At 32.1% G+C, this 72089-nt stretch overlaps 3 protein-coding genes across 6 annotated transcripts; all 3 read left to right on the top strand.

The window, feature by feature from the left end:
* The first annotated feature begins 36891 nt into the window (after nt 1–36891).
* Nucleotides 36892–38926, top strand: LOC137816951 (dof zinc finger protein DOF4.6-like). 4 transcript variants are annotated; one of them, XM_068620140.1, is made up of 3 exons: nt 36892–37087; nt 37473–38332; nt 38444–38926. In XM_068620140.1, coding segments are annotated over exons 1-3 (885 nt in total). In that variant the 5' UTR covers nt 36892–37063; the 3' UTR covers nt 38445–38926. The 4 variants fall into 4 exon arrangements, with proteins under 4 accessions (XP_068476241.1, XP_068476243.1, XP_068476240.1 ...); XM_068620142.1 differs by having other exon boundaries at nt 36896–37087; nt 37530–38332; XM_068620139.1 differs by having other exon boundaries at nt 36896–37087; nt 37473–38348.
* Nucleotides 38927–56256: 17330 nt separating this feature from the next.
* Nucleotides 56257–57384, top strand: LOC137816978 (uncharacterized mitochondrial protein AtMg00810-like). The gene has a single exon (XM_068620171.1). It carries the CDS (start codon nt 56257–56259, stop codon nt 57382–57384), a length of 1128 nt encoding a protein of 375 aa, XP_068476272.1.
* Nucleotides 57385–61729: 4345 nt separating this feature from the next.
* Nucleotides 61730–66863, top strand: LOC137816958 (transcription factor bHLH157-like). The gene is made up of 10 exons (XM_068620151.1): nt 61730–62244; nt 62436–62525; nt 62668–62764; nt 62873–62914; nt 63129–63188; nt 64067–65584; nt 65825–65926; nt 66019–66174; nt 66263–66388; nt 66521–66863. Exons 1-10 carry the CDS (start codon nt 62135–62137, stop codon nt 66650–66652), a joined length of 2433 nt encoding a protein of 810 aa, XP_068476252.1. The 5' UTR covers nt 61730–62134; the 3' UTR covers nt 66653–66863.
* The last annotated feature ends 5226 nt before the right edge of the window (nt 66864–72089 follow it).

Below are 72089 nucleotides of genomic sequence, written 5' to 3'. Positions count from 1 at the left end.
TGTACATAAACAATATTGAGATAAAACTCCTCATAAATAAATAAAAGTGTTGAGGATTTATAGGGTTAATGGAAGAATAATTTCAATCATTTGATAAGTTTTTTCTAAGATATTAGTGATTACATTCTTCATGTTTGAGAGGTTAGGTAGTATGATTAATTACAACATTAAAAAGACAAATATTGCAATAAACACTTAATAAATGGAAATTTTCTTATAAGATTTTCTTAAGAAAAAATTTCACAAAATATGATTTTGATTAGTGTTAAAAACATCAAAGCATAAAACATAAGTGTGATTTATATGTAAGACACAAACTTTGTCGTGAAAAACGCAAGTGTTTTATTTTTATTACCCGATATAAGATTGTGTTGTCTAATTTTACATTTGATAAGGCATCAATATGCTCAACATGTTCATAGTTTAAGTTAACCTTGCACTTCTTGAATATCTATATGTTTATTCTATGTTACAGGAAATGTTTGTTACTTTAAAGGGTTGAACGTCTTGAGGAAAAGATTCAACACAACAAGTTTTAAACAACAAATGATAAATGAGGGATCATCTGATACAAAACATTCAACATTCTAAAGAGAAGACTACTCATAATGAAGGAACAAAAGGAAGATAAGAAGAGATGCAAATTGAAGTCAACCATGGAGATATAAGACTTCTTGATGACCAATTACAAAGAGAATGAAGACATTCGGCAAAGAAGAACAACAATCTTCACAAATCAACATAACTTTTCACTGTGATAAATGGTGACATTATAGAGGATATGTTTGGAAGAATAAAATATCTTCTAAACGGATCTGAAGCTCTTGGATAGAACTCCTCTAAAAGCACCAATTAATCAGAAGTTGCTGATAAGCATGCTAAAAGAATGAAATCCTAAATAATGTTTGCGATAGAGGTCTATCATCTAAAAAAGCTCATGTGGGAGGAATATCTAGTGTAACATCTCAAAATTTGTAAAATTATATTTTTGCAATAAAATATTTAACTTTTTATGAGTTGGAGGATTTAATATTTTAAGAATAAGCTAACAGACTACCAGACTCCTATGAAATATTGAGTATAATTTAGTATATTAAAGGTTTACTCTAACACACTCTGGAAAAATGACAAGATAAGAAAAATTAGATTTAAGAAAAACTACGTAAAGATTCATTGTCTAAACTAAGTAAGTTCTTTTATAAAAGTATCAGAATATAACAAAATTATGATAGTATTAACTCATCATTTGACATAGAATTTAATATGATCCCACGAATTGAAGAATGATCAACTCAAATATAATTTAAAATATTTTTTGTGAAATTTACTTATTAGGATAAAAACAAAAATCAATATTCATGATATGACGACTTTAATGCAAGGATAAGTTTAATATTTCGTACTCCATTAAAAACCCTCTAAGTGTTATTTACCGAATTACCTTTATACCAAACACCTGAAAGATTTATCTTTTACAAACTAAGCATTAAAGTCTTAATTCAAACAAAACCATAATACAAAAATTAAGAATTCAAATTGAGAGAAGTGTAGTCATTATAAGTTACACTATAAATAAGAGAATAATCATAAGATGGGTACACATACTATTACCAGAGAAATGGTGAGATCAAAAGAGAAAAGAACAACATCAGATCAATACATCAATCTTAAGGAATGAAACAATTATTATATGTAACTATTATATTTTTCTTGTCAAATGGGTGTCCATAACCTCATCATTTTGTTTGTCCCTATTTTCATTACCATTTTTTATTGGTATAAATTGACTTGGGTATTTGATTGACATTCCTAAGACTTAAAAAGGGCATTCTTAGTTTATCTTGTATCTCTTACAACACTATCTCGAGGGAGTGAAAATTTTAAATTAAATGCAATTGAAGATTGGACCTTGGGGATTTATATGAGTGAGATTTAATAAACACAATTATCCTAACTAGTCACTACATGGAGGATTTAAATGGTTTCACGTGAATCAAATGGTAGGTTGGATTGTATGTTTTACTTCATGATTGACTCACAAATTAGATTAATATGTAGGTGAAGGTTAGACCTTTGGGATTAAAATGAGTGAGATTTGATAAGCTCATTTATCTTTAGTAGTCACTAAAAAATTAATTTAATTAATGCACATGAATCAAATAATGAGTATGACTAATCATTTGTACTCATATCGATGACTCTAACTATATTAGCAAATATGAATGTATCAGTGATTCTAATTGTACTAGTAAGTTTGATTGTATCAATGATGGTATCATATGTACTTATATCAATGAGTCTGATTATATTATCTAAGTCTAACTAATTATATTAGTTAAGTTGGACTAATTATATCATTTGAGTCTGACTAATTGTGTCATTTGTGCTTACATTACAAGAAAAACATTAAATAGAAACCAATTTTAGAGACAAAAATAATTAGTTACCATATTGACTAAATTACATACTATTTTAGAGACTAAAAAAAATTATTGGTATCTAAAGTAATTTCTATTATTAATAAAATTTATAAAGTAGTTTCTAAATTGGTATCTAATTAGCTATCAAAATTTTAGCTACCAATTAATTTAGTTTTTGAAATTGGTAACTAAAACTTTGGTAGCTAATTAGATACCAATTTAGAAAGTAGTTTATAAATTTTATTAATAATAAAAATCACTTTAGATACTAATAATTTTTTTAGTCTCTAAAATAGTATCTAATTTAGTCAATATAGTGACTAATTATTTTTTATTTCTAAAATTAATTTCTGTTTAATAATTTTCTTGTAGTGTTATATCAATGAGTTTGGTTAATTGTATCATATATGCCTAATTGTATCATATTAAAATAAGTGTATTTAATTTTATACAAAAACAAGATTTTTATTCATAGTTACTAAAGTCAATAATAAGAAACATATCCTCTTTCAATATGTCAAAACTCTTACATAAAAGTGAATTTGAACTTACTCTTTAAAAGAAAATCTAGGATGTTTCTCCTTGATGACTGTCTCCTCTAATGTTTCTCCCACCATTTATTCTTCCAATTGGGTTACAATTCACTCAATGATGTTTTCCCCTCAATCTTGCACACCTAAGGTTGCACCTCTAGCCTTCTATTTAACCTAAACGACTTCAGTTAAGTGGATTCTTGCCCAAGCGAGATAAAGCTCGCTTGAGAGAGTAAAGCGTCGAAACACCCAACGTTGTTGGAGCAATCTCGCTCAAGCGAGAATGAGCTCGCTTGAGCGAGATGCTCTGATGATGAAGTGGACTTGTATGAGCTTGGTGCGTGTCTAGGTCTTCCCGCTTTCCCTTTTAGCTTATATTATTCTCCTTTCGCCCAATCATCTCCATTCTCCCCTAGAATCCTAAAATTAACACAAAATTTGGGAATAAATCGTTCTTATTCAAATAAAAATCACAAAATATGTAAAAAGGTATAAATTCATAAATTAGGGGTTATTTTAAACTTATTTTAACAATTAATACTCATAAGTGCAAATATTTTAATATAAAATATTACTAAAATTTGGTACTTATCAACTCTCTCCAACTTAGAATCTTGCTTGACCTCAAGCAAAGTAAAGGAATATATTTTAATTTAAATATCAAAACAGCTTAACTCACTAAACAACATATCATATTAGAAACTTATGATGTTTCCAAATTCAAATATAGAAAAATATAGATACAACCAACATCCGGAATCAAATGAAAACAATATAATGACAATTCATTAAAGAATTTTTTTGTCATATGTTCACAGGTAAGTGTTTCTCTCTATTATCACTGAATCATAACAAATCACAGTTGCTTTTCATTTCATCTTCATATCACAAGTATATTAGAAACATGAATCTTGAGGTCTTTCCAGGGTTATAATGAGGTTGAGCTTCTAAAAAGTATTGATTTTTCAGATAACAAAATGCACATTTTAAAGAAGAAGAACATACTTATACTCCAATTATAGCACATATGTATTATCTAATTACCATTTTCTTTTGACTTCACTTTTTTCCTCATTTTCTTTTTTACTTATTCATGATTTTCAACATGAATATTTCTTTTTTTTTTCTCTTTTTTTTTTCAATAGGAATAGATTCTTCCTATTTTTAACTTTTTGAGCTTTCAACAATTAGAACCAACCGTTCCCTTTTCTATATATATTGCATCTATGTTCTCCCTCCTTAAACATGCTAAATGGTAATAAAATATATCATTAAAGGTTTTAGGATACAATAATAACAAAAATTATTGGCTCAAAAGGGATATATAAAAAAATAAATTCTAATAAGATAAAGGTTGGCTATTTGGCCTTGGGTTCCTAATTAATACAAATGCCTCAATCATCTTCATGCTCTTTTATGATTTAACAAAAAGATAAAAATTAAGCAACCACAACTGTCAATTCATCAGTAAAACTCTCAAAATTGTTTATGGTTCACATGCTCACTTGGTTTAATTGGTCTCATTCCTTATTGCTTTGTCATTTTTTGTTCTAATCAATCATCCTGTTAAATTTTCATGTATCACAATTTCAACTACATTTGAATACGGATTCAATCATTTTTTTTTCTAACATGTGTATAATTCATCTCACTATTTAATATTTAAACATAAATTCCTTTTTTCCACAATTCTAAATTAATATTGCAGTTCTTTTTTATTTAAAAATAAAACTAGAAAACCAATTAAATTAAAATTGAAAATAAATCAAACATATAATTCAAGAATAGTAATTCAAACAATTAAAAAAAGAAGAAGCAAATAAGCAAATAAAATGAAAACATCCGAAAAATAAATAAAAAATAAACAAAAAAATCTAACAAAATTCAATAACCGAAAAGAAAAGAAAATTAGAAAGAAAAAACTATATTTTTGCTCAATCCTTTCTTCCTAAGAAGTCATCGAGCTCTATGTTAAAATATTTGTCTATAGTTGTAGATGATCCTGCTTCATTTGCTGGATCTGCCTCCCCTGATTAATAGAACATGTCCCCAAGCCAAGCTACATAAGCTAGAAACTGATCAGGAGGCATGTAGGGATTGATTTTCCATTTTAAGGCAATTTTTTTTTTATTTGCAAAAAAAATAAATTCGTCGGAGTGAGATTTTTGTTGTAGAACTCGCTTGGGCGAGATTCCCTATAAGAAAATATGGTTTTTGAAAGGTAAAATCAAAACAAAGGTAATAAATAAACATAAAACTTAAATTTGTACTGGGTTGCCTCTTAATAAACGTTCGTTTAACGTCATCTCGCTTGATGCCTTTATCTCAAGGTTGACAACCCCCTTTGTTGCATCATTTTGTATACATTCCTCCCTTGCATTAAAATTTTTAGACCATCAAAAAGATGAAAAGTTACCTCATCATTTTGAGCTCTAACTTGAAGTTCTCCTTTGTCAACATCAACTATGATTCTAACAGTCTTCATAAAGGGTCTGCCAAGTATCATCTTCTTTCAAGTCCATTATCACAAAATCCACAGGGAATATGAACTTATCCACCTTCACAAGAACATCTTCAACCACACCATAAGGATATTTGGTTACTCTATCCGCCAACTGTAATGTCATCTTGGTGGGTTTAATCTTCAAATCTCCTATTTTCTTTGGCATTGCCAAAGGAATTAGATTTATGCTTGCTCCCAAATCCAGTAAGGCATTGTGCACAGGTAAAGCACTTATAGACATTGGAAGATTAAAACTTCCTGGGTCCTTGGATTTTTTAGGCAAGCCTTTTTGAATAATGACATTGTATTTATCCTACAGCTTTATATTTCTCTCTTCAATATAGCTCCTATTCTTCTGAAATCTCTCAAATGTTGAATTTTGCTTCAGATTCTGTACAAAATAATTTTTAGGGAGCAATCTATCTAAAAACTTTCTCTCATTCTCTTTTTTTTCATGAGGATATGATAAATCTTTTTCCAAAACACATCTCTCCTTATTTTTAATTTGTTTCTTCCTAACTTCTTTTCTTTTCTATCTCTTTCTAATCTCTCTCCCCCTCAGTCTCATTTTTTCCTTCTTTTTCAGCCACTACATTATTACAATCCCTTTCTCCTGCTATCCTACCATTTTCAGAGGCAATTTCATTGCAATGCTCTCTTGGGTTGGTTTGGGCGTTGGCTGAAAACTGGCCACTTTGTCTCTCTGCTAATTGTTTGGCAATCTGTCCCACTTGAATTTCTATATTTCCGATTTCCGCTATATTGTTCTCTTGATTGGCCATAATATCTTTCATGAATTTTTCCAATGTATCTTCAAATGTATTCATTCAGTCTTACAGTAATTAAAGGATATAGGGGTTGTTGTTGTTGTTGGAAAGGACCTTGCATACTAGATGAACCACTATCTTGATACCACCCGAAATTTTGTTTTTGATTGCTTCTCCAACCTTGAGAATAATTATTGTTGTTGGAGAAACCACCTTGCCTTCCATGATTACCCATGTGATTTACTTCTGCTCCAGATGAATTGTTTTGATAAGAAAAGTGACCTCCACAAAAATCACACTTGATTGGTTGACTTTGGCTCTAGGTTGATTGCATGACTTTTAGTTGTTGGGGAAATTTAGCCATTTGTGTAGTTAATTTCTCAATTTGTTGTGTTAAAATTTTATTTTGAGCCAAAAGTGCATATGAAGTATTCAACTCTAACAAACCTTTCATTTAAATATCTTGTTTATCATGTTGGGCTTGATAATCAGTTGATGTCAATGCATCAATAATCCTTGTCACTTGTCTTACATCAACAACCATCATTATGTCGTCAGCTGCAGCATCTAAGAGCATCTTAGTGTCAGATCTGAGACCATTAAGAAATATGCTCAGTTGAGAAATATCTTCAAACCCATGATTTGGATTTTCTCAGCATCATTTTGAATCTCTCCCATGTCTCACAAAAAGCTTCATTTGCTCTTTGTCTGAACATGGAGATTTTAGACTTTGCTTTGATGTAGCAAGATATTGAGAAAAATATTTGCAAATTTTTTTCCTCTACATCCCTCCAGCTAGTGAGGTTCTGATTTGTATGTGATTTGAGCCATTCTTTAGCTTTTCATGCTAATGAAAAAGGAAACTAGCGCATATAAACATTTTCAATATCAGCTCATTGAAAACCCATTATTCCCACCAATTCATAAAATGTAGCCAAATGTGTATATGGATCCTCATGATCCATTATTGTGAATTGATGGGTATTGATGAGACTAAGGAAAACATGTTTCATCTCCAAGACTCTGGTGGTAGTAGCTATTACAATACTAGAAAAGTGCCAAGGCCCCTGATGCATGGCATAATCTCCAAGTGTTCTCCTAGGAGGTGGTGCTTACTCTTTTGTCATGTTGTTTTCCTCCTGGAAAATATTAGTGGGAAAAGAAGAAGTGGTTGAGGACAACTCTCTAGTGTCTCCTTGCCTTTCTTTTGTCTTTGTCATTATGTTTCTTTTGGTTGCCCTTTCAATCTCTACTTCAAATAATAATTGGTCTTTGGGAATTTGACCTCTCAATATCATATAAAACAACTAATTCAAGGGTTAGCACAAGGATTCACTAGTAGTAGCAAAATATCTTTTTTTAAAATTTAAAAGTGAAAAATAAACAGAATAAAATAAATTAAAATTAAATCTGAAAATAAAATAAAAACAAATAAATTCAAAATAAATCCAAAAATAAATTAAAATAAATAAAATCATATATGCAAATTAAAATAAAATAAAAACAAATATGTAACTAAATAAAACAAAATAAAAACAGTAAACAAATATAAACACAATAAACAAAAGTAAAAACTATTAACAAAAACTAAAGACAGTTAGAATATTAACAATATTTAGGAATTTATACTTAAAAATTAAATTGTTCCCCAACAATTGTGCCAAAAATTTGATGACTTTTTACGACAAGTGCACCGTGTTGTTAGAAGTAATAATTTGTTCCTAAGAACGAATATCGAACCCACAAGGGACAGTTGAATATTCAAGTAAAATATTCGCTAAATATAAAGCGGAATAATAAAAGTTTGTTGGAAACTGTTATGATGACAATGATTAATAAGAAAACAAGTCAAACAGTTTGTTGTTTCAAATGGAAAAATAGGGATTGGGTTTCATGTTTCTCACTCTTTTGTATTTTGATTATCATGACAATATTTTGTCCTTTAATTGATATTGATGCCCATATAAAAATCATTTATATTTCCTTGCATATAAAATTATTAAGATGCTTCCTAATCGATTGTTCGAATATTTATGAAAATAACTTATCCTTAAGATCAGACGTTGATAGCAATTAACATTTCAAATCTATTCCTATTATTCAAATATGTTAAGTATTATTGTTTGAGTTAGAACCTTAGAAGTACTTTCCAGTCAAATTTAAGATTTGAGATCATCGTAAACCAAGCATTACAAACAAAACAATAATACAAATCACCAATCAAGAACAAAATATTATGTTAGATATCACCTCAATACATAAGAGTTTGAACAAATTACTCTCAATCCCAAAGGGTAGAATTAGCTACACATGATGATTGTTACAAGCAGGGAAAGCAAGAAAAGAAGATCCAGGATGTTTCTCCTTGACGACTGCCCCTCTAATGTTTCTCCCACCTCCTAATCTCCCAATTGGGTTACAATTCACTCAATGGTGTTTTCCCCTCAATCTTGCACACCTAGGGTTGCGCCTCTAGCCTTCTATTTAACCTAAACGACTTGGGTTAATTGGATTCTTACTCAAGCGAGTCAAGTGTCGAAACACCCAATGTTGTTGGAGCAATCTCGCTCAAGTGAGAATGAGCTCGCATGAGCGAGATACCCTGATGATGAAGTGGACTTGTATGAGCTCGGTGCATGTCAGGGCCTTCCAAATTTCCCTTTTTAACTTATATTATTCTCCTTTCGCCCAATCATCTCCATTCTCCCCTAGAATCATGAAATTAACACAAAATTTGGGAATAAATCGTTCTTATTCAAATAAAAATCACAAAATATGTAAAAAAGTATAAATTCATAAATTAGGGGTTATTTTATACTTATTTTAGCAATTAATACTCATAAGTGTCAATATTTTAATATGAAGTATCACTAAAATTTTGCACTTATCACCTACCCCGCGTTTGGCCCACAAAATGCGGGTCGGGTTGGTTTGTCCCGCACAATGAATGTGGGTTCATTTCATTGGCCCATCCCACATAAGAGGTAACTCGTGGACCTATGGGTCAGCTCGCATAAGAAAATTATTTAAAAATAAATAAATTTCATTAATTATAAAACAACATATTTCTACTGTTTCAAAATTAAAATTTCATCCTCATTCAATTAAGATAAAAAATATAAAGGAATTCAAGTTTAAGGGTTGTTATAAGGCTTGATTAAAAATACTTAAAGTTTTGTTTGGTATCTATTTTTCCTTTATATATATATATATATATATATATATATATATATATATATGAATGTATCAAAGTATCTTATCAAAGTTTTTCTACAAAATATTTTAACGAAGATGATAGATTTTTTAACGGGTATTTTATTGAAATCTCTTCTTTATATTATTTTTTATTAACAAAATTTAAATATAAAACTTTACTTACAACTAAATCCATTATCACTCTTAATATTAACTTCTTTAGATGATTAAAATAAAACATTCTTTTTCCTAGTACATTAAATTCATTTTTTTTAAAAATAAAATGAAAAATCACATTGTAATAATGGGTGAGTGAGATATAACTTTTTTTTTTGCAAAAAAATAAATAAATTATTTTTTATTTATGTGGGCCAGCGGGCTAACCCTCCCCGCCCCGTTGTTGGCCCGCGCAGGTTGCGCAATATGCGGGGGCGAGCCTAAACGTGTTAGCGGACTATATTAGTGAGTTGTACCACGCTTTTTGGTAGTGGAAAACGGGCCAACACGCATGACTTGTCCCACATTGCCATCCCTAGTTGATATAGAAGTTCAATGAGCGTATAAGTCAAATTCTGAGCAAGGAGATATCCTATTGATCTTGTATGTTTTATAAAAGTATAAATTTAAGTCTTGATTTTGGATAAAAACTTGAAAAATGGTTAGTTTTGAAAATTTTCCTTATTGTGTTTTCACTCAAACTATAAATTTTCGCTCAAGCGAACATATAATAAGAATAATTGCCTTGCTCTTGGGTCTCTTTTCACTCAAGCGAAAATGAAATAAAAATTTGCATTATTCTTGGGTTTATTTACCTTCAAGCGAGGGTATTTTCGCTCAAGCGAAGATAGTACCGGACTAGACCCTGATCTCGACCTCATTTTTGCTCAAGCGAAGCAATTTTCGATCAAGCTAAAAAAAACTTCTTCTAATTCTATTTATTTAGTTATTATGTAACGATTTATAATTAATGTTTATTTATACATGTAAAATTTGAATATTTGATCTTCAATAACTGTATGATGTGTGAAGTGAGTTATGAATCCAATGGAAATGTGACCGAGACAGTATTTTCAAGAAAAGAAATATCGTGTTGACATTGGTTAGGATGTGCATTGATTAGGATTATTCTAGAAGGAGATATCCTAAATCTACTGGTATATTGAAATCATATAAATGAAGATTATTACGTGATGAGAGTTGAAAGAGATTCATATGAATGAATTTGAAATATAATTGGTCTGACAAGTCATATGGATTAACCCTATCATATGAGGAGATTTGATATTGATATTATTATGCACATAGCTTGTGGAATTCATAGTGTGGTAGTTTGATAAGTGCATATCTCTAAGTCTAATTCATTGCACGAGTCTTTCGAAAATATAATCAAGTTTTTATGTGATGGAAGTACCCTTCAGTGTCTGCAGAAGACTCAAAAGAACTTCAAACTTTTCCCCAAGGTTTAAAAGAAAAACTTCATAGGTACCCACTTCCTAGGAAGGTTCCTTGGTGGAGAACCTAAGAGAAGAATACTCTTATTTTTAAGTGACTTTGAAAAATAAGAAGACAAACTTTTATACAAGTTCAATTCTTATTCATTTCCAAAGTGGGTACAAGGAAGGGGTAAGCCTATTTATAAGAGTAGATGCTCAAAACACTTCATGCACCAGGGAATATGGGACTAATTATGCAAAGTGAAATTTCCCTTGTATTTTTGTTAGTCCATGCAAAGCAAGTCCCACATTGCTTAATTCTTTGATTTTTCAAGTGCTTAAAAGCTACAATGCTTCTCCACTTGTTGCTTGGTCATGTGACATTGTAGGTAAACATGTAGACTCTCTTCTTGCCTCTTCAATTAGAGATCTTGACTTCCAATTAGGCCTTAGACCCTCCAAATCAAGGCATATTGAAGTTAAAATATACTAGTTCTTATGCATTTTTACAAGACTAAAAGAAGGAAAATATTTAATGTTCTTTTCTCAATCAATGGTTCTTCATTTGTGAGGTTTTTTTCTTCTCCATTCTTCATTTGTGTTTTTTCTTAAACCTGCAATGATAGTGTTTTATATGGGAGAAGATGTTACATATAATGGATCTCAACATTAAGGAGTTGATGAGTTATCATAGAGAATATGGAAAATCTTTTATATTTTGATGTATGAATTTAAAAAATCCCTATAAAAAGGAATAATATTTTGTAGGCTTAATTACTCTTTTAGTTCCTATATAAGTATCAAGAATAAATTTCATCTCCCATATTTTAAAAAGTTCGATGTCGACCCAATTATTTTTTAAAAATTGAATATGATCACAACTTTTAAAAACAATTAAGTGCGGTAATTCCAATTTTTTTAAAATGATTAAATGTGGTAACTATATATAATTTAATATATAGTCATTGAAATAAATATATTTTAATAATGACAATTTAAAAGAAAAAAATTTATTGAATTCTTTTAAAAAAATTGGTACCATATTGAATTTTTTAAATATTTTAAAACAAAATTAATTTTTGACGTTTTAATATAGGAACTAAAAGTAATTATATCTATTTTATAATCTTTAATTATTATTTTTATTAATTATAAAAAAATTAATCAAATTTAAATGATAGATAAATATTTTATAATAATAAATTTCAAGAAACCTTTAAATCATTAAATATATAATTTTAAAAAAATTATGAGTCATTAAAATTGATAATATTAATTAGAAATGAAACAAACATAAAAATTTTGCTATTTCGATAACTAACACAATCTATCATTCACTTAACTACTTCAAAGTCTGTACATACTTACTGTTACTTCCATGTCATTATGTTACTTCAAGATCATATGTTCTATTCCCGTGCGTTAATATCCCATGAAACTTTTTAATTTAATTTCAATTTCATTTAGTTTAAAAGCCACGTGCATTGCTATTGGGTATTGCAAATTCATTTCAAATACTTTTTCTTTCTTTCTCCAATAAAAAATCACGTGTACCAAAGGTTGTCATTTTCAATTTATCATGAAACGCGACTTTCACTATTCAAATAAATTATTCACCGTGTGCGCGATAAATAAATTACCTTAATACGAGTATTCGTTTTTTCGTACTAATAATTAAAACAGAAACTAAAATCTTTAAATTTCATAACTAAGATTCATACAATTAAAAAGAAAACACCATACTTAATTTCACAACACCCTAAGGCTAAATTTATAATTACTACACTACCCTCTACACTAATTAAAAAAAAAAAGCAAACTTTAAATATAATTCATATATTTAACACAAGATTTATATTCTTTTATGTATTATAACTTTGTAGATGTAAATCCTTGAATGAAGACTTAATCAACGAATAATAATATATAAACAACTTTTGTACTATCGGATTGCAGAGAAGACGATATGGTCGAATAGTTGAGAAGGTCAAATCACTTCCCTAATCTGAATACAACCCATAAATCTATAATTAACGGTAACTAAACCATACTTAATGGTTAATCATGATTAAGGTGCAGTTGGACCCACATGCAAGTCCACAACAGTTGAGACCCACCCAAGTATAAATATTAGAAGGGACCCTAGCACCAAAGGTAATTAAATCCAAGAATACAAACAGATGACCAAGGACTCAAGAGACAATTCACATGCTAAACAGTCATCTCAGCAATCAAGTCAAGACCCTACCAAGGATCTGACTGACCTTACCAAAACAAGAACGGGGCATACACCAGAACATCAACTGTTCTTTCTTCTGGTCTTCTTAAAAATAAAAACATGTTGTAAATAATTTGGGCTCACTTTTGGGGTCCAAATAGTATAACAGGCTAGAGTAGGTTCATTTAGCATAATAGGGAGTGTATTTATCATTTTAGCATGTCCTAGTCCATTAGGGTTAGAATGTAGCCCTAACTTCTAGAAGCTACGCCTAAGGGATGGTTTTGACCATGGTCAACACCCTAGGCAGCCCCTCTCCCCTTCCTTTTCTACCTCTCACTCATCTTGCCCTCCAAGTCATTCCTTTCTATATAAAGGGTGTCTTCCTCCATGTATTGACACATTGAAATTTTAAGTAAAGAAACTCTGTTTGAGTGAATTGAAAGTTTAAGTACTCCTTTTTATCTGAGTCTTATCTTGGGTGGATAGTATCATAAGTGACGACTCTGGGTCTTATCTTGAGTGAGTGACATCTCAAGTGGCGGCTCTTGCATCACTCATCTTAGATTCCCTTTGCTCCAAGTGGCGTGAATTCCCTTTGTAATCCATAAGTTCTTTTCATCCCTTCATCTTTTTTCCTTCTTTATTTGCACCATTATCGATTTCCATTTCATGTTCTATAATGTTTCTTCCATTCGGTCATTCTTTATCATTTTAATCTTGTTTCATTTCTTCTTTTATGTTCTCTTCAATTTCGCACCTTTGCATCATTTTCACCATATTATTGTGTTTTTCTCTTTGCCCTTGTGAAGTGAACCTTCACACTTACTTAACCACTTGGTTAAGTTCGTGTCCAGTGGGAATCTTCTTAGGGTTCTCACCTTTAAATTGCTAAAATCCAAATTCTAAACAAAAGTGAAACCTTTAAAATGTACAATCTAAAATCAACTCACATCAACACCTCCATCGCTTTGTTCAAAGCGGTCAATGTTGAATCAAGTGTGTTCAAGCTTTGAAGAATCCAAACCCTTTGAAGTTTGATGGAAGGCTAGTTGTGCTTGCTGTTGCAGAGGTGTTTTAAAATAGGATCTGGGGTAGATTTTCTGTGTAAATCCACTCTTGATTGAATCCAAAGCTTAAGCATTCTTAAACCTTTTAATTGAAAGTGTTTTTAAAACTAAGTGAAAAACAACCCGTTGTTTTGTCGAAACAACCGATTGTTTTATACTTAGGTGTTTTTAGAAAGGTTGAAAATTGTTTTTAATGGTTGACTTGCTGTCAAACCAAAACAACCGATTGATTCGAGTATTCAACCGATTGTTTGTTTTGGGACCATAACAGAAAACTGTTTTGTGCTTTGACTAAGCATGCTTTGACCAGTCTTTGAAAGCAATAAATAATTTGTTATGTTTATGTAACAAACAAGAATTGAGATTTAATAAAAGAAAAAACAAATTTGAGTTTTTCACTGATTTTTCTTTTGAAGAGTTGAAGTTTGCTTTGAGATTGCTTGGATCAAGAGAGTGTGGAATAGGATTATCATCTTGTATTGATTTCAGATCTTTCTGTAACAAGAGTAATCCTTTTGTACTTTGAAGAAACTTTGTGTGTGAAGCTGAGAAGTGTTGTATGTTCTTGAGGTTGTCAAGATCAGCATTCTTAGTGGTGTTTGTGCTGAGCCGAAGGAAGTGTGTGTCTTGAGGGGATCAAGGTCACTTCTTTGGTGGTGTTGTAAGTAATCTAGGGTTGACTGCTTAGTGGATTCCCCAATGGTTTCTGGGAAGACTGGATGTAGCTCTTGGTTAAGAGTGAACCAGTATAAACCTGTGTGTTCAATCTCTCTACCCCTTGAACTCTTTAAATTCAGTTTATATTTGTGAACTGGTATAAACAACCGATTGTTTCTGCGAAACAACCGAATGTTTTTCTGGTGTTGTGTTAAATTGCTTTGTGTTTTTGGCAAACTGAATTCTAAATCAAGTTTTCTCGAAGTAATTTCATTCTAGACTTAAAAGTTTGCGAAAACCCTCTTTAAACCATTCACCCCCCTCTAGCTTAAAGTCATACTTTCTTACAGTCAAGAGGACAAAAGGCTGAGAACCGACTAAGGGAGAACACGGGACCGCCGTGAGGAGAGAAGCGGGATGGTCGAGAGAGAAGGGAATGACATAATCACTGAGATGTCACACATGTGTATGGCGTGATAAACACCATCATGGTGGTTTTGCCGGAGGAGGGACGACTTCCTCATTTCGAAAGAGACATCTTTGAGCTATCAACTCGGTATACTCCATTCATAGAAAGGGAAGAAGAAGTATGTTGCCTATCATCTTCATTGATGCCAACTTCAGAACTATCGATTCAAAGCATGATGATCCAATTGTTGTAACCATCGAAGTGGCCAATTTTGTGGTCATGAAAACGTTGATAGATCAAGGAAGCTCTGCAGACATCCTTTACTGGAAAACATTCAGGAAAATGGGTTTATCTCAAGATGTCGTGGTTTCGTATAATGAAAAAATAGTCGAATTCTCGGGAGAGAGAGAGCACACTCGAGGATACATTGATCTTTACATTAATTTTGGCAAGGGTAATGAATGTTGTAAAACAAAAGCGGAAACATCGTACAACATCCTTCTAGGGAGGCCATCCCTTAACAGGTTGGGAACCATAGTCTCGACTCCTCATCTTGTTATGAAATTCCTCATCGATAGCAGAAGTCGAGGCAAGGGTGTCGAGACCCTTCAAGTGGATCAGAAGACTCCGAGAGAATGTTATGTCGCAAGTCTGAGAATTCCCCCGTCGGCACCAAATCGATGGCTTGAAGTTCATCATGTTACAATTCTGAATTATCTAGACCTGAGGCCGAATGATGAGCCTCGTGTATGTTAGAAAAGATGGCTTTAAACTAGAGGGGTTTTCGCAAACTTTTCAAAGCTACAATGAATTTATTTCAGAAACCAATTGATTCAGCAATTCAGTTAGCCAAAACAGCAAGCAAAAATTGTAGTACTAGAAAAAACAATCGGTTGTTTCTTCGAAACAATCGGTTGTTTATACCAGCAAAAAAAACTGAAATTAAAGAGTTAGAGATAGAGAGATTGTACACAGTTGTTTATACTGGTTCACTCCAAACTTGAGCTACATCCAGTCTTCTCAGAAACCCTGAGGATATCCACTAAGCAATCACCACTTGATCACTTACACCACAACCAAGAGAATGACCTTGAACACCTCAAGAAACACACTCTCCTTGGCCAACACTAAGATTGCTGATCTTGAACACCTCAAGAACACAGCCAATCTCAGCAAAAAAACACAAACGAATTGTTCAACAGTTTACAAAGATTACACTTGTTACAGATGAATATCTGAAATCAATACAACTAGAGTCCTATTCCAGCACCTTGATCAATCTCTAAACTCTTAAGCAATCTCAGAACTCTTTGAAAAACTCTTAGTGAAAAACTTTGTCTCAAGATTCTTATTTCTTAAAAATAGTTTTTCTGAAATTATACAAAGATATAGTTTGTTATCAAACCTTAACAAACTCTTAATTGCATTTAAAATAGATTGGTCAAAGCATTTAATGACTGGAGCGTATTCAGTTAAAGCATTTAAAGCTCAGTCAAAGAAAACAGTTTTTCTGTTATGGTTCCAAAACAAACAATCGGTTGTTTCCTCGAATCAATCGGTTGTTTTGGTACTTAACAGTTTTAACCATTTAAAAACAATTTTCAAACTTTCTCAAAACACCTAAGTGTAAACAATCGGTTGTTTCGACAAAACAATCGGTTGTTTCAACTTAGTTTGAAAAACATTTTACTTTGATAAAGATTGAGATGTTAATTGCTTGAGATTTAATCTAAGGTTGGATTACAACATTAAACTACCCCAGAATAAAGCTTAAACCAGCACATCAACATCAAGTAAAGCAGAGGCTTCAACATCCTTCAAAGGATTTGGATTCTTCAAAACATTGAACTCCACTTGGTTCAACAATCTCCCCCTATTTGATGAAGACAAATCCATGATGCTTGTGTTGTACCTGATTAAATCTGAAGCAATTCCTGCAATAGAACTTTGAGCAATACATTGAACTTCTGATATTCTGTTAGCATACAGAGAAACATTTAAAGCTTAAAACATCTAATATCAGAACCAAAATACATATTACCCAAACTAATTTTTAACAACTTGAAAAACAGAATTTTAAACAAATTGGAAACACAGCAACACAGCATATATCTCCCCCTATTTGTCTTCACAAATAGACAAAGATAAGAGATAAAACAAGATATAGTTTCCATTACATCAGAATAAACCAGCAACAGTAGAAGGAAAGAAATTTTAAAATCAGAAAAGAACAGCCAAAAACAATCGATTGTTTCGATGACCAATCAGTTGTTTTTCCTTCATTCTTCTTCATCAGCAAACTGAAGATCAAAGATTTGATTCTGGACAACTTCAATCTGTTCATCCAGAGTCATAAACCTTGCATCCATGTTGTCAAACCTTGTGTCAATCCTCTGGAAATTACTAACACAAAGATCATGGAGGCTCCTTTGATTTTCAGCAAAGCTATCAAGCCTATCCACCATTTGTCTTTCAAAAGATGACATGGTTGACATTCTTTCTCTTTGATATCCATCAGCGGCACTAGGCCCTGCATCTTGAAAATCTCCAGTTGGATCTTCATGTTGAACATCCATATAAGCAGGTTCATCTTGTTCAAGATGAGCAGCACCACTAGATGAGGCACCATGATCACCATCCTTACTTATCCACTTTCCACCTACTTTTGTAAAGCCCATCTTGCTGAGTGATCCATTGTTCAACTTCTGAGTTGACTTGACCAGCTCAGAAGTTTCATCTTCAATATTAACTTCAAAATAGAGTAGAAACTTAGATATTAAAACAGCATAGGGATAGTGGTAATCACCTAACCTCATGGCTTTTTGCATATGTTCTTTGATTATGTGAATCCAATTGATCTTCACTTTCTTGGTGATGCAGAAGATGTAAACCAGATCTTCTTCAGTCAACACAGAGTGATTACTCCCCCTTGGAGTTAGAATCCAAGTTACAATGAGAGCAAGCAACCTCTCATCAAGCTTCAAACCTCCAACCGAGCATGTGCTAACTTGAGATTGATTGTTCTTCAAGCAACTTTTGTAGAACTGGATTTTGTTAAAATCTTCCACCACACCAAGGTTTCCCTTGTTGATTCTTAGACCAGAGAACTTAAGCCCAGCAACAACAGCCCAAACCTCATGAGTTATCTCCATTTCCACACCTTTCAAATGAGAAACTAGATTGTTTCCCTCAAACTTCAAGTTGGTGTAGAATACCCTCACCAAATCTGGATAGATGTTCCCTTTTAGCTCCAGAAATTTTCTGAGTGATTGGTCCTTGAGAAGCCTCCTCACATTGTCAAGCTTTAGACTTTTCAGCCAATCAAAGCACACAACCTTGGGGTTGTTTATCTTCTTGACACTTGTTTCATACCTATACTTCTCAATGAGATCGGTGTCACCAGAAAACCAGCTTTCAAGCCTTCCTCCTGACCTTACAGCTCTGGTTTTGACTCTTTTAGAGGTGGGAGGGGTTGATTCCATGACAGCAGAGACGAAAACTCACTTCACAGAACTTTTTTTTTTTTTTTGCAAGAGATGGTGCAAGAGATGTTGCAATTGGTTGTTCTTGTTGGAAGAAATCTGCACCTGATTTTATAGCAGTAAGAGAATCAATTTGAATTTAATTTCATTCAGTGGGTACCTGATTTTCAGAGAGAGGACTTGACTCTGTTCTGCACAGAAAATGTCAGAAAAAGCTGAAAATCACATGGTCTTCACATGTGATCTTTGACTAGTCATTAAGGCTCTTGAATTTCCAAGATTTTGGAATATATTCCTTTATGACTGTTGTAACTTCTTTCTGAACATGCTCAGCTTTCAACACAGATCTTTTGACCAAGATTCTCCCTTTGAAATTGATCTGCAACGGATAGAATTTCAAAAAGCAATTAAATCAATTTCTTCACAGTGCTGTCAGACTCAAAAGAATCGGTTGTTTCGAAGAAACAATCGGTTGTTTTTCTGCAGCAGTTAAAAACTTGATTTTGAAATTTTTAACCATAAATAGAAACAGATTAAAGCTCATGACATTGATTTAAAAGAAATTAATCACAAGAAAGAACTTTGAAACAGAAATTGAGAACGAATAAAGGAAGGTCTTATCCTTGTGTTGTTTCTTCAATGAGCCAATTGCTTGTTGATCAATAAAACTTCTTTTCACTGTTTTGACCTTTTGCATAACATTGATACAGCTTCAATGACTGCCTTTTTCTTCAACAACTTGATCAGATGGCTCAGCTCTTCTTTTTCTCTTCATTTTTCCTGCATAAACAAATTCAAGTTGCAAGATTTGGTCCCCTTACAAATTTGGGTCCATTTGGCTTTTCTTTGCTGTTAGAAGCATCACATCCCTTAGGAATCCATTTCATAAGACCTTTAGGAACATAATATTTTCTAATTTTACAGAATCTGACAGAGTGGCCTTTCTTCATGCAATAAAAGCATGTAACAACCGGTTGTTTCGTCTTAACAATCGGTTGTTTTTCTAATTTTCTTAAAAAACTTTTTGAAAACCTATCTTGCTTGTTTTTTGGATTGAAGCCTAAACCAGCCTTTCCAAAAACACAGCTTTGAGATGCCAAGCCATTCTCAAAGTTTGACTTCCCTTTTGAAAGTTTGTCCATAGTTTCAACAAGATAGTGAACCTTTTTCTCAAGATTTTCACAATTTGTGCAAATGAGAGTATCACACTTGTAAGAGGCATTTTTGAATTGATTTTCCAATTTTTCAAAATCACTTTTTGCTTTTCTCAGATCCTCTTCAAGTGATTTAACTTTCTTTTCAAGCCCACTGTTAAGATCTTTCAATCGGTCGTTAAAAAGAACCAATCTATTAGCTTCATCATGTGTTTCTTGAAAAGCTTCAAGCAATTCACTATAGTTTTGTTCATTTAAGGAAGCACATGAACTTACCTCACTTGAACTACAGGAATCATCATCATCCTCAGCTACTAAGCATATGTTGGCTTTTTCATCTTCACTTGATGAAGAACTTGATGATGACACCTCATTTTCATCCCAAGCAATGTAGGCTCTTTCTGTCTTGCCTTTCTTCTCCTTGTAGCTTGTCTTTTTCTCTTTGTTCTTGTTGGGACAATCTGCCTTTATGTGACCTTGCTCACCACAACCAAAACAAGTATAGTTATTTGAATTAAATTCATTGGGTTTCTTGTTTCCATACCTATCCTTGTTGTTGTCTTTGTTGCGGTTTCTCTTTAGAAATTTGCTGAATTTTCTTGACAGCAAACTAAGATTTTCCTCATCACTTGAATCTTGCTTTCCCTTATGTTTGGATGCTTTCAAGGCTATGCTCCTTGTGTGCTTATCTTCACTCTCTTGAACATTGAGTCTATTCATCTCTAGCTCATGTTCCCTAAGCTTTCCAAACAAAGAAGCAACACTTAATGATGTTAGATCTTTAGATTCGGAAATAGCAGTTACCTTTGGTTGCCATGCTCTATCAAGACATTTCAAGAACTTGATGTTCAGCTCTTCTTTTTCAAACGTCTTGTTTAGGCTCATAAGGTGATTGATGATGTGTGTAAACCTTTTCTGCACCTCAGCTATTGTTTCACCTTTAAGCATTCTAAACATCTCATACTCTTGGATGAGAGCATGCTTTCTAGCTCTTTTCACCTCATTTGTTCCTTCATGAGTGACTTCCAAAGTATCCCACATTTCTTTTGATGATTTGCATTGTGAGACCCTGAAAAACTCATCAGAATTTAAAGCAGAGGTTATAATATTTTTGGCAATGCAATCGAATTTGGCCTTTTTACTTTCTGCATCAGTCCATTGAGACCATGGCTTCTCAATGACAGAACCATCTTTTTCAAACTTTGGGATAAAAGGACCATTTTTAATTGCATCCCAAATTCCTTTGTCAAGAGATTCCATAAATATTTTCATTCTAACTTTCCAAAACTGGTAATTCAAACCACAAAACAAGGGTGGTCTGTTTATTGAGGCACCTTCCCCAAATGGTAGTTTATCAGCCATTTTAAAAAGATTTTAGGATCAACTTGAATGACTTTCAAGAACCAAGCTCTTGATGCCAATTGTTAGAAAAGATGACTTTAAACTAGAGGGGGGGTGAATTGTTTAAAGGGGTTTTCGCAAACTTTTCAAAGCTAGAATGAACTTATTTCAGAAACCAATTGATTCAGCAATTCAGTTAGCCAAAACAGCAAGCAAAAACTGTAGTACTAGAAAAAACAATCGGTTGTTTCTTCGAAACAATCGGTTGTTTATACCAGCAAACAAAAAACAAACTGAAATTAAAGAGTTATTGATAGAGAGATTGTACACAGTTGTTTATACTGGTTCACTCCAAACTAGAGCTACATCTAGTCTTCTCAGAAACCCTGAGGATATCCACTAAGCAATCACCACTTGATCACTTACACCACAACCAAGAGAATGACCTTGAACACCTCAAGAAACACACTCTCCTTGGCCAACACTAAGATTGTTGATCTTGAACACCTCAAGAACACACAGCCAATCTCAGCAAAAAAACTCAAACGAATTGTTCAGCAGTTTACAAAGATTACACTTGTTACAGATGAATATCTGAAATCAATACAAGTAGAATCCTATTCCAGCACCTTGATCAATCTCTAAACTCTTAAGCAATCTCAGAACTCTTTGAAAAACTCTTAGTGAAAAACTTCAAAACATTGAACACCACTTGGTTCAACAATGTAGAACTGAAAGAAGAAACTATCTCATGGTAGATGAGCCAACCAGGACAAAATACTCATATGGGTTCAACCTTGAAGGGAGAAGAGAAGGAGGTAATCACCACCATATTGGCTAAAAATTCTGATCTGTTTTCTTGGACGGCATCCGACATGTCGGGCATAGATCCTAGAATTATTACCCACAAGCTCTCAGTTTGCAAAGAGGCAAATCCGATAGCCCAAAAAGAAGAGAAGAATGAATGAAGAGAAGAGATTGATCGCGGAGCAAGAAATTCCTCTCGGGTTTATCCGGGAGATAAATTACACTACCTGGTTGGCGAATATAGTGTTGGTCCAAAAGACCAATGGGAAGTGGTGGATGTGTATTGATTACACTGATCTTAATAAAGCTTGCCCTAAAGATGTGTACCCGTTGCCTAATATTGACCGGTTAGTGCATGCAGATATCGAGGTCAAAAAGTCTTAAGATTTCTCTACGCGTATTTTGGGTACAATCCAATACCTATGAATCCGAAAGACCGGGAGAAGACCGCTTTCCTGACCGAAAGGGCTAACTTTTATGAAGTTATGCCTTTCGAATTGAAAAATGTAGGGGCAACCTACCAAAGGTTCATGAACCAGATGTTCCGGGAACAAATTTGGAAGATAGTGGAAGTATATGTCGATGACATGAGTTTGAAATTCGGCAACGCCGAACAACATGCAACAGACTTGGCTGAAATCTTTGGTCAACTTAGGTGGTATGACATGCGTTCAATCCAGAAAAGTGCGTATTTGGAGCAGACGGTGGCAAATTTTTAGGCTTTGTGCTGATTAGTCGACGAATTGAAGCAAACCTGGATAAATGTCAAGCCTTGGAAACCATGAGGAATTCGAATAACCTAAAGGAGATCCAATGATTGGTAGGAAGATTGACATCGTTGTTTAGGTGTAGACCAAGGCTAGCAGATAAGATAAACCCAATTTTGAGGCTTATGAAGAAATCCAAAAGGTTTTCATGGAATGAAACATGCAAGGAAGCATTCAAAGATGTCAAGTAAATGTTATCCCAGCCTCCCGTGTTAAGGAAACCTATACCAGGACTTCCTCTGGTGGTGTAACTTGTCGCGTCGCCAAAAGTCGTGAGTGTCGCCATTGTTCAAGGCACAGCTGACCAAAAGCTAATTTATTTTGTGAGTCGAGAATTACAAGATGTTGAGACCAGACACCATATGATTGAAAAGGTAGCTCGGGCCCTCATCCATGCATCCAGGAGGCTCCAACCGTATTTTCAAAGTCATGAAATTATCGTGCGAACCGACTACCCCATTAGTAAGGTGTTGCGAAAATTTGAGCTAGCAGGTAGAATGATTGGTTGGTCGGTAGAGTTATTAGAGTTCATAATTAAGTATACTGCTAGGTCGGCTTTACCTCGGAGCTGTAAGATGGAAGCACCGTGGATTTTGTATGTTGATCGATCTTCCAATAAAGGCGGAGGAGGAGCAAGAGTTGTTCTTGAAGGGTCGGGAACTCTCCGGATATAACAGTCTTTACGCTTTGGTTTCAAACCGTCAAGCAACCAAGCTTAAATGTGTATCCAAAGCCGAGGCCGAATACATCTTGTAGGAGCTACACCATGGTGCATCCGGTCTACACTTAGGAGCGTGAACAATGGTGACAAAGGTGCTGAGAGTATGATATTATTGGCCCACCCTGAGAGCCAACTGTGTTGGTTTTGTTTGGAAGGATATAGTATGTCGATTCGGCATCCCACACACTATTATGACCGGCAATGGAAGACAATTTACGGACCAAAAGTTTGTCAAGTTCTATGACAATCTCGGCATTCGTCACAAAACAAGTTTTGTAGAACATCCACAAACAAACAGATAGATCGAGTCTGCAAACAAGGTCATTCTGAGAAAATTAAATAAGAGGTTAGGCAGCACGAAAGGAAGGTCGACCGAAGAGCTCCTTGAAGTCCTCTGGGCCTATAGATGCATCCCACACTCAACTATAGAAGAAACTCCAAATAACCTCATCTATGAAACATACACCATGCTACCAATTGAGGTCGGAGAGCCTACAATCCGGCATGAACTTGACAACCTTAAGCTGAATAACTTATGCTTGAAGATCGAGCTGGATATACTTCAGGAGCTGTGCGACAAGGCACAGATACGGGAAGAGGCATGTAAACAGAGGGCGTCCAGGAGATACAACTCAAACACCAAACCAAGGTCATTCCAAGAAGGTGATCTTGTATGGAGGATGAGATGAGAAGCTCACAATACTTCAGCAGAGGGTAAGTTCAATTCGAATTGGGAAGGACCATGTAAAGTCAAGGAAAGCCTACCACTTGCAGCAGTTGGATGACCTAGAAGTGCCAAGGAACTGGAATGCAAGCCACTTAAAAATGTACTTTAGTTGATATGTATTGCAGATGTACTGTTTCCTATTATCAATCTTTTTCCCCAAAAATGGGTTTTCGCTGAAGTAGGTTTTAACGAGGCATTAGATAAATCAAAGCATACTTGGCAACTATATAATTGAATCACTACCGACAACCCGTCAAAGGAACCTCTCGGCCAAGGAAGAATTCACCTAAGTGAATCCCTACCGAGAGCGCGTTAAAGGAACCTCTTGGCCAAGAAAGAATTCACCTAAGTGAATTCGTGCCAAGAGCACGTTAAAGTAACCTCTCAGCTAAGGAAGAATTCACCCAAGTGAATCCCTGCTGAAAGCGGTGCGAAGAGGGGAAAAAAACGTAAGCAATTCAAAGCAACTAAAGCAGAAAGGAAATAGTTTCATGAGAAGTTAAACAAATTTCATTAAAAGTCGACAGGATGTCAATTTACACAAAATGGGGCACACATTTACAAAATATTAAACATGTGTGCCCAGTCAAAAAGAGAAACAAAGAAAGCCTAAAGATCGACATTTGTCCTCTCGGCGTCGGGAGTCCCTAGAGGAGTCGACATGACTTCTTGGGCATTCAAAATATCCTCAATGAGCATAAGTTGGCATTGCTAAAAATCTTTGTCGATGTCGAACTTTTCCTCGTCCAAGGGAATGTTGTAGAAGAAAGTTGCTTACTGAAGAGCCTTTTGGAAGCCGAGCTCGTGTTGGTCTAATACGTTGTCTTTGGTAACCTCCAAGTCCTTCATCAACTTCTCAATCTTCTCCTTAGAATGGTAGTTCGAGAGGGTCATGTCCGAAAGGCTTTCCTTGAGACTTCGAATCTCCTCATTCGCCTTCACAGTGAGCTCTTCTCCCACCCTCTCGGCCTCAGCACACAATATTTTTCAATGGGCTATCTCGGCTTCTAGGTGTTGATTCCTAACCAAGCAGACATTGTTTTCATTTAGGACCGACTGGAGGTTAGCAACCGACTCCTCCAGCTGACAGCGTAACCTGTCCAACTCGATCGCGTTCTTATCTCGCTTCATCGGGTCAGAAGTCATGCGTTTGTCGAGAACTAGGGTGCGCGAGAACAACTACATGAACACATCATGGACTTCGGAAGGCCGAGCCGACAAGTAAGCGTCTTGCTCGTAGGGGTTGAGGGTAATTGTCACCCCCTCAACCACTCAAAGATTGTGACCCAAGAAATTAAGGTCAATTGAGCTCAATCCCTCGATTCCGCGGCCTTTCTTGGGGGACTTGCCCAAGAGGAATGTTCTTCGTGACGCCAAGAAGAGCGACCACGATCCTTCCCTCGGTCTTCCTTCGTTCTCTTCTTTAGATTGAGGGGAGGACGGGTGCTCTCTGGTGCCCACACCACAGTTATTGGAATTGTAGCTTTTGCGGCAGGTGTGGAAGATCCAGCACCTCTCTTGTGTTGAACCAAGTGTGTTCAAGCTTTGAAGAATCCAAACCCTTTGAAGGATGATGAAACGCTGGTTGTGCTTGTAGTTGCTGAGCTGTCCTTTTAGATAGGATCTGGGGTAGATTTAATATGTAATTCACTCTTGATTGAATCCAAAGCATAGGCATTCTTAATCTTTTCAAAAGAAAAATGTTTTTCAAACTAAGTGAAAAACAACCTGTTGTTTTGTCGAAACAACCGATTGTTTTATACTTAGGTGTAAACTGTTTTTATGGTTGACTTGCTGTCAAAACCAAAACAACTAATTGATTCGTGGAAACAACCGATTGTTTGTTTTGGTACCATAACAGAAAATTGTTTTGTGCTTTGACTGAACATTAAATGTTTTTCTAACTGTTTACGCTCCAGTTTTTAATGCTTTGACCAATCTTTAAATGCAATGAATAGTTTGTTAAGATTTAATAACAAACAACAACTTTGAATATATACAGAAAAACATATTTGAGTTTTTCAAGAGATTGAGTTTTTGAAAAGTTGAGATTGCTTAGAGATTGAGTTTTGATCAAAGAGTGTGAGATAGGATTTTCTCTTGTATTGATTTCAGATTCATTCTGTAACAAGTGTAATCCTTTGTATCTTTTGAAAGAACCTTGTGTGGTTGTTGAGAAGTTTTGTGTGTTCTTGAGGGGATCAAGATCAACATTCTTAGTGTTGTTGTGCTGACCAAGAGAAGTGTGTGTCTTTAGGGGATCAAGGTCACTTCTTTGGTCGTATTGTAAGTGATCTAGGTATGATTGCTTAGTGGATTTCCTCAGTGGCTTCTGAGAATACTGGATGTAGCTTTGGGTTTAGAGTGAACCAGTATAAACCTTTGTGTGCATTCTCTCTATCCTTAATCTCTTTAAATTCAGTTTTGATATTTGCAAATTGGTATAAACAACCGATTGTTTCTGCGAAACAACCGATTGTTTTTGCGAAACAACCGATTGTTTTTCTGGTACTGTTGTTTTTGCTTTGTGTTTTAGCAAACTGATTTCCTTATCAATTGTTTCTCGAAGTAATTTCATTCTTGGCTTAAAAGTTTTGCAAAAACCCTCTTTAAACCATTCACCCCCCCCCCTCTAGTTTAAAGCCATACATTCTTACAATTGGCATCAAGAGCTTGGTTCTTGAAATTTATTCAAGTGTGATCCTAAAACTGTTTTTTAATAGCTGAGAGACTACCTTTTGGGAAGGTGCTTCAATCAAAAGACCACCTCTGTTTTGTGGTTTGAACCACCAATTTTGGAAAGTAAGAATGAAAATCTTTCTGGAATCACTTGACAAAGGTATTTGGGATGCAATTGAAAATGGTCCTTTTGTCCCAAAGTTTGAAAAAGATGGATCTTCCATTGAAAAGTCTTGGTCTCAATGGACTGATTCTGAAAGCAAGAAGGCCAAATTCGATTGCATTGCCAAAAACATAATAACCTTTGCTTTAAATTCAGACGAGTTTTTCAGGGTCTCTCAATGCAAATCAGCAAAAGAAATGTGGGACACCTTGGAGGTAACTCATGAAGGTACAAATGAGGTGAAAAGAGCTAGGAAGCATACTCTAATTCAAGAGTATGAGATGTTCAGAATGCTAAAAGGTGAAACAATTGCTGAAGTGCAGAAAAGATTCACGCACATCATCAATCATCTCATGCGCCTTGACAAGACTTTTGAAAAGGAAGAGCTAAACATCAAGATTTTGAAATGTCTTGATAGAGCATGGCAACCTAAGGTAACTGCTATATCCGAATCAAAAGATCTAACATCCTTGAGTATGGCTTCTTTGTTTGGCAAGCTTAGGGAACATGAGTTAGAGATGAATCAACTCAATGTTCAAGAAAGCGAAGACAAGAACGTAAGGAGTATAGTCTTAAAAGTTGCCAAGCACAAAGGCAAGCAAGAATCCAGCGATGATAGTGATGAAGAGAACCTTAGCTTACTATCAAGAAAGTTTAGCAAATTCTTGAAGAGGAACCGCAACAAAGATAACAACAAAGATAGGTATGGAAACAAGAAATCCAATAATTTTAATTCCAATAACTATACTTGTTTTGGTTGTGGTGAGCAAGGTCACATAAAGGCAGATTGCCCAAACAAAAGCAAGGATAAAAAACCTAGCTACAAGGAAAAAAAGGACAAGACAAAGAGAGCCTACATAGCTTGGGATGAGAATGAGGTATCATCATCAAGCTCTTCATCAAGTGAAGAAGAGAGAGCAAACATCTGTTTGATTGTTGAAGATGATGATGAATCTTGCAGCTCAAGTGAAGTAAGTTCTTGTGCTTCTTTAAATGAACAAAATTATAGTGAATTGTTTGAAGCTTTTCAAGAAACTCACGATGAAGCTAATTGATTGGTTCTTTCAAACAACCGATTTAAAGAACTTAACAGCTGGCTGGAAAAGAGAGTGAAGGCACTTGAAGAAGAGATTGAAAAATCTAAAAAGGATTTCAAAAATCTGGAAACACATTTAAAAAATTCTTCTTGCAAGTGTGACACTCTCATTTGCGAAAATTGTGAAAACCTTGAAAAGAAAGTGCATTATCTTGTTAATACTGTGGATAAGCTTTCGAAGGGAAAATCTAACTTTGAGAATGTCTTGGCATCTCAAAATTGTGTTTTTGGAAAAGCTGGTTTAGGTTTTAATCCACAAAACAAACAAGATAAGTTTTGAAAAAGTTTTTCAAGAAAGCCAGAAAAACAACTGATTGTTAAGACGAAACAACCGGTTGTTACATGCTTTTACTGCATGAAAAAGGGCCATTTGGTTAGATTCTACAAAATAAGAAAGTTTTCTATTCCCAGGGGCTTCATGAAATGGATTCCTAAAGGATGTGAGGTTCCAAATGAGAAAAAGAAATCAATTGGACCCACATTTGTGAAGGGGCCAAATCTTGTTGCTTGAACTCATGTTTGTGCAGGAAATCTAAAGAAATGTGAGGGACTGAGTCAACTGATCAAGTTCTTGGAAGAAAAAGACCAACATTGAAGCTGAATCAATGTTCTGTATCTGCCAAAGGCTCTCAACAATTAAATGAGGCTTATTGATCACAAAGAACATGGCTCATTGAAAGAACATCATAAAGGATAAGACATTCCTTATCTCTGTTCTTAATTCCTGTTTTAAAAGTTCATTCCTTGTATAACCTCTTTAAAATGTTCAATTTCATCTGCTTTGAAATCTTTCTGCTCATGCTTAAAAAAATTCAAAATCAGTTTTATTGCTACATAAAAATAACCAATTGTTTCCTCGAAGCAACAGCTTGTTTTGTATCTGACAACACTGTAAAGAAATCAATTTAATTCCTTTTTGAATTTATATCCATTGTAGATCAAATTAAAGAAATAATCCTTGGTCAATGAACCTGTGTTGAAAGCTGATCATGCTCAGAAAGAAGTTACAACAGTCATAAAGGAATATATTCCATAATCTTTGAAAATTTAAGAGTTTTTATGACTAGTCAAAGATCACAAGTGATGACCATGTGATTTTCTGCTTTTTCTGACGTTTTCTAGGTAGTGCATGGTCAAGTCTTCTCTCTCTGAAAATCTAGTACCCACTCATGTCATTGAATGCTTTATGATTATGTTTTTGCTATAAAATTTGTTGCAGCTGATCTCTTCCACAAGAACAACCAATTGCAACATCTCTTGCAATTCTTGTGTGAACTTCTCTCTGTTTCTTCTTTGCCATCATGGAATCAACTCCTCCCACCTCAAAAAGAGTCAAAACTAGAGCAGTAAGATCTGGAGGAAGGCTAGAAGGATGCTTTTCTGTTGATAATGATCTAATTTGAAAGGTATAGGTTTGAGACTAGCACCAAAGTGAGAAACAACCCCAAAGTTGTTTGCTTTGATTAGCTGAAAAGCCAAAAGCTAGAAAATATCATAAGGTTGCTCAAAGATCAATCTCTCAGAAAGTTCTTGGAGATGAAGGGGAACATCTACCCAGATTTGATTAGAGTGTTCTACACAAATCTCAAGTTTGAGGGAAACAACCTTGTCTCTCATGTGAAGGGTGTAGATATGGAGATCACATATGATGTGTGGATTGCAGTAGCTGGTGTAAAATATTCTGGCCTCAGAATCAACAAGGGAACCTTGGTGTAGTGGAGGATTTCAACAAAGTCCAATACTACAAGAGTTGTTTGAAGAATCAAAATGCTCAAGTTAGGACTTGTTCGGTTGGTGGCTTGAGGCTTGATGAAAGGTTGTTGGCCCTTATTGTGACTTGGATTCTAACTCCAAGGGGGAGCAATCATCTGTTCTTACAGAGGAGGACCTGGTGTATATCTACTACATTATGAAGAAGATCAGAATAAATTGGATCCACATCATCAAAGAGCACATGCAAAAGGCAATGAGGTTAAGTGACTTCACTATCCATATGCTGTTTTGATTTCTAAATTTTTGTTGTATTTTGAAGTGAATCTGGAGGATGAAACATCTGAGTTGGTCAAGTCAACTCAAGATTTGAACAATGGATCTCTCAGCAAAATGGGATTCACCAAAATAGGTGGCAAATGGATAAGCAAAGATGGTGACCATGGTGCCTCATCAAGTGCTGTTGCTGATCTTGAAGAAGGTGAATATGCTGCTGATATGGTTTTTCAACATGAAGATCAACCTGAAACACATCAAGATGTTGGACCTAGTGCTGGTGCTGAAAATCAGGAAGATGGAATGCCAACAATGTCCTTTTTTGAGAGATACATGGTCAATAGGCTTGATGGCTTTGCGGAGAACCAAAGGAATCTCCATGATCTGTGTGTAAGCAACTTCCAGAGCATTGATAATAGGTTTAATAGCATGGATGCACACTTCATGTCTTTGAATGAACAAATTGAGGCAGTCCAGAACCAGATTTTTTATCTTCAATATGCTGATGATGAATGAAGATGAAAAACAGCCGGTTGATATCTCGAAACAACCAATTGTTTTTGGTGTTGTATCAGTTTTTCTGCTCTATGCTTCTGTTTTTAATTCTGATGTATTAAGAACAATTATCTTTTTTTATCTCTTCTTTTTGTCTATTTGTGAAGACAAAAAGGGGGAGATTTATTCTGTGTGTTGTTTCAATTTTAAATTTCTGCAAAACAGTTTATGGTTGTTTAAAGAAAGCCTTGTAGGTTTTTCTATGCTCTGATATATTGTTTTTTTTTCTAACTATATATCATAAGTGCTTTGCTTAAACTGTATGTTGCAGGAACTGCTTCAGATTCAATCAGGTATAACACAAGCATCAGAGATTTGTCTTCATCAAATAGGGGGAGATTGTTGAACCAACTGTGTTCAAGCTTTGAAGAATCCAAACCCTTTGAAGGATGATGAAAGGTTGGTTGTGCTTGTTGTTGCTAAGTTGTCCTTTTAGATAGGATCTGGGGTAGATTTAATATGTAGTCCACTCTTGATTGAATCCAAAGCATAGGCATTCTCAATCATTTTAAAAGAAAAATGTTTTTCAAACTAAGTGAAAAACAACATGTTGTTTTGTCAAAACAACCGATTGTTTTATACTTAGGTGTTTTTAGAAAATGTTGAAAACTGTTTTTATGGTTGACTTGCTGTCAAAACCAAAACAACCGATTGATTCGTGGAAAAAACCGATTGTTTGTTTTGGTACCATAACAGAAAACTGTTTTGTGCTTTGACTGAGCATTAAATGTTTTTCTAACTGTTTACGCTCCAGTTTTTAATGCTTTGACCAATCTTTAAATGCAATGAATAGTTTGTTAAGATTTAATAACAAACAACAACTTTGAATATATACAGAAAAACATATTTGAGTTTTTCAAGAGATTGAGTTTTTGAAAAGTTGAGATTGCTTAGAGATTGAGTTTTGATCAAAGAGTGTGAGATAAGATTTTCTCTTGTATTGATTTCAAATTCGTTCTGTAACAAGTGTAATCCTTTGTATCTTTTGAAAGAACCTTGTGTGGTTGCTGAGAAGTGTTGTGTGTTCTTGAGGGGATCAAGATCAACATTCTTAGTGTTGTTGTGCTGACCAAGAGAAGTGTGTGTCTTTAGGGGATCAAGGTCACTTCTTTGGTTGTGTTGTAAGTGATCTAGGTTTGATTGCTTAGTGGATTTCCTCAGTGGCTTTTGAGAAGACTGGATATAGCTCTGGGTTTAGAGTGAACCAGTATAAACCTCTGTGTGCATTCTCTCTATCCTTAATCTCTTTAAATTCAGTTTTGATATTTGCAAACTAGTATAAACAACCGATTGTTTTTCTAGTACTGTTGTTTTTGCTTTGTGTTTTGGAAAATTGATTTCCTTATCAATTGTTTCTCGAAGTAATTTCATTCTTGGCTTAAATTTTTTGAGAAAACCCTCTTTAAATCATTCACCCCCCCCCCCCGCCCTCTAGTTTAAAGCCATACATTCTTACATTTTGATCCTCTCGGCCCTTTGTGCTTGCCTCATCAGGCGAAGCTCTCAGAAGTAATCCTTATTACCGCCTTTCGGTGCCATGCTTGCCATTATTCTTGAACACAACAAAAAGGTTAAGTCAATGTTAGATTAGAAATACACCGAGACAAGTAGAATAACATACCATCAACATCAACGATTTTTTAAGGGGACAAGTAGGCATGGACGAGAGGTCGGGTTGGGATCTTGTGGGGAAGCCCGTCCAGAATCGACAACACTTCCAGGTCGTCCTCGATCATCAGGGACCTCGTCCACATATGTAAACGTGTTGGATCCTTTGTCCTATAAAAGGGAAACCTAGGAGTTTTGCCATCTTAAAAAATTGGCGGCCTTCCTTCTCAATCACAACCTTGAAGAAACTCTCATTTTTTGTTCTTATAAGATGTCGTAAAAGGAGCATGAAGGCTGTTTTTCAAAAAGCTACCCAACTTATTGATCTCCCAGCCTCATGCCGAAAAAAATGCAAAAAAGACCTAGGGGTGGCCTTAAGGCTCATCACATTTCAGAGCAACCGAAAAGCCTAGAGTGCAGCCCGACTATTCGAATGAAACTCAGTAGGAGCCACGTTTAAGACACACAACACCTCCATGGTAAACTCGTCAAAAGGGAAACGAACATGAATGTCTGAGATCAAGTAAGAATAAAAATAGAAAAAATCTTTGGAGGATTTTTTCCCCCTACTCAGACAAACAGTTTCATACTCCCTACACCTACGTAAGGATAGTGCACCACCATCTGGAACACCCTCTAAAAGAATATCTACACTCTCAGCAAAAGTTTGGAGCATGGATGATTCTCGATACTTGGAGAAAACCTCTTGAACCTTATTATCCACCTATACGTAATCGGCCTCTCGAGTTTCCTCCCTTTCGTGTGCACTTAGGGAAGAAGAAGACGACACTACAGGCTCTAAATTATTCCTACTTATAGGATCAACAGCCCGAGAGGACTTCTCAGTGCTCTCGGTATCACTAGAACTAACATCTACGGTCATTGGCCTTCCCCTACTCGGACCCCCTGACACAGATGAAAATAAAGTGGTGACGGAAAGGGAAGACATGGTTGCCTCCGAAGACTCTTCAACCGATAAACACAGATTATAAGGCAAACATACTCGACTCTTGGTTGACGCGTGAGAGATGGAACCCACCACCACTCCTATTTATTGGTGGAGGAATGGGCGAATACGATTTGTCACTCTTAATCTACACCGTTGGATAAACTCGGCATCAATGATTCAGATCACGCGACTCTGCGCCTCCTGACAGCACGTCACATTCATGCACCTCGAACGCACCAATGAGTTTCCCTACCTGGATTCGAGGACACATGAGTAATCACACGAAATAATATTCATGCGGAAGTTCCAATCACACAGAGTAACGGCTACCTGGTTTATTGGCCATATAAGACCCTGCGTAGAGTTCCTCTACTAGGGCCTGGGAGGCATATGACCCGGGGTGAGCATCTAACTAAAGATAAAGAATTTTTTTCTTTTACACAAATTTTACGTAACACTCAAAGTGCTCCACTTGAGCCTGAGGACAAATGTACTACCGGATAGCCAAGAAGGCCGACATGGCCGAATGATAGAAAAATTCTGATGACTCTCTCAATCCAAACACAGCTTGTAAACCCACAATTAATCGTAATTAAGGCAATTTAGTGGTAAATCGTTATTAACGCATGAGTGGGCCCTCTTTTGGACCCACGAGCTGGCCCATGACAGTTGAGACCCATCCAAATGTATAAATAGTAGAGGAGACTCAATGCCAAAGGTAATTCTTTTATCTCGACTCACCTGCACATTGTACTCATACTAACTTGATCGTGATAGTCTCTTAGCAGGTTCCCTCCACTCATCTCAATGAAAGTAACAACCAATCGAAGACTACTGCGCCTGAAAACCGTAAAGACCAAAAGAAGAAGATAAAAATAGTCACTATAAAAGGAACCCGACCTTGTAAGAACAATAATTATAAAAAAGATATAGTATAAGAGATAGATAATTTAGAAAAAAAAATTCTTATATTATTATACTTAACTTAAATGGTATTGACAAACTACTAATCTACTGTTAAGATTGTGTTGGTAATAAAAATTGAGTAAAGTATAGGAGATTATGGATTTAAGCATATTTAGCAGTATTTGTTTATAGATTAAATGAGAGAAAGTAACAAAATCGTATTTATGGATGTTGATTGATTGTCGAATAGGAGAATGGTAGCTAATGAAGTGTATAGTTGAAAAATAGGGTTATGATTAGCATATAAATTTGAAGTTACCTTTAAAATAAAAATGGGAATAGTGGTAATTAGAAATGTTGAAGTGGGAAAAGGTTTGAAAAAAAAGAAGAGAATATGATGATGATGATGATGATGATGTAGAGAGTGTGGCATGAGAGTGGAAAGACGCTCCTCTTGGGTAGCACAAAGTCAATTAACACCATCATTCACTCCCACCTAATGCCTACAAAACCTACCCACTCACTTACTCACTCAAATTTCTCTTTCTCTTCCTCCCAAATCCTTATGATGCACATTTAAATGGGATTCTAATGAACTTCATGAAATTTTGCAAATAAATCTGAATTCTTAATTATATGAGAGGTCATATTCCACCTTCTTATAACAAAAACACCCACTTCATAATTAACATGATAATATTTTAATCATATTTTTTATATATTATTATGTTGTTAAAATGAATTGTAAATTGATTCTTTTATTTATTTAAGAGTTAAAGTATTATTATTTTTTACTAAAATGAGATAATTTCATATATTAATCATTAAAATGAATAAAATTTAAAAAAATCATTAAAATTAGTAAGTTAGTGTCAAGTTCACACAACTTAACTAATCACTATATTTAAATTTAATGACATTATTATTAATTAAAATCTAATTACACTCGTGATAAAATAATAAATTTATCAATTCTGATAAGTTTTTAAAATTTTATTTAATTTAATAATTTATCTATAAAATTATCTTTTTTTTATAAAAAATATTTAAAGTATAATTTTTGGAATAATATATATCTATTACTCTTTTGCAATCCATCTCAAAATATTTTTGTTTTTTTTCTTAATTTATGTATGCTTGTTCGATTTAGAGAAAAGTATTGTTGTGAAGTGAACGAACAAGGAAAGTAACAAAATGTCAAAATCGAACGTTAATTCCGCTGGTAGTGTCGGAAGCAAGTGTGGCGATTTTGGAGTATAAACAAATAAAAAATGTTACGAGGTTGGGCTGCACCAATCTCCAGTGGTCATATCAAAAAGATTTGTTACTTACTCATATAACATTATTTTTAAATACTAAATTAAGAAATTACCAAATCGTAGATGGCTACTACAATTTAAATGAAAATAATAAATATAAAATAAAATAATAATATATTTAACCATATAGAAGTTATATAAAATATCACTACTCATAGATAAAACTATATATATGTTTGGGAAAAAATATTTAAATTAGTCACATGGTTAAATAAATAGCCACATTCTCATGAAAAGTTCCCCGTTTGGTTAGGAAGTTATTCTAGTTTGTTATTCAATTTATTTTAATGTTTTATAATTGTGTTTGATAAATTATTTTATTACTAACTTATAATATCGTTTTAAAGGTTTGAAGAAATTTTGGGTTCCTAGAGGGAAACTTTTATTTCGCAGCTAAACATTTTTTAAACCTAATACAATTATAATTTGATCATTGTTTTCCGTAATGAAATAATCAAGTTAAATTCTCACAAATTATAATACTTTTAACTATTATGATCCTAGTTATGCCAATTAGTCTTATTCAAATATAACATGGATACAAAGTTTAAATTTGATAAATAATGCTATATATATAATATAATATAATATTGATCTTATTGAAAGATATGATGATTAGATCAAGTCATATTAGTGTTTAAATTAGAAATATATTTGTTTCGGATTGATTAATTAGCTAGTTAAATTGAATACTTGATCGATTTTGAAATTGATTTATGGAGTTGTATTAAATAATTTGTAGATAAAAGTCTCACTTTACATATTTAATGATATTATCTATCAAAATTGAAAGTCAAGATCATTAGTAGTATTAGAACAGCCACATCAATTAAACCACATTTTCTGAAAACTAAATACTTCGGCTTGAAAACAAGTGTTAAAGAAAAAAACAGAAAGAGTATTAAATAAGCTTTATTTCAATTTTTTATTTTAACATTAACTTGTTTTATTGGTATCCTAATAATGACCTCTTCATAACTTTTTAATTATCATTTTAAAAATAGATCTATTATTTTTCATAGTTTGAGATCAAGTTAATTTTTATTTTTATTTATTACCCCTTTACTTTATATTCAACCCTTAATTAATTTACCCTTATACATTTATTATGAAGTAAAATCCTTATACATTTATTATGAAGTAAAATGAAAAAATACATTTCTTATTGTTATATGAAAAACTTAAAAAAAATAAATAAAAATAACAGCAAAATATCTGGTGTGCTACTGTTATAAAACTTTTACAGTGTTTTATTTGTAAAAGAGCTTAGAATGACATTTCTTACTATACTGAAGGAGAATGAAAAATGAATTGGTTAGATTTAATTTTATGTATACATGTAGAGTACAAATTATATTTTTATTTTTATATCTTCTCTCCTCTTCTCTCTGACTATTAAAACTGATAAAGTAGCAAAAAGTATTGGATTCATTCACATACTCTTGCACAGTTTTCTAACATTCCCCTTTTCTGCTTCTTCTGCAACGAGTTCTCAACTAAAATACAAAACCTACCATCATTTCTCCTTCTTTCAACTTCATTTCACTACACCTACCTTCATCCTCTATTCATCTTCATCTTCATCCATATCCAACTCCATGGACACAGCTCAGTGGCCACAGGTAACCAATTACATCTAACATATTACCTCACTGCTACCTTTTGATTCCCTTTTTAAATGGTGCAAGTGAAACTACGTTCCCACATATCAATTTATTCAGATATCTATCAATTTTCTTTATCATATATGCTACCTTTCGCTTTCTCACTTTTTTCCTTTGCTTTTCCCACCACTTCAAAAGTTCTGATTTATTTTCTTCTTCTACATCTCTTTCTTTAACCATATATCATAATAATTACATGTATACACAATTTCCTCCCTCTTTCTGGATCGTGAAAAGTGTAACCAAGAGTAAATTAATTAACCTGTTTGGATTGGTATGATATGTAGATAGACACAGGTGCATGGTTTGAGTAATTAACTTGTTTGTGCATGATATATTGAAGGAGATGGTGGTGAAACCAATAGAAGATATAGTAGTAGTGACAAATACATGTCCAAAGGTTGCAGGTGCGGTGGAAAGGAAGCCAAGGCCACAGAAAGAACAATCTCTTAACTGTCCAAGGTGTCATTCCATTAACACCAAGTTCTGCTACTACAACAACTACAGCCTCACACAGCCTCGCTATTTCTGCAAGACTTGTAGAAGGTATTGGACAGAAGGTGGATCCCTCAGAAACATCCCTGTAGGAGGTGGTTCCAGGAAGAACAAGAGATCTACTTTTTGTTCCACACCTCATAGAAATTCACCCGACAAGAAGCTTTCTGATCTGGTAATCACACCTCCATTGTCACACTCTCAAAACCCTAAGAATAATATTATTCATCAAGGCCAAGATCTCAATCTGGCTTTCCCAGCCACCACCTCAGATTTCAGAAATATCTCTGAATTGGTTCAACAAAACAACAACAACAATAGTAGCAACAACATGTCGGCTTCGGCTTCTTCTCCATCTTCAACTACTACCACTACCACACCTACAACTTCTCACCTTTCTGCATTGGAGCTTCTTACTGGGATCACTTCAACTTCCACTGGCTTGAATTCTTTCATGCCTGTTCCCGTTCCAGCCGATCCAAATTCTGTCTACACTTGTGGCTTTCCTCTGCAAAATTTCAAGCCAGCCTTGAACTTCTCTTTAGATGGGATTGGACACGGGTACGCGAGTCTGCATAATGTTCAAAGTGGGAGGCTCTTGTTTCCATTTGAGGACTTAAAACAGGTTTCCACTGCTACCACAATGGATCAGAAGCAACAAGGAGATTCAACTGGGTATTGGACTGGAATGTTTGGCGGAGGATCATGGTAAATTAATAAAGAGGTTCATAAATATATTTTATTTACTTTCTTCTCTTGCTTTCTACCAAGTTAATTTTTCTTTTTGAACTTTTTTGGGTTCTAATGAGTTTCCTTCAGATCATGGGGACTCCTTCACTTGTTTGGATTTCTTCATAACTGGCTAACAGCTGATAGGATCGATTCTTACATGGATTTCTCCTGTATCTTGCTCCTCCTCTCTTCCAAGACCAAGCTCGATGGGATCTTGAAATGAAGCTCATTTTAGCCAGGCTTCAGTAGTACTCGGAAAACTAAACAAGGGTTACATTATTACATTAATTTGATTATATGCAATGATAGAAGAGATCAAGATATAAACCCCATTTTTTTAGGGTTAACATGTAGCTAGAAAGAGGGGCCGGGTAAATTAAGTGTTGCCCATTTTCATGTAATTTCTTCCATCACAGAAGCATCATCATCCATTGGTTTACCCTATTGGAAAAATGTATAATGTACAAGAATATGTTATATTATATAATTAGTATGTTATGTTATGGTTTAGGAATGTCACGTTGTGAACATTTGGATGTGAATATCTATGTGGTGTGGTGGTTGTTTGAATATTGTTTCTTCCTTTTCCTTTTCTTTGTACTGTGCATTAGTTGTTGTTTACATAGATTCAGGTTTACTTGAAGATGTGAGTAAATTGATGATCATTTCCTCCACATTATTAAAAAAGTGTTAAGAGGAAGCAGAATGTGTACTGTGATTAGCTAGAGGAGAATAAAGGCCAGGTTAGAGAGTTCTGATATCTTCACGTGACATCCCATTAAAGAAGTAGTAACATTGATTAACTATAGTCATCATAACTACAAACTATAAAGCTGCTTCAATGAAAACGCCACCTACCATCCATCCTCCACAATAATAATATTATGAAAAATGAAAATGTTTTTAAAATGAAGAGGTTGAAGAGTGAGGAATGATTAATTCTGAAATTTCTCTTTCTCCCTCACAAATTGACACCATTGATGATTGCTTGCGTCCCACCTCTTCTTCCTTTGTTTGTGTATCCCAATTGAAAGAAGAAGAAAAAAGTGACAAGGATCTGACACATGACATACACTGTTATCTTCTATTTTCCTCTTTCTTTTTCGATGTGGGACCCATAAACATTCCCCTTGGCATGTGTGCTAATAAGAATAACTACACACTCTCTCAGTCCCACTTGCTTCATCAATTCATGTACATTCCTACCCAACTTCTCTTCTATACCATCTTTGTCTTTTTTCTCCCCATTCTGCGCTGTAACGCACTACCATTAATCAAAATTATTATACTCTTTTATTTCTTATTTTATATCATTTTATTCAACACTATATATTGCCTCAAGACAATACCAACAAATAAAAAAATGTGTGGGTTGTTGTTATACGTGGTCATTAAATTGGACATAAATGACCAATGGTTGATTTTTGTATTGCTTGGATTAGATTTCTAATTTTGTACATGAAAAAATGTTAAAAATAATAGATAGAATTATTATTTTTTGTTTAACTATAATAAGAAGAGATTATTATCCTGGGTTGGAAAGTGGAAATGGTGGGCGTGGCTGGTGTGATAGACGTGAAACGCATGTTATATTCTGACATTGTTTAACGTCTGTAACACACTTCATTTCATGTCGCTGCTGTCATGTGCCTAATCTTCCGTTTGGGAAATACAAAATAAACCGAAAAAAAAGAAGATATAGAAAATAAGTGAAAAACATGTCGTTTGATTAGAAATAAATAAAAAATATACTTTATTTAATAAACAAACCCTAGCAGTACAACATGATGCTTCATCCGTCCTGTATCAAACATTAATCCTTTCTTTGGATACGTGAAAAGATATGTGAAAAGTTAGTCAACATTTGTTGTGAGTATTTATTGAAGTGGATGTAGATTGATTTAAATAAAATATGTGAAACAATTAGATTGTTTGAATTAAGATAGATAAAATAAATTTATATTATTGAAATTTATAAGTAATATGATATGATAAAATTGTTGAACATGATAGTTTTAATGTGATAAAAAATTTAATTTTTTAAAATATAAAAAGTGTAAGTTTATCACATGGATTATGCTTCGTTTTACCAATATTGGAACAGAATAATGAAAGTAAAATAAAGAATAAGACGGTATATTTGTATAAAATATGTGTAAAACCCATTTTTTTCTTCGGTGATTGTAGATATACCAAAATAAATATATCATGCATTTTCTGATTTTTCATATGGGGAAATTTGTATATCTAAATGACCTTTCCTTTACATCCGTTAAAGTAGAGTGACAGATCCAAATACACTGTGTTAGAAAAAAAACATATATTGATCTTTCACTCATATTTGTATGATTTAATATTTTGTCTTTTTGTATTACTTAATTATTTTTTTAGAAACTTGAAATTAGTGTGAACTATTGGAATGTAGGTTTATTTATATATATATATATATATATATATATATATATATATATAAGCACATCCTTTTAAGAACATATGATTCTTGAGCTATGAGTATCAAACTAGTTCTGATATCGTATTATTGATGATTTTCAGTAGTGAAACTATAAAAAAATTACTAAATTAATCTCATTTTCACACCCTTAAACTCATTAAATATATTGTTCAGAAAATTAATCAATTTAAGAAGATAATAAATGTTGAATAAATTTATTTTGCATAATTCACGACGTAGTAAAGAAAACATAATAACTTTCATATCTTAATTCACACTCATATTCTTTATAGAATACAACATACTTTCTTTATTATCTTATGTTTTTAACTAGATTTCAAACAGATATTTATCTTCTTTATTTATTTAATGAATGACATTCTTCTTCGTTGTTTTGTAAGAAAATCATACTATTATGTTCATGCCATTCAATCTTTTTATAACAAATTATTTAATTTCCAAGTTTTTTTAATTTTTTTACTTAAATTCTAGTTAAAATGAAATTTTAAAATAAAGTAAAAGATACAAGGGTTACTTTATTAAAAACATAAGAAAAAGAGTGTCATTTCTTAAAATTAGAAAGAATATAAATATGTATTTAAAAGAGATAAAGAATTTGAGTGTGTCACTTTATGAACACAAAAAAAAATTGAGTGTTTATTTAATTAAAAAAACTAGAGAGGTATGAGTATAATCACTACAAGAAAAATACAAATTATATACGGATTATTATGTAAACAGGTATTACATATGGATTTTTCCGTATGTAATTACATGCGGATTATATGATTCTTATTATATATCAAACAAATTTAACCACTACATTAAACAAATTCTTTAGTATTATTATGATTTTTATTATACTTACTATTATTAATAATATTAACAATATTAAGAATATTAATATTAATAATATAAATATAATATTAAAAATATTAATAATATTTATAATAATATTAATAATATATATAATATTTATAATAAGATTAATAATATTTATAATAATATTTATAATAATATTAATAATAATATTAATAATATTAATAATAATATTAATAATATTAATTATAATATTAATGTATGGCTTGAATGTGATTCTGCCTTGGTTTGTGCTGCGTTTACTGCTAGGACTAATGTTCCGTGGATGCTTCAGAATCGATGGAATACTTGTCTTAATTTTTGTGAGACAATCAGGTTAAGGGTAACTCATTTTTCGTGAAGGGAATGCGTATGCTGATAAGTTGGCTAATTTAGGATTTATTCATAGAGAATCATTTCATTGGTACAATAGACTCCCAGCTAGTCTGTTCTTAGAATTCTTTATGAATAGGTATAATCTACCTATGTATCGTTTGTGTTAACATATGGGTTTTGGTCTAGTCCCCCCATATTTTTGTATTTTCTTTTTTTTAATAATATTTTTTTTTTATGTGATGGCAGATGATTGTTGTTACTTGAGGTGTCAGCTTAGCTGAGATGTCAAGTTGCATAGTGATGCCTAACACGAAAACTTTATAAAAAAAAATAAATATTAATAATATTAATTATAATATTTATAATAATATTAATAATATTAATAATATTAATAATATTAATAATATTAATATTCCTTGGTCACTGAAAGGACTTGGGTTCGAGTCCTGGCTGCTAAAGTTTTCTTGTAATATTAATTTGGGGCTTGGTTTCGAGTCCTATGACTTGGGTTCGAGTCCTATACAGTGTTGGCTTCCAACATTAATAAATAATATAAATAGACATAAATAATAATGAAAAAGTTAAAAATAATTTTTTTTACATTACATACGAATAAATTCGTATATAATTACATACGGATTTTGGGTCTTACATACGAATTTTAGCTGTATGTAATTCCAATTTTTCTTGTAGTGAATTTAATATAACCCTAGGGAAGATATGTGTAATTTCTCCCTTTTTCATTTTCAATGAGAATGTTTTAAGTAAAAAAAAATCTCAATATCTTCCAATCCATAATTTTTATCTTTATTTTAAATTTGATTTTAAAATTTAAAAATATCACTATGAATCGTTTATCGTAAATCTAAAATATAATTTATATATGTGAAAAATGTAGCTTTGTTATCATAATATATTTTATATATTCAAAGTTATTTAATCTAAATTTTAGTTATGTTAAACATTTATTATTTCTAAAAACATATAAACGTATTTTTGAGAAAAAAAATTGACACAAGGACAAACGAATTGAGCCTTCGGCCTTTAGAATTGTTTGAGTTAAAAAATAAAATATTATATTTTAAACATACAACTTTTTATTTTATTTATTATTTTTAATATATTTGACGAAATATATAATATTCATATTTTATTTTACAACTATTTAAATTTGATTATTTGATTTGACAAAGCATGTCTTTGTTTAATTACATAAGTTAAAGCATGCACGTGTCTTTATTTTAAATCTTTTTTATAGTTCAATATATAATTATGAATCTTACTATTATACTATTTAAAACACAATTTTTTTTGTTATGATTTTTCTTAAACTAGAGGAGGACGGTTTATTCCTCCACTTCCATAGGTTTTTCTGTCACACCATATAAAACATAAAAATACATTTTTATCATTTTTGTGTCACCTTCATAAAATAGTTTCTAGATTATGTAATCCAGACACTCATTTGAAAAGAGACTTATGGATTATGTAATCTGAAAGTTAAAATTTTTTTTGGATTACATAATTCCGAAACTAATCATGCATAAAAAAAAGCTTCTGGATTATGTAATCCAGAAACTTATTACGAATTTGAAAAAAGACTTCTAATTTACGTAATCCGAAATATTACAGAGGGGTATTTTTGAAAATATGAAAGTTTATGGAGGTGAGAGAGAAATATATGGATGTGCAGGAAGAAACAGCCCTATAGGAGTTTTCTCATTCTTTACTGGATCCCGTGTCCATTGAGGGCCTCATATGTTCAACACTGTCTCATGGGCTTCAATAAACTTTTATGGCTCTTTCTTCCTACACCCCATCATTTCTAACTACATGCCCAAAAATTTTAAAATAACTGTTTTACCCTTGGTAAATGAGGCTTCCCATTCTCTTGTTTAGACATCTTTCAGGATAAACTTTTCAGAATTTCAAAACATCATTTCTGAAACAAAGTTTCAGAACAAGATTTCTAAAATAGGGTTTATGGAACGAACTTTCCGAAATATATAAAATATATTATAAAACGAGTTTTTCCGAACAATTTTTTTAAAAATAAATTTTCTGGCACGTAACGTAATTGATAATTTTTGAAATAACAACTATTTCTCTCTGTTTTTTTTCATATCGAAGAGTGCAGAACGATGGAAAGTGTAGGCGAACGTGGAAGCAGCAGGAACGGTGACACATTGCATGAAAAAGGGTATTTAAGTCTTTTCGTTGTATGTGGGTGGAGTTAGTAATTATGCAAAAGTCACTTTTACAGTTATGAGATAAAATAAAAAAAGAATGAGTTAATGAATTTGAATTAGCATAAGAAATTTGTTAAGGAATTTAGAGCATTGACGATGATGTAGTTGAAATGTAGGTGATGATGGGAAAGGCATGAGATATATAATTTTGTGGGATAAGAAATTCTGAGCTCTAATGAATGGTTAATTATTTATCCTTAAGATGGAAATTGAGAATGAAGCATTGACTAAGATTAGAGTGAATCACAGCTGGAAAAGTGAGGAGACAAATAAAAAATTATTGAGTTGACTTTCTAAACAACTCAATCCTCAATTAGTTCCCCAAATGCTATCATAATCATGCCAAATATTACAGGTCTATTAACCCCTTTTTTGTTTTCACATTTTACTCATTCGACTAATTAAATTGCATTAAAAAATATTATTTTATTTATTTATATACATAGAAAGAGGGGTCCTCCTCATTTGTTATAGCTTACACTTCCAGATTCAGCTCTAATTTTTTGTGATTTTTATCTGTAATTTTCTAAAATCAAAAAATTATATTGAAAAGAGGATCATATTAATTATGCTAAATTTTGATCATCTATAATTTTATATAAAATATAAAATTCGAATTTCTTCCATCGAGATTTAAGTTGTAATAATATACTATCTTAATATTTGGTGACAATTTTTTTTTTAAATCTCATGTGAATGTATTATTTGAGTTGATTGATCTCTTTAAAAAAGGTTGTTGAATTTTGATGATGTAATCCAGAAGATTTTCCAATGCTTAATTTAAAAATTTAAAAATATGTAAATGATAAGTGAAAAAAAAATATTATGTTAAAACGAGTATTCTTAAGATTATATTTATAGGTTTTTAAACCTACTAAATTATTGAAATAACTATATTAGTTAGAAAATATAAAGTCAATTTATACTATAACCAAGTGAATTTTCTGAAGATATTTTTGAGTTGTGTGAATCTGAATATTAACACCCAATATCACAAAGTGGATATTATTTACTCAGATACTAAGTAATACAATAATTATGATCAAATTATTTATATTTTTATTTATTTTGAAAAAATATATTCTTATAGTTTTAAGATTTATTTCATTGTTGTCACCTTTCACTGTAGCAACTTTTGTTATTAGCGTTACATTTATTTCCTGCAGAAAGGTTTACATTAGAATGAACAAATTATAAAAAAAAAATTACAAATAAATACTCCTTTATCTTAAAGAAGCAATGTTCTACAAACATTACTTTAACTTTTTTTTTAATAATACAATAGTCTCTTCCACAGAATATGATTTTTTCAAAAAGAAGTCATGCTTCCTAAAAATAACTTTTAAAAAGTTTTGTAACTTTTTTTTTACAATTTATCTATTCTAATAAATTTTTTCTAGAAAGAGTGGAGAAATAGTAAATTGACCACCTTAAGTAAAAGAGTGGAGAAATAAATGGAAAGAAGTAAAAATAAAACACATAATTATTAATGAAACACAAGATTCCACAAAAATTGAATAGTAATTTTTCGCCTAATTTACACCTAAATTTCCAAAAAAATTAATTATACAAGAACTATTAATAAATCATGACATAATTAACTAGGCTGTAAATATTAACGAAATATTGATTATATGGTTGATTATACTATTATACTGGTAGGACGTGTTCAGGTCTTCGACCCAAGCACTTAATTGTAGTAGTTCGGTTAGATAGGTCTATTTGAAAAATACCTAGCTCGACCTGTGATGAATATGAACTCAATGACATATCATGAGGTCGACCTAGATAATTGATGATCTATATATTGAAAAGATAATTAAATGCAAAAAATCACATTGTGAAAATTGAAGTAATTAAGTAAATATATATCTTCGATGTAAATAAAAGCTATTAGGAATAATGTTGCATTCTACCCGAAAAAGAAAGGTACACATTAATGAAATATTCTTATCGTTGAGGTTATATTCTTGCTGTTGAAATTATATTATATTCTTGTTGATGAAATGGTTGAAGGAATGTTTATAAAAGAATTAAAAACCCTGAGTAAAGGTAAGTTTTCCTGAGAACTCTACACTGATACAAATTTTCTAATTTTAATGCTCGTACTGACTTGATCATTGGAGTGTGATCAGCATGTGGAGCCCCCCTCGTCACAAAGTGCTAGCATCTCGATTCAACAATATACCAAGCAAAGTCGCTTCAACTCGGAACCTATTTCCAAGTCCGACCAAGGTCAGTACGCGAGAACAATTATAAAATGAAGAGATAATTATAATTGGTTATTTTTATTTTTTTTATTAATATTTATCTTTTTTATTATAATAAAATAGTATCATTAAAATAAAAATAATTAATATTAATAATGTATATTAAGATATAAGATAATTAAATTTTATAAAATTTCATTTAAAATTTGTTAATTATTAAGATAATTGAACACACATTTATCTTTCCATTTCGTTTTATAAATTTATAAGTTTTACTAATTTCCTTCAACGTTACTTTTTTTTTAATAAAAGTTTTCATGTTAGATATTACTATGCAACTTGTCATCACCTAGGCTAACCCTTCAAGTAACAACAATCATCTGTCATCACATAAAAAAAGTATTATTAAAAAAATTATGGGTGATTAAACAAAAATTCATATGTTAACAAAAATGATACATAAGTAGACTATACCTATTCATAGAGAATTCTAAGAACCGACTAGATAACGTATTATACCAATGAAATGATTCTCTATGAATAAATCTCAAAATAACCAACTTATTCGCACACACATTCCCTTCACGAAAAATATGAGTAATCATAAAACTGATTTTCCCACAATAATTAAGACAAGTATTCCATCAATTACGAAGCATCCACAAAACATTAATCTTAATAGTAAATGCAACACAAACCAAGATAAAATCACATTCAAATCATACATCAGTAAGTCCCATCTTTTGAGCTTCCTCCATAGCATAACATGTATAACTCCATAAAACCCAACAACCATAACAGTATGAACTTCAAGAAATGCAGAGAAAGAACCAATAAACTCCCTCATACTCTCACGGAAAATACCTCCACAAGGAGCAAGACCAGAATATCCCTAGCAGCCCGATCAGTGTTAATTTTAACTCATCCTGGTGAAGGGAACTCCCATCTAACCAGAAGAAGACGAATAACTTTATCCGTACGAGTATGAATACCAAAAAATTTAATCACGTTGAAATCCAACATATCATTCTTCATTGAAGCTTTAAATGAATTTTCCACTAGACAAATTAAATCTTTAATTACTGAAATAGCCACTGAAACATCAATCTTATCCTGACATCTAGCATAATTCTTCATCATACGTCATATCATCCAAATAGAAAAAGTTATCACAACAAGCTTAATCAATAAATTTACAATTTTTAATAATTTTTAATAATTTCCTTCAACGTTATTTAAGATAAAAATATTAAGAGACATATTATTAAAGACTAAATACATACTAAATGCCTCAATTATTAATAGAATTCAAACAAAATTAATAAAATGAAATTTTTGTATTAAAACTATTTTTATTTTGTTATTATATTAAAAACGAAATATTTCAATATTCATGTCGAGTTAAATATTTATCCTACAATTTAATATAAGTACGTTACAATTATTATTAGTAGTATTTTATTAAATAATTTTAATTTATATTTTAATTGAATGTTTTATTATTGAAAGGGTTATAACGCCATTGTATAAAAAAATAGAGGTTATCGTCCAAATACATTTTTCAATTTAAATTAGTTTACAACATTCATTGTTATTATAATAAAAAAAATTGTTTGTTTAAATTTTTGTGTACACAAATTCAATATGGTTAATCATTGATATGTAATTATATATATAAAATAATTACTTTTTGTAACATATGTGACGCTGTGCTGTAAAGCTGTGTTGTACTTTGGCCTTAGGTGTAAAGTAGAATAGACTTTTTTACCACCACTACAAATGCAATTAAACGTTGCATTAGAATGCGACACGTGTGAAACCAAAAACTTGATTCACTTGAGATGAATTAAAAATATGATTAAAAGGTAATATATAATTAAGGATTTTGATAAAATTGAAGAGTAATTTTGATGTAATAAGAAGGTTAACCTACACCGAAAAGAGAACAGTGTAAGATGTTTGTTGGGGGCGAAAGTAAGAAGACAACATGGGAAAAGTGAGTAAGAAGAGAGTGAATGTCTCACTTTGTTGGACAATATTATTAACATATAAATCACTAAAGCCTGTGCCTATGTCGTCAACCACCTTCGCCCTGTTCCTGTCACCTTTCTCTCTATCAGATTCATTTTATATAAAAATCACTTTCTTTAATTTATAAACAGATTAAACAAAAATGCTTTTTTTTAAATATCATCCTGAATAATCTATAAGAAAAATAATTTCAGATATGTTTTTACATTTTATACTGAAAGACATGAGTCAAAAGTGAATCTACTACAGTAACTTTTTCTTTTTCATTTTTTAGGTGACTCTGACGTGAAATTTAAGTGGAATGTGAATAATTAATGGGACCAAACGTACATCAACTACAACCTTAATCCTCTGGGACAAAAACAGTGACGTTGTTTTAAAAATTTCCCATAGTTTTGGGAATCATGTTTGTGAACATATTATTTAATTTAAACTACTTAGCTATGAAGCATTGCTTAAATAAATTGATATTTGGTAATGCCGAGTTAAATTTTTAGATATATAAATATATTAAATATTGAAAAATGAGTTTGTGTTTGCGAATATATAGTGATAAACATAAATTTTTATAATATTATGTTGTTTTATCATTATATCTATGATTTAAAATTGGTTTGATTAAAACATAAAAAAATATAAATTAAGCTACTAAAAACAAGTATATATTATTTATACGTTTGAGCTGAATCAATCTTGGTGATAATCTCGTTTGGGAATTTTTTTTACATGAACAATATAATTTTATCAATTATTTTTTATAAGTGGAATAAATTAAGATAAATCGAAAAAATTTAGTCCAACAAAAATGTAAAATCATAACCTATTACAAAGATGTTTAACAACTACCACCAAACTAAGGCAATATTTAGTTTGTACACGAAAAATATAACTTAAATCTAAGTGTAAGATGTATTATTAATTCAATAAGCATGTCTTCAAGGAAGAAACACCAATTAATTTTAAAATTTTATAATATATTTAAATAATTTAATTAATAATTTTTAGATAAAACAAATTAGAAGCTTTTTATAAAAGGATGAAGATATAAATGCATGGGATGCTACCACTTATAAAAATAATTCCTAATATTGTGTTGTGTAGTGTTTAGATTTTTGAATTTTTTAAAAGTAAGTTACACTTTATAAATATATTATATCTGGAATCTTATGATATATGGATATGTTTTTGGAAATATAATTAATCTTTATTTGAGGAAAAAGTAACATGAAAATGTAGAAAAGTTGTCATCTTGAAAAAAAAAAAAGTAATTATATAATTACGTAGTTATCCATAAATTTTTTAATGATTGAATTGAAATTTTTAGCCTAGTGACCCTACCTCAACTTTCCTCATACAAGATGTTGCCAATCAACCAACACTTACAATACAACCAAATCCATTCCCAGATTTTCTCACCTTTCAACCAAACCCTTTCAATTATCCCCCTTTCATTATACTTAGGTCAAATTTTTAGTGCGCTCACTATTAACACAAAGTATTTAATTAAAATTCAAAACATATTAAATAATAATAAAATATTTCCAAAATTTATTTTAGCATTATTTTATTTATTAAATGTGACTAAAAATTATTAAGAAGCGAACTTTAAATTTAACTCAACCTTATAAAACTGATTTATATATTGTAGAATGTCCTTATCATTATATTTAGTTCATGTAAAATCTCTAAAACATTTACACTATAATAAGTTTTAAACAACTATATCATACTATATTAAGATAAACTTTAAATCTAATTCAAGTTTACACTAATTTTTAAAATATTTGTAAAATTATAATGAATTTAAATATTTATAGAATTAAAATAGAAGAAAATTTAAAAAGATATCAAAATAAATAATAGCAAAAATTAAATAAGATTGTTTTGGATGTTTTATAAAAAAAATATTAGAAAATGGTTTAAAAAATCATAAATAAAAATTAAGTTATTCATGAATAAATTTATTATTAGATTTAATAAAAATGTATAAATTATAATTTTAAAATAAAAAATAAGAAAAAATATATTTAAATTAAAAGATTAGGTAAATAATGAGTTATATATATGTCATAAATTATATTAACAAATATGATTATATAGTATTTTTTATAATTTCTTAGGGTATAGGGTTTATGGGTTAGAGTTTAGGGTTTAGACTTTAGGGTTTAGAGTTTACATTTATTTTACTCTAATATTTACTTATATCAAAATACCTATAAAATATTTTATTTCATTCTCTTTGTATTGATATTTCTTCATAAATTTTTATATATTTAATTTTTATATATTTAATTTTTAATTTTTAATTTTCTAATTTCAAATTTTCTTGTATTTCAATTTTATAAATATTTAAATTCACTACAATTTTATAAATATTTAAATTCACTATAATTTTATAAATATTTAAAAGTAGAAACAGTGTTAGTTATATGAGAAAAAAAGTCAGAAACGGTGTTAGATAAGGATGTTAAATGCAAGGTTACCATTATATAATCACTCTTTTTATCTGTATATATTTTCCTATCTCACCACTAACGTACACTTTTTCTAATACAAAATAAAAAGTATTTTTTCCCTTTCTCGCTGCATGGCTTTCTCTACTGTAACATGGTATCAAGAGCAAAAAAATTTCTTCCGCTGTCTTCTTCTCTCATGTCTTCTTCCTCCTCCACTGAGGGCATGCCCCATTCACCCATGGGGTCTTTTGTTCCAACCCTCCATCACTTCACAACCCCTATTTCTCTTAAGCTTTTAGATGATAATTTCCTATTGTGGAAATAATAGGTCCTTGCCACGGTTGATGGTCTTCTACTCACAAAATATCTTGATGATTCTGTTATACCTTCACGTTTTCTATCTGCTAAGGATGACTTTTCTTCTTCCTCCAATCCTACTTACTCCTTCTACAAGCAGCAAGACAACCTCCTCATTGCCTGGATGTTAACCTCTATGACTGTTCCTTTTCTGACAAAAATGGTAACTCTTCAATCTTAATCTCAATTCTGGTATACTTTACATACATATTTTGCTTCCAACACACGTGCCCAGATCAAGAAATTCAAACTACGCCTCAAGACTCCCAAGAATGATTGAACTGTTGGTGTCTATCTATTACGAAGTGGACTTTAAGTCTAACTCAACCCCATAAAACCGGCTCATGAGGTTGAGGTTTGCACCCACTTATATACAATGAAAGACTCTAATCTCTAGTTGATGTGGGATCTCCAACACACCCCCTTCACGCTGAGACTGCCAACTCGTGCATGAGACTATATATTATGGGTGGTCCGATAGCGATCCGATAGCGACCCGATAGCGGGTGGCCTGATAAGCCCAACAAATACTCGCTAGGATAGGCTCGAAATGGCTCTGATACCATATTACAAAGTGGACTTTAAGCTAACTCAACCCCATAAAACCGGCTCATGGGGTGAGGTTTGCACCCACTTATATACTATGAAAGGCTTTAATCTCCAGTCAATGTGGGATCTCACATATGTTGGAGACCCCACATCGACTAGAGATTAAAGCCTTTCATAGTATATAAGTGGGTGCAAACCTCACCCCATGAGCCAGTTTTATGGGGTTGAGTTAGACTTAAAGTCCATTTTGTAATATGGTATCACAGCCATTTCGAGCCTATCCTAACGAGTATTTGTTGGACTTATCATGCCACCCGCTATCGGACCATCCATAATATATAGTCTCACGCACGAGTTAGCAGTCTCGGCGTGAGGGGTGTGTGTTGGAGATCCCACATCAACTAGAGATTAGAGCCTTTCATTGTATATAAGTGGGTGCAAACCTCAACCTCATGAGTCGATTTTATGGGGTTGAGTTAGGCTTAAAGTCCACTTCTTAATATGGTATCAGAGTCATTTCGATCCTATCCTAGCAAGTGTTTGTTGGGTCTATCGTGCCACCTGCTATCGAGTCGTTATCGGACCACCCATAATATGTTATCCCACGCACAAGCTGTCACTCTCGACATGAGGGGGGTGTGTTGGAGATCCCACATCGACTAAAGATGAGGACATTTCATTGTATATAAGTGGGTGCAAACTTCAACCTCATGAGCCAGTTTTATGGGGTTGAGTTAAGCTTAAACTCCACTTTGTAATACTATCTTTTAGACATAGAAAAAACAGTTGATTTCCTAACGGCAATAGGTGCTCCCGTCATAGTTGAAGATAAAGTAGAGGCCATTCTTGATGGTCTTTCTGAAGACTATGATCCTTTTGTGGCTTCCAATATGTCTCGATCTGAACCATACACCGTCAATGAAATAAAAGCTCTTTTGTTGGCGCAAGAAGAACGTCTTGACAAACATCGTCTTCTTGACCCTCTTGCCTCTCTTGTAGCTGTTGTTATCTCATGGAACCCAGTGCATTCAAGAACTGATAAGTCTAAGAACAAGTTCAATAATTTTCATGGATACCGTGGCTCCTCTCGTTCAGGTTCTTTTCATGGGCCTCGTTCTTCCAACTACAGAACTCACCAACATGACTCATGGAATTATTCTTCAACCTCATCACGACCTACTTGTCAAATATACAAGAAACCCGTGCATACTGCTGAGTTTTGCTAGCAACGGTATGATCAACATTCTTCCACTATAGCTCACACAAAATTGACTCAACTGCAAGACACTGAGTCCAAGCTCCTTCTCTGTTGGGTGTTCCTTCTACTGTTGACGACCCTCTGTGGTACCTAGATAGTGGAGCCACACACCATATCACGAACAACTCCTCTGCTTACACTAACAAGAATTCTTATGATGACACTGACACAGTAAATATGGGTAATGGCACAGGTTTGAAAATCTCTGCTATTGGTTTTGCTCATCTTCGTTATTCTACTTCCAATAACACTCTTGTTTTAAAAGATCTTCTTCATGTTCCTGAAATCACTAAGAATCTTATCAACATTTCTAAATTTTGTCGTGATAATAACATTTTCTTCGAATTTCATTCTAACACATGCTATGTTGTTCATCAGGTTACAAAAAGAGTTATGCTTCACAGAATGTTGAACCAAGTGGTGTTCAAGCTTTGAAGAATCCAAATCCTTTGAAGGATGTTGAAGCCTCTGCTGTGTTTGATGTTGCTGTGATGGTTTAAGCTTTGTTCTGGGGTAGTTTATATGTTGTAATCCACCCTGTAATTAAATCTAAAGCATTAGCATTCTTAATCTTTGTGAAAACAAAATAATTTCAAACTAAGTAAAAACAACCGATTGTTTTGTCGAAACAACCGATTGTTTGTACTTAGGTGTTTTGAGAAAAAAGTTTGAAAAACTGTTTTGAATGGTTAAACTGTTAAGTACCAAAATAACCGATTGATTCGAGGAAACAACCGATTGTTTGTTTTGGGACCATAACAGAAAAACTGTTTTCTTTGACTGAGCTTTAAATGATTTAACTGTTTACGCTCCAGTCATTAAATGCTTTGACCAATCTTTTAATGCAATTTAAGAGTTTGTTAAGATTTGATAACAAACTACATCTTTGAATATATTCAGAAAAACAGATTTAAGAATTAAGAATCTTTGACAAAGTTTTTCTAAGAGAGTTTTTCAAAGTGTTGAGATTGCTAAGAGTTTGTGATTGATCAAAGTGCTGGAATAGGATTCTGCTTGTATTGATTTCAGATTAATCTTCTGTAACAAGTGTAATCCTTGTACTCTGTTGAACAATTTCGTTTCTGTGTTTACTGAGATTGGCTGTGTGTTCTTGAGGTGTTCAAGATCAGCAATCTTAGTGTTGGCCAAGGAGAGTGTGTTTCTTGAGGTGTTCAAGGTAATTCTCTTGGTTGTTGTGTAAGTGATCAAGTGGTGATTGCTTAGTGGGTATCCTCAGGGTTTCTGAGAAGACTGGATGTAGCTCAGGATTTGGAGTGAACCAGTATAAACAACTGTGTACAATTTCTCTATCCCCATCTCTTTAAATTTAGTTTTGTCAATTAATCACTGGTATAAATAACCGATTGTTTCGGTAAAACAACCGATTGTTTTTCCAATTTTGTGCTTTTGCTTTATGTTTTGAAAAACTGAATTCTTAATCAAGGTTTTCTTGAAGTATTTTTCATTCTAAGTTTAAAAGTTTACTAAAATCTTTCTTAAACAATTCACCCCCCTCTCGTTTAAGGCCATGTATTCTAACAAAGAATTCTTAAAAATGGCTTGTATATCTTTTCTGCCTTACAATTTGCTTCTCAGTGTTCTATAAATTCTCTATCTTTCACTGCTGATAAAATCAATGTAAACACATGGCATGAACGTTTTGGCCACTGCAGTTATAAAGTTCTTAAACAAATTCTTTCACACTATAATATACGTGTTTATGATAATATTTAATTTTGCTCTACATGTGTACATGGAAAAAGTCATCAGTTACCTTTCTATACTTCTTTGCATACTTATACTAAGCCTCTTGAACTGATTTACACTGATATCTGGGGATCCTCCCCTGTCATGGCTTCCAATGGTGCTCACTATTATGTTTCTTTTTTAGATGCCTACACTAAATTTACTTAGATTTACATCATGCATAAAAAAAGTCATAAATATTTTTAAAACCTTTAAAGATATTGTTGAAAAACAAACGGGGTACACGATTTGTGCTCTTCAAACTGACAATGCCAGAGAGTATCTTTCTCTCACTCCTTTATTGCATCTCCATAAGATACAACATCGTCTTACCTGTCCCTATACTTATGAGCAAAACGACTTTGTAGAGCGCAAACATCATCACATTGTTGTTGATATGGGATTGACGTTGCTTGCGGCTGCCTCTCTCCCACTCTGTTTCTGGGCTGAAGCGTTCATAACATTCATTCATATTATAAAAATTCTTCCCATAAACGTTTTAAAAGGTGATATTCCATATCATCAATTGTTTCAACATCAACCAGATTATACAAAATTTAAGATTTTTTTATTGTGTTTGTTATTTTAGTTTAAGATCAATATAAATTTGTGTTTTGTTCTGCATGTTGTTTGTTTCTTAGATATAGTATTCCACATGGAGGTTATATCTGTCCTACTCCTGAAGGTAAAACCATTATTTTGTGTCATGTGGTTTTCAATGAAACAACGTTTCCTTACTATGCTCATGCGATTAGTATAAAATTGACTCATGCACCTCCCAGGTACATTGTTATGCAACAATGCAATCAACCCTCTTCCACCTTTGTTTTAGATACTGCCTCTCCTTCCAATCTTTCATCCCCTCAAACTCACTCTGATACTCTCATTCCTCCCTCTCCCTCTCCCACTCCTACCGCTCATGCTAACACTCATCCAATGATTACCCATGCCAAAGTTGGTGTTTTAAAACCCAAAGCTTATCATACATCTCTAATTGCTATTCCTTCCCCTCTTATCTTGGTCAAAGCTGTTGTTGCTTCTGCCATGTATGACCGAAGAATATAATGCTTTACTTTCAAATAAAACTTGGACTTTAACCTCTCTTCCTCAAGGAGCCCCATTAGTTGGTTGCAAGTGGATTATAAAACTAAGCTTAATGCAGATGGTTCTCTACAACAATGCAAAGCAAGACTTGTGGCTAAAGGATTCAACCAAACGGAAGGAATTGACTATGTAGAGACTTTCAGCCTTGTCGTTCCTCACACTACCATTCATTTGGTTCTTGTTCATGTTGTTGTCTCTCGCTAGCTCATTCATCAAATTGATATCAATAATGTGTTTCTTAATGGTGACTTCACTGAATGTGTTTACATGCAACAACCTCCTGACTTTACGTCCATGAATCTGCATCTTGTTTGTCACCTTCACAAAGCAATTTATGGCCTGAAGCAAGCTCCTCGTTCTTGGTTTCTTAAGTTAAGTAATACCTTAAAACATCTTGGTTTTCGTTCAACAATAAGTGATAGTTCTCTCTTTGTTAAGTTTTCCTTTACTAACACTCTTTACATTCTAGTCTATGTAGACGACATTTGCACTACAGGTTCTTTTGAGACTGCAGTAAATGGTCTTATTGCTAGTCTCAAATCTTTCTTTGCGCTCAAAGACCTGGGTCCTCTTCATCATTTTCTAGGTATTAAAGTTTCTCGCATTGCAACTAGGAACATGCACCTCTCTCATACTCAATATATCCGTGAGCTTCTTCGCAAGACCAACATGTTGGACTCCAATCCCCAACCAACTCCCATGATTTACTCTATTCATCTTCAACAATCTTCTTCAGAAGTTTTCTCTGATCCTATGTTGTACAAATTTGTTGTAGGTGCTTTGCAGTACCTTCTTGTCACTCGTCCCAAGTTATCATACTCTGTCAACAAAGTTGCGCAATTCATGCATGATCCTCATGTTCATCATTGGCAAGTTGTCAAACGTATACTTCACTATCTTATGGGTATTGTTGATCATGGTCTCATGTTTCATCAGAATTCCTCCTCCTCCATTATTGCTTTCTCCGATGCCGATTGGGGTGTGAATGTTGATGACAAAAAATCCACAACCGGTTACTGTGTCTATTTTGGTTCCAATCTCATCTCTTGGTCCTCTCACAAACAGAAAATTGTTTCACATAGCAGTACAAAAGCTGAATATCGTGCCATAGCTGCTGTTATGATTGCAATCCTATGGCTTCAATCCCTTCTTCATGAGTTACACATTCCCACCCCTGCTCCAAAGCTTTTTTCTGACAATCTTGGTGTTGTTCTACTCAGTACCAATCCTATTATGCACTCCAAATCAAAATATTTTGAGCTTGACTTACACTTTGTTAGAGATCACATTCAACAACAACACATCACTCTTTTGCATATACCTGCTCGTTACCAAGTGGTCGATCCTCTCACTAAACCAATCTCTAGATCCAGTTTTCTATCACTCAGGAATAAACTCACGGTTGTTGTCAAATCACCATGAGTTTACCGGAAGTGTTAACACGGTTGTTAACTTACCGTTATGCAAGGTTATCGTTATGTAACCACTCTTTTTATCTATATATATTTTCCTATCTCACCATTGTAACGTACACTTTTTTGAATACATAGTAAAGAAGTATTTTTTTTCCTTTCTCATTGCATGGCTATCTCTATACTGTAATAAAGAAAAAAAAAAAATACTAAATAGAAAATAAAAGTAAAAATAATGTTATCGAGAAAAAGTCGCATCGACACTTCAATAACCTCACAAAATCGTTTTCTTAAAAAAAAATATTAAAAATTCCAAACAAAGATGAAATAAGAGTATTTACATGTTAAAAACAAAAAGAAAAAGCAAAGAAGAAAGGAAATTGAAGAAGGAGGAACACAATCACATGTGGCACCGTTGGAGAAAAGAGAACATGGCACGATAATAAGTAATAACTGATCATAATACTTTTCTGTCTTATTCCAGTAATATAGGACCCATCCCCTCACTCAAAGGCCAAGCCATACAATTTTCAACTCAGATTAAAATCAAATATTATATAGGTAAGTTGCATCGTTTGAAGTCGACACATTATTATTCAAGTTGAAAAGGGTCAAAACAAATCCCTATAGTTCCTTCAATTCATCATGTTCAGGACCTTATGCTATAATTTTACCATTTCTAATTCTTATTTCGTTGACCATCCCCTTTTATTTAAATTTTCAAACCAAAAAGGAGAAAGAAAAAACATGTTTCTTGTGCCTAATAAAACTATAAAAGGTGTCTTGTTTTTCAGTTGTCAAATATATTGAAAAAAACACAAAAATTTCACTAAAAATAAGATAAAATTTATACATTTTTATGTATTTAAACTTAACGGATAACATTTGATAGGATAAACTTAATAAATTTTATAACTTTGATATTATATTATTTTGATATTATATTAAGAAAATGAAGTTCACATATACTTATATAATATAAATTGTTTTTGAGGTGAACCAACACTTTTTAATCTTATACTTAAAATGCAATAGCAAACAATACTACTATATTAAAATCTTTTGTCCATTAAAATGTGCATGAAATTTATTTGCAATTATGAGATTCGTCTCTGAAGTACATTGGTTAGAAATCTCAACGATCAAGCTAGGATATAGCTCCTATGGGCACAAACAGCCTTAGCAAAATGAGATGGGTATGTATATAGGTTAATACATCATAAACATATCGAAGAAGCATGAATTGGAAATGTGGTTTGAACACTGATGTTGCTTCTGCTGATTAGGTTGTCGTCATTGATTGAAAATCATAGGGGTGGTTGAACACAAGAAGCAGTGTCTTTTCAACTTTCACAAGCTCTAAGAATTTAGCACTCCATTTATTTTGTGTTGTGTGTGAGAAAAGAAGAAGAATACAAAAGAAAGGTCAGAAAAGAAAAGAAAGTGAGTGATTGCAAAACGCGAAGTTCCTTTAGTAGTAATTTTATTTATAAAAATGGTATTTTTTTTGGCATAGCTAATGAAAGTGTTGTTTATTAAGTGAGGAAAGGGGTATAATTTTGTCCCCTTCAGCCACCACACGCTTCATTATGGCTGTTCGGTGCCATCATAACCAATCCAAAAGTTCTACTCATTTTACCATCTAAAATCAAATTATTTATTATTCAAATGTTTGTTAACATTATCAAAGATTCTAGATATGATCTAAACTCTTCCTCACTCCATTATTTTTCACATAAAAATTTATTTTTTCTGCTATGTATATAATGAATTAGATCACTAGTTTATAATTATTTATTCTACTATTGCATATTTTTTTTTTGAAATGAACAAATTCTATTTGTCATAAAGATAGTATATATTTTTAGTATACACAAAAGTGGCACAAATGAATGATATCTTAGGGATGAGTTTCTCTAAAAAAATTAGAAAATAAAAGGTTTATCATTAAATTCAAATTTTAATTTTAATTTTATACATAAACTAATTTTAATTTAGAGGTTTTTTTTTTATAGTTTATTCTTCTAAGATTTCTACTAAAAAAATTGTTCAAACATGTCTTTAGACTTTTTAAACATATATGATAGATTTTGAATTTCTTATACAAATATGAAGTAGGTATTTTTATAACTTCTAAGTCACTTTAGCTCTCTACTAAAAATATATTACTTTATCTTTTGTTTATAAAGACAATAGGTAAACCATGTTACATAATTAGATATTACCATGTAAATTTTAAATTCAAAATATCTTTCAACAATACAAATTTTGATTAACATGAAATAATAACAGCTAATGGAAACTTTGTTGACTTGAAGGTGAGAACATTTTTTTATATTATTACATATAATCGCATTTAAGATGATTTTTATTGATTTTTTTTTTTCTGTTAAAATCTTTATAACAGTAATGAATGACATGTACCAGGTTGTGTACTAGAACCATTAGAACAACACTATCAGTTCTCAAAGATGAATTAGCATCACATATTTGTCAAAGATAGCCCATTTTTTCAAAAGAAAAATTTAGAGATTGAATTTCACATATAAGTTCATCTTTTACTTCATTAATGAAAGTTTATCACCGACATATAGCTCACTTGATACAAAATAATTTATAATTAATCTTAAGTATATAAATATATTAAGTATTTTAAAAAAATTATCATTTACAATAATCTTATTCAGTTTAAACAAAAATTACATGCAGAAATATATAATCTAAAAGAAATAGAGTGAAGTTTAGACTCCAAATAAAATTATGGCCACCCCTAGTAAATTGCAATTGCTATAATAGAAAAATGAAGTGGAGAATATTTTTGGCGAGGAACGAGGAGAGAAGAAGATGAACCCTTTTTGTCTTGGAACTAGGAAAGGACAGTAACAGTACCACTGATCCCAGATTCAAGTACGAAAAATATTACAGAAGTATTTTTAGTTATGATATTTATAAAATTTCTTATATTATTCCCCTATTAATTCTCTTTAATATTTGATAAGATAATATTAAATACTTTAATCTTTAAGATGTCAAATACATTGAATTTTTCATTTAATGTTTTTATGACATATTATAAAGGTTTATAGAGAAAGTTAAAGTAAAAGGAGTATTAATTATTCTATTTAAACACTTGTTTAGAAAATATCTGAATAATTTTTTTTGGGTTCAAATATTAATTTATGTATAGTTAAAAACTAAAAAATTCATCTAATCTCTATAGTTATGTTTTTTTTTTCTTTTAGCATATGATTAACATATATACCTTTTTAGTTTATAGGCATACTATTTTTCTTTTCTCTTAGTCTTTCGTACAACTAAAGGAATAAAATTACACGCATAAAGGATTACAAGTGCTAAATTTTTTGTCACCATAATATATGATATTAACAAAAGATTGAATAATAGCACAATTATATTTTGTGAAATTTTGGAAGAGTTCTGTTTTCTAGAATCCCGTTTTTAAGAAAATAGTTTAGTTGGAAAAATAGAATTTCTATAAATTTTTAATTTCTTGTATAATTTTCTAATATTTTTTAATTTCAAATTTTCAGCTTGCGGATTAGTCCATTAACTTGTGAGCTAAGTGATTGAAATCCCTTTAATTATTGAGATCCAGCAGGTCAGTTTTTAATGCAGAACATTGTTGATCAAGCTAAATACCATACTAATGTGTATACTCCCACCTATGGATAAAAACACATATTTTTTTATTCCAAAAATTATTTTAAATCTATTATTTTTGTCTGTTTAGAAATAATTAATTTAGCGAGTGAAAGACAATATTTGCATAAATTTGTTTTAAAAAATAACATATTTATTGTTGTTCTTAATCTATAAAAAAAACTTTAAAGTGTGTGGGAGAAAAGTAATGTATAATTTTGAGATAAAGAAAGTATTTTGAAATTAACATGACACACATACCAGGATTCTTGTTCTTGCTTAGAACCAGTGTTTTGTGAATGTAGCAAGAGCGCGGGGCGCAAGATACTTTTACAGATGTATATAATATTGTCTATTACTTCATTATGATGTGGTAGCTAGTATGCATGGTATCACCAACTTTTTTACAATATCATAAGATTCTGAAATTCAATGCTCCTAAATTATAATTATTCCCATCCATTAGTGTTAATCATTAACAATTATGATATAATCAGGACGAAATATTTATTCTCATCTAAACTTCAAATCCTACAATACATGCGTATCTCTATGCCAATTATGGCCACACCTCTTCTCTAAATTTCAGGATATTATATTATATTATGTAATATTAAAAATGATGAAGATTGACGTCATATGATTATTATTAACATGAATATATATAAAAAAATATATTAGATGAGATGAAGAATGAAGGTGAAGTTTGGGAATATTTGTGGGCGGTGGTGGGGAAGTTGATGTTCTAAGGTGTGTTGGAAATTGGAAGCCAGGGAAGAGGAAAGAGAGTAAGGTTAATTGATGTTGTTGGTTTTTTTGTCCCTAAACAAACATGTCACTCTAGCTACTACTACAACATTACTATAATATATATTCCAGTAAATACATGTCTATATTATGCTTTCAGATTTGATTGAAAGTGAGAATAGGCCAAACCTGACAACATTTCTGTTCAGACTTTGTCTTTCCTTTTTCTTCCTGTGTTTGACACATACACATTTCTAAGCTTGTTGAGTGAATATTCGCTTTTGCTGCCTCTTCTGCTATATATTCTACACTTTACTTCTTCATGCATTGGTAATAACCAACCCCTTTAGTTAATGCCAATCAAAATGCCTCTTACTCTAAGGAACAAGCTCAAGACTCTTTGTTCTTCTGTTCATGCCTGGTCTTATGCTATTTTCTGGCGTTTTCATCCACGCAATTCCTTGTAAGCATTTTTTTGACTTCTCTTCTCTTCTATTGTATCACTTGTGTTTGGATATTTACTAGGAAGCACAAACGTTTGACACTCCAAATTATTCATCTGTCACATCTTGGCAAAGAGTGCTTTCACATTTCACTGTTATTTATTTGATCTTTCTCATCGTGGATTGCGGTGCATGTTTGAAATTCTTGTAGGTTGTTGACTGTTGAAGAAGCATACTATGAAGAGCATCTGGGAGAAGAGATTGCCAACATGCATCCACAGGTCCACTTGCTGGGTCAAGGGTATGCTCAAATTATTGTTGTGTTTAGTTTCACTTTTCCAAAATTACATATTTTTCACGAAACCAGTGAGATGAAAGTGGAGATTCGTTTCAATTGCAAAGCCTAAAACAAAGGGCTGATACAGTTTACTTGTCCTATCCAGAATTGTAGGTGAAGCCGCTTTCACGGGAAAACACAGTTGGGTGCATTCAGATGGTCAAACTCATTATTGGAATCTGTCTGGGCAAGATATTTGTGAGGTATTGCTTTCAACTGTTGAGTTTGTGCCATTTATTTCAATTCAGCTTTCGATTGCTCTTGTTTCTTTTTTACCATTTACCACTAAAGATTTTTCTTTCTTTTTGCAGGATGATTCTTGTTTGCTTCAACAGTTTTGCTCTGGAATAAAGGTATTACAAGGAAGAAAATGTATTTCTTAGTTGTAGTTTCAGATTCCATATTTTCCCTCTTTTCCTCCCTTTCAACATTCTTCCAATCTAAAATATAATTATTTTTGCTAAAGTTACCACGATAAATCAAGGCCATACGAAGTATGTTTGTTTGGTTATCTTTGTTCTTCAAAGCCATGATCAATGTATATTGATAATCATTTCTGCTTTGTAGACTATTGTGGTCATACCTGTCAAAGCATTAGGAGTGATACAGTTTGGATCCAGAAATAAGGTTAGTATCATGAAAGAACATGAATTTGTGATATAATGCATAAATGAATTTGTGCTGGCAAGTTTTATTATGATAAAACAAGAACATGGCGCACAATGTGTGCTGGTTTCTGTACTAAATTTAAGTGATAGATGTCGATTTATCAGAAAGTTTTACATGTGAATTTTATTTGAAATAGGAAGTATGCTCTTGATAGTAACATTTTTTGGTCATTGTTAGTTTAATAATTAATATTAATATAGAAATTGTTGTTTCAGCAACAGAGAACATTAAATCTGCCCTTCTCTACACATTATTTAGGTTTACCTATTTAAACCTTGTGAGTCTTGTAACTGTAATCAAAATTATGACATTCCACAATGTCAAAGCTTGACCCCATTGACAATGTATGAGGGTAGTTCTTCATCTGAAAGACTGGAAAGTAGAAGTTTATACTCATGTTTTCACCTGGAAGAGTATCTTAGCATGAGATCCAAATTTTGAACAAACAAAACCGTAGAACTGCATGCCCATATTGTTATGATAGGATGTTACTCGTGTTCAATGCTTTTTACTCATTTCACTCTACCCGTTGAGTGCAGAAATATTCTTGTGGAATAGCAATTTCTTATTCTTATGTGAGCTTCCAGATTCGACATACTATGTAACATTAGCCATTTCGTTGCTAAGTAATGTGCTAGTGGTCATGCCCAATTCACTATACGTGTTCTATTGGTTCAGTATTTGTCTGCATAGTGTGCGCCTTCTCAAATTTTACTAGCTCACTTTATGTTATTTTCATCGTGGCTAATAAATAATTAGTGATCTTGAACATTTATCTACACTAGTTTGTATCTGAGTGCTAATGGATTGTAGCATAAATACTTTCATTACTGCAGATTTTGGAAAGAGTGGAATTTTTGGAGCAAACACAAAGCATGCTCACAGAAATAGATGATGATGATATGGGTATGTTTGACATGTCAGAAAATGCAGTTTTACCACTACTCTACCAAAGTAATGATTTAAATGGGATGTTGGCTTCCGTTTCTTCTGCTAGTCCCAACGATCCCTTCCCTACTCATTATAAAAACTATGAAGATGCAGTGGCTTCATTTCAAGGAGATTCTTCGTATCTTGGTGACCAATTGAAAGGTACCATGGAAGCACAAGTTGTATTGTCAGAAAGGAATAGTACTGATGTTCTTTTGAAGCCTAACACTTCTACAGACAACTTAATTGCCAAAACCCCTTATCTTGGTGTATGTGATGGTGAATTATCTTCTTTTGATTTATTGGAGCAACAATTGGTTTCCAGTGTAAGGGCACAAGATGTTGCAGATGCGTGTTTTACGAATGAAAATGTATTTGCTACCTGCAAACTTCCAGTTCAGGATTCGACATTGGTCCCATTGTGCAGTACGGATGGAGGGTCATTTCAAGGAAAATTACAATATTCAAATCAGTCTAGTGTTGTGACAGACGTTGAATTTTCCTCTAGTTCACATGCATTGCATGGACACTCTGAGAACATAGAGCCAGTTGACATGTCAGAAGAAATTTTGAAGTTCAGCTCCATGGATGATCTTTGCCACTGGTTTGGTCCTTCTTCAGAGGATAGCATCTGCAAAGCAGTAATGACATTGGATAACACCTTTTCTGAATCAAGAGAATTTAATCCCACTTCCTTTGATCTGGTCGGAAGTAGTACTTTAAATGATGTTTTATTGACAGGCCTAGCTGTGTATAATTCAAACTCAGATGGGAATGAAACATCTGTGGTTATGCATAACGCTGAAAAAGGTACCTTGGATGTCATGGAAACTGATTTTAGCTATGACCAAGCCGATGAATGGTGGAGGAATACGCTTACACCAGTGGTGAGTGGTGTTACTGATACTGGCTTTTCTGAATGCATATCACAGTTGAATTCTGATACTCTGCCAGGCACCCGGAAGAGATTATTCTCACAGTTAGGAATTGAAGAGCTTTTGAGGAGTGGAGCAAACTACAATCCCATCAATAGTTCTGTATTTGAGTGTTGGTTGTCACCCAATAAGAGGCAGACAGTAGAATCTTCATCTGTGAATGGAAGTACAATACATTTCACCAACCTTGATAGATCTGGGACGAGATCAGACTTGATGCAACCTCTTTGTGACTTAGGCAGCACAAACAATCTTCCAAGCAAGAAAGATACATTCTCAAAATTACAAGCAACCACTTTGGTTGATGATAGCCATAGCATTAATGTTGGAAAGGCTGTTCCACAACACCCTCAAAAGCCAGAGGAACAAGCAAAGCCCACCAATAAGAGGGCTAGGCCAGGGGAGAGTACTCGACCACGGCCAAAAGATCGTCAGCAAATCCAAGACTGTATTAAAGAGTTGAGAGGAATCATCCCCAATGGTGGAAAGGTAATGAAGCTTTAACTGACCTATGCTAAGAATAATCTAATATGGTTTCCAAGAGGACTGTAATTATAAGAACAACACAACATTATATTTTCCTCTGCACAAGATGCAAAATTTGAAATTTCTAAAACTTCCTCCATTTAGCCTTTGTGATTTTAGACATACATTTATAATCTCAGCTACAATCTTTTTGTTGTGCTGCAGACTGTTTTGATACTGACATAGGTTTTCTTGATTTGACAGTGTAGCATTGATTCTTTGTTAGACCGCACCATCAGATACATGCTTTTCTTACAAAGTGTCCTCAAGTATACAGACAAGCTACAAGAACCAAGTGAGCCGAAGGTAACTAATCAAACCAAATTTCTAAAACATTTTATTTGATAAGACTTAAACATGTCAGAATCAGATATGATTGGCCTTGTTTGGATGTTTAGCTTATTGAACAGGAAAATGAAGTGGTTCTAAAAGACAGTGGTGTGGCTGACAGCAAAAACTGTGGCATTACATGGGCATATGAAGTGGGGCACGAAACAATGCTATGCCCCATTATAGTTGAGGACATGAGTCCACCAGGCCAAATGCTTATAGAGGTATGATAGAATTGAGAGTGAATGTTTTACATATCTATCAATATTAATGCTTTGCAAAATTGAATTCATTGGCATTGCTTGGTTGCAGATGCTTTGTGAGGTGCAGGGTATATTCCTTGAGATAATTGATATCATTCGGGGTTTTGGACTGAATATCTTGAAAGCCAAGATGGAAAGAAAGAAGAACAAACTATGGGCACGCTTTATTGTTGAGGTAGATCCAATATTTGACTGCAATATTAGAGTACAAATTACAGCATTTAGATGCTGACATATGAGGTTGCAGTTTTCTTTCTCATTTGTAAGCTTTTATAAAATATGAACACTGCTTTACTTTGTGCAACAGGCAAACAGACACGTGACAAGGATAGACGTGTTTTGGTCCCTTGTCCATCTTCTACAACAAACAAACACCTCTGGCATTGATTCTTCTAATAAGCATTGGGATGCTCTTCATGCCAATAGCCTCAGGTCCTAGAAACAGGATCTGTTTCTGTACATAAATTGTAGATTAGGATACACATAACAAAAACTTAGTTTCCAAGGACATGTTAGTGAAGAATATAATCCAATCAGTCTAAGCATTAATTCTCCAGTTTTTACTCAGTTTCCTTTAATAATTATAATACTCCAATAGAACATTGTCTCCATAACTTGTTGAAATTGTTTACATGGTTGGTTCCTTGTTATTTTGTTTACTCCAGAGAGATTCAAAGCTTTATCTTGTCAACTTTGTGTTTCTAGGGGCCAAAAGTTAGAGTGATCAAAATGAGAATATTTGGATTCTCTTCTACACCTAGGATTTATTGTTGATAAGATTCCTATGTGTCCATGAAGATGTTTAATAAACATACTACGCTACTTTGACAACTTCACAATGAAAGAATCTAGTTTATAATTATAATGTGATAAAATACAATCTCGAAATTGTTTCATCTTTTTATATGGAGTTCACATTTCAACAAAACATTATTTTTCTAAGTTGTAATCTGGTGCAGAATTGTCACTGTATCAATAGTCTTTAATAAATTAGTTGGAACCTATCTCAATTAAGAGCCAAATATAACCAACTTTAAGGGCATATACCTAAAATGATTTGGTGATGCAGTCGTACATATCAGGCAGTAGTTAGATTTATTTACTATTAGAGTTTAATTACTAAGTACTCTTAATATAAAAAAAATTAGAGTGTTAATCAGTAATAAATTATAATTAAAAAATTATTATGTATGATAGTTTGTTGGACGATACTATAAAAGTGTTTTACAGTGAGTTATTTTCCTTTACAAACACCCCTTGTCTTGCAGAAGTAGTTATAGAAAAAAGTTAGACAAAAGATCACATGATTAATGATATGGTTTTTTAGGTAGTGGTTAAATCCTTTTACGAAAAAGCTAAACAATATGCAATGATGAGATGACGAATCATCCAAACATTCTGACACAAACATTGCGAATAGTTAACTAAAAGAGGCAGCATAATATTGGTTAAGAGTAAAGACCAATATTTGGACTTGTTGTAGAAAATGCTGACTCGATAAAGTTCTTTAAAGCTCCTTTGGATCGTTGGTTTGTCTTTCCAAATGGAATTTAGAATTAGAATGTGGATTAAGTGCTCTACAATGTTATGGACCCACATGCATCTCAAGACCTCTGAAAGCTTTGGTTTAAAATGGAAGTTGTACTCATGACCTAATTCATTCACTGAACCTTTTTGTTAACTAAGGAATCTAAGGTATATCCCGTTAGATTGTGTTTCTATTATATATCCATTAGTTAACACGAACAAATTACATTGATCTACTTTGATTTCATTGGATTATTTGAGGAGATATATTAGAGAGAGTTAATTGAGGAGATTTTAATTTTATGAGTTATGAGTCAACTTCTAAAAAAACATGACAATATTTTTAATAAAAACCTTTTAACACACGAGTTTATAGATATTTTTATTTATATATTATCTATTTTGATTGTCTTCACTTAATGCAAGACTCTCAAATATATACTTTAACTTTTACCATCTTTCTCTTAAGTGTGAGTTCTTATTACACATTTCAAACTCTATCGAAATCCAAATATTCTACCAAAAGTCCCTTACTTATATAATAGTTTGAACAAATGATGCTAATTGTTGGGATAACTCAACATTTACGGTTGTAAAAAGGTGTTTAAACACGATTTTTCAAGCAGTACAACAACAATTTTAAAATTGATGTCTATGAAGTCATGATTAAAACAAATTACAATTGCCTATAATTTTGAATATAGTCGACAATTTTTAGGAATAACCATTGTCTATTTTTGTCTTGATAGACGATGTTTTCATCGAAATCATCATCCTTATTCTCTCGATAGGTAAAAATAAAAATAAAAACCTGACACACATAAACAACAATTTTGGTTCCAACCATTGCTTAAGATGTGACATAATTGAACAAATACAAAAAGTGACAATATAGACAATGGTTTTTGTATAGACGACGATTTTGGTATGAACCGTGGTTTATGTGGCGAATTGTTTTTAGTTCAATTTGACTATTTCATTTCATATTTTTGTTAACCTGTATTAACTAAACCTCAGGAAGATCCACGAATATAATAGAAAAACATAGAAATACTCATAAAGTAATAGAAAATTAACCACATCAAATGAAATTATATGTTAATTATATAAAGTGAAAATTTTTATACACTAAAAGCATATAAACTAAAACTAACACTAAACAACATAAGATTTAACAATTCTAATGATCTTCATATCCTCCCTATTTTTTATTAATCCTAGAGGCATTTTGCACTGGCTAGGACTCGAACCCAAGCCCCAAATAATGTTACAAGCAAACTGCAGCAGCCCAGATTCAAACCCAAGTCTTTCCAGTGACCCGGGAAAGCATTGACCACTAAACCAGACAAGTTCTTTGGTCATATTATCATTTTTATTATACTTATACATATTAATATAATTTATACATGTTAATATAATTTATACATGTTAATATAATTTATACATGTTAATATAATTTATACATGTTAATATAATTTATACATGTTAATATAATTTATACATATAATATAATTTATACATATTAATATAATTTATACATATTAATATAATTTATACATATTAATATAATTTATACATATTAATAATAATAAAATAAATTATATTTATATTATTATTATTATTAATATTATTCATATTATTAATATTTATTAATGTTATAATTAATATTATTATTAACATTATATTCATATTATTAATATTAATTTTGATATAAATATACATTTAGATATTTATTGTGTGTGTATAGTAGTTTTATTTGACTTGAGTAATATTACTTTTATCCGGATATAGATAGATAGAGAGAAAAAGGAAGAAATTATATAATATTAATATAACTTTAATACTATAAATACATATATATTGATTAATATATTTCTTTATTTAATCATTAATTTTTTAAAACTCATGGTTAAATTCAAAATTTACTTTCATATTATATATATATATATATATTAATATAAAATTATTTGATATCTTATTTTCAAATATAGGTTATTATAGGTAGTTGTGAAGTTTTTGTTAGATGACTATATAGGTGCTTGTATCTTACACTTCTTTTCTGATTTGAGATTCTTGTATAAGGATTGAAATATCCTTAAAATGTTTTGTTTAATTTTTTTTATTCTTTGTCGATAAAAAAAATCTTATTTTCAAATATTTACTTACATAGATTAAAATTGATATAATATATAATTTTTAAAATATTTTAAATTATAAATTATTTAATCACTTTGTCATTATGATTTATATATTAGTAGAAAGGGTTATTTAGTAACAACTTTTTACATAGATTTATGGAATAATTAATATAGTTTAAACTATAATGATATGCTAACTAGTAATCTGTATTAGAGATTTAATTAATAGTTAATGTAAAAGTCATCATTTTATGTTAAAAGATAATATTGTTTGTTGACAATATTCTTTACTATATATAACACACAAGTAAAACCAACTACCTATAATGAACTTAATTAAGTCAATATGATCGTAAAATAATAATTAATATGATAGTTGATTTTAATGTAATAGGTAATATGATGACTATGAGTATGACATATATTAAATTTGATTCATACTAATAGATAATATAATAAATTATGTTTAGATTCAAGTAGATTATAGATAAATTAAATGTGATTCATATGTTAATATTGTTAGTATCATTAATATTGTTAGTATTATTATTATTATTAGTATTATTAATATTTTTAGTATTATTAATATTGTTAGTATTATTAATATTATTAGTATTATTAATATTGTTAATATTGTTAGTATTATTAATATTGTTAGTATTGTTACTATTGTTAGTATTGTTAGTATTATTACTTGTTAGTATTATTAATATTATTAATATTGTTAGTATTATTAATATTATTAATATTGTTAGTATTATTAATATTATTAATATTGTTAGTATTATTAATATTGTTAGTATTATTAATAATAATAAGTATAATAAAAATCATAATAAAACTAAAGAATTTGTTTAGTGTAGTGGTTAAATTTTCGAATCCCATTCACTGCTAATTTTATTTTATGGTGCTAATATTTACATACGGATTATATCCGTATGTAATTACATACGGAAAAAATCCGTATGTAAACCTGTATATACGGAAAAAATCCGTATGTAAACAGTTTACATACGGATTTTGATTCCCGCTCCATGGCGCCAAAAATTACATACGGATATAATCCGTATGTAATTACATACGGATATAATCCGTATGTAATTACATACGGAAAAAATCCGTATGTAATACCTGTTTACATACGGAATTTAATTCGTATGTAAAAATCCGTATGTAATGTTGATTTTACATACGGATTTTGATCCGTATGTAATAATCTGTATGTAATTCGCGTTTTTCTTGTAGTGAATATTAATGAAGACTTAATAAAGATATTTATTTCACACACAACAGAAGATAAGAAATTAATTAATGAATAAATAACTGATGACTCCTTAATTCGGCAAGTGTACCAAGTCAGAAGTAATAAATTGTCCCTAAGGACAAATATTATCGAACCCATAAGGAAATTTCCTAAATTCTCAAGTATAATATTCACTAAATATCAAAAGATGTGCAAAAGTTTGATGGTATCATGAATTTATGTAAGAAGTTAAATAAAAACAAAGTAAACGATTTAGACAATTCAATTGAGAAAATTGGGATTAGGGTTAATCCTTCTCACTCGTCTGTATTTTCAAATGAATAAAAATATATAACATTCCTACTAGATTGACATTGATGCACATAGAAAAATCATTCATATCGATTCCTCGCATACAAAATTATTAAGACTGTCTTCTAAATATCGATTCCTCGCATATTTATAAAAAAATTATTATCATTACAAACATATGTTATAAAACAATTAACATTTCAAATCTATTTCTAGCATTCAAATATGTTAAGCATTATAATTTAGGTCAAATACTTAAAAGTACTTTCCAGTCAAATCTAAGGATCAAAATCATGAATAAAGATTCAAACTTTAAGAATAAAATGATAATATCAATTTCAATTAAGAAAAAAAAAATTATAAATAAGTATCACCTCAATACATAAGAGTTTGAACAAATTACTCCCAATCCAATTCCAAAGGGAAGACTTAGCCACTCATATTGGCAATTACAAGCATGGAAAGAAAGAAAAGAAGATCCAAGGTGTTTCTCCTTAACATCTGCCTCATTTAGGGTTTCTATGTTTGACTATCCTCCCTCTTGTTGAAGATGGATGAAGCTTCTTCTCTACCATGTCTTAGTGTGTGTTTGATGAAGAAAATAGCTAGTTTGCTTTGAAGGTTGTAATGTGTTTTTAGGTTATCTTGTTTTAGGT

Source organism: Phaseolus vulgaris, unplaced genomic scaffold, assembly GCF_000499845.2.
Source record: "Phaseolus vulgaris cultivar G19833 unplaced genomic scaffold, P. vulgaris v2.0 scaffold_14, whole genome shotgun sequence".
NCBI classification, from domain to species: Eukaryota; Viridiplantae; Streptophyta; class Magnoliopsida; order Fabales; family Fabaceae; genus Phaseolus; species Phaseolus vulgaris.
The sequence above is the reverse complement of the archived record's forward strand: the minus strand, read 5'-3'. Positions and strand labels throughout refer to the sequence as shown.

Bases quoted from the DNA above. Each gene is read 5' to 3' on its own strand.
- LOC137816951 (XM_068620139.1), top strand. From the start codon at position 37,064: ATGGACACAGCTCAGTGGCCACAG. The intron at 37,088-37,472 runs GTAACCAATTAC...GATATATTGAAG, and splicing joins ACACAGCTCAGTGGCCACAG to GAGATGGTGGTGAAACCAAT.
- LOC137816978 (XM_068620171.1), top strand. From the start codon at position 56,257: ATGAATCTGCATCTTGTTTGTCACCTTCACAAAGCAATTTATGGCCTG.
- LOC137816958 (XM_068620151.1), top strand. From the start codon at position 62,135: ATGCCAATCAAAATGCCTCTTACTCTAAGGAACAAGCTCAAGACTCTT. The intron at 62,526-62,667 runs GTATGCTCAAAT...TGTCCTATCCAG, and splicing joins GTCCACTTGCTGGGTCAAGG to AATTGTAGGTGAAGCCGCTT. The intron at 65,585-65,824 runs GTAATGAAGCTT...TTGATTTGACAG, and splicing joins TCATCCCCAATGGTGGAAAG to TGTAGCATTGATTCTTTGTT.